This window comes from Dama dama, chromosome 28, assembly GCF_033118175.1.
Source record: "Dama dama isolate Ldn47 chromosome 28, ASM3311817v1, whole genome shotgun sequence".
In the NCBI taxonomy this organism is placed as follows: Eukaryota; Metazoa; Chordata; class Mammalia; order Artiodactyla; family Cervidae; genus Dama; species Dama dama.
In genome coordinates, this window is record NC_083708.1 from 18,756,301 (window position 1) to 18,828,389 (window position 72,089).

Here is a 72,089-nt window from a genome sequence, read left to right on the forward strand (position 1 = left end):
CTATTCTCCAAGCTGAGGCAGTCCTATGCCCCATTTTGACAGGAAGTTATCACAGTCATAGTTACCCTGTTCCCTAAATTAAAACTGAGCAGGACTCTGTGGGGCTCTGGAGTACAGACCTGTTGTGTGCTCTCCATTTCTTATCTGTAGGATATAGGCTTCATTCAGCCTCCTTGACCTTCCCTGAGTTCCAAAGGGTGGATTCAAACAATTGCTAATCAGGGAAGGGAGGGGATACAGAAACAGAGGAGAAACAATCAAATGATGGTTCAGCCTTGAGACAGGGTCCCGGTTCCTACTCAAAGAAATATGCATAACAATGTCTTTGAGTTCTTCTACAGAAGTGGAGCCCCACCCAGGTGGAGGATGGTAACTTCAGACTAAACACAAGATTCTTAGAGCACAGCTCTGTTGCTTCACCACCAACCAATCAAAAAAAAAAAAAAAAAAAAGTCACAAACCCTGCAGCCTTCACCCCAAATGTTGCCCCCTGTTTCTGGGGACCAGTGATGACCATCCTGTTAGGTCTCCTGTTTGGTCCCTGTCTATTTCATCTCTGAGAGGAGCCAACAGTTTCAAACTAAATTGCTGTTATTACAAGGGTGAAAGCTGGTTTCGGATGTGGAACACCCCAACTTAGTTTAGGTAGAGAGAGCCTTCTGCTCTGCTAGGTAGGCCTACGCCCATGCACAGCAGGAAGAAGTTACAGAAGAAGGAGACCTCCGCCCCAATTCCCAAGAAATATCTTGAGTATGAAGTCTCTCAGGGGGGAGTTGTTAGGGGAAGCACACTGATTGAAACCACCCACCCTGGCCAGGCACCATAGTAACCCTTCGCATGAGTTGTTTTATGACAGGAGATCCTGATAAGGAACACAGAATAAGCCACCACCAACCGGAAGAGTTCGGGAAAGGTCGAAAGAAGACACTGCGTGTCCGTCCACTTCCCAGAATCCCTCTCGCTAGCATCCATCTTGGCTGAGTGATGCATGCACCACCAGGAAAAACTCTGAATTAGAATGATTGGCCAAAGACCACCTGGAAACTAATCCCATCACCATAAAACCCGAGATTGGGAGCCGCGCGGCAGAGCAGTTCTCCTGGGTTCCCTTAGCCTCCTGCTCTCCACCCGGGTGCCCTTTCCCAATAAAATCTCTTGCTTTGTCAGCACATGTGTCTCCTCGGACAATTCATTTCCGAGTGTCAGACAAAAGCCAGTTTTGGGCCCTGGAAGGGGTCCCCCTTCCTACAACATATTGATAGACACTTAGGTTGCTTCTACCTCTTGATTATCTTAAATAAGACTGCAATGAACATAGGGGTGCATGAATCTTCTTGAGTTAGTGGTTTTGTTTTCTTCAGGTAAATACCAAGAAGTGAAATTGCTGGATTGTATTAATACAGTGATTCTACTTTTATTTTTTGAGGCACCTCTACACTGTTTCCACAGTGGCCATACCAATTTATAATTCCACCAACAGTGCACAAGTCTTCTCTTTCTTTGCAGCCTCACCAACACTTGTTGTTTCTAGTCTTTTTAACAATAGCCATTCTGACAAGTGTGAGGTCATATCTCACTGTGGTTTTTGATTTGCATTTCCCAGATGATTAATGATGTTGAGCATCTTTTCATGTGCAGGTTGGCTATCTGTGTGGCTTCCTTGGAAATAGGTCTGCTTTGGAAAAAGGCCCTCTGCCCACTCTAGCTGTGTGTCATCTAGCAGCAAATAAAGTGGAGTTTAGTCACACAATGAATTTGCCTTTTACACACTAATTCAGGAGAAGCTATTTGGCCCTGTGCTGACCCCATCACATAGATGATTGCAATTTCACCTAGTCCTAAAAGGACACAATCCCAAATTACTCTAGCTCTTGGACTCTGTAATGACACTGTTGGAGACAGAAATGTATCAGAAACGGATGTATTTTATTAAAACCCTCTTTTAAAATCAGTTTATTTAACTTTGGATGCCCATTAAAGATGAATAATGGACTATTCTTAAAACAAATGCTACATAAAAGAAGAAAATTTGAAATATAACAGTATGGTATGTGGTTACTCTGCAACTTCCTTTGAGATTTAAAAAGCCTAATTTAACATTCATTACTTCATCGTGAAGTTCATTCAGTAGCCTTTTTCATAAATTACATTTTTAATGAATGCTTTGTATTAAAGCTATAAGAATTGTTTCCTTTTGCTGCTCTTCTTATTGAGCTCATTTTTTAAATCCAAAGTGGCCATTGACTTGCCATGTTTGAGGAATTTTCACAATTCAATATCATTAAAAGAAGTTTCATGACTTTTGCAGTGAATAGCAAATATTTGTTATCAGTGATAATAATGATGATAATTTTTTGATAAAAGAGAGCATAGTCAACTAGCTTTTCTTGGACATTGTATAACCATTCATTTTCACATTGACAACTTTGGTGAACTTGACATGTTGACAATCTTACATCCTTTCTCAAAAAAGAAGACTTGCAAGATGTCATGTAAAAGAGAGGAAGGATACACTTTAGAACCAGGTAGACTCTGGTGAGATTCTTTCTACAACTTTTATTAACAGCTTTGGATAAGAATTATTCCTAAATTCATGTTTCTTTGATTTATTATGAAGATTAAAGTTCATAATGTAAGCAAAATGTTCAGCAAGATACCTGGCACAGAAAATCTATGAGCTGCTCCTTGTGACCACAGACAAGATGTTAGTTTCCTCAATAAAATATCGTTCTGCGGGGGGAGCACACTGACTGAAATTGCCCACCTTGGCCAGGCACCATAGTAACCACTTGTATGAGCTGTTTTACAACAGGAGGTCCTGGTAAGGAACATGGAACTAATAAGCCAGCACCCACCAGAAGAGTTCAGGAAAGGTCAAAAGGAGACACCACATGTCTGACCACCTCCCAGAATCCTTCTCGCTGGCATCCATCTTGGCTGAACAAGGCGTGCACCACCAAGGACTCTGAGTCAAAATGATTGGCTAAAGACAACCCGGAAACTAATCCCATCACCATAAAACCCAAGACTGCGAGCCACATGGCAGAGCAGTCCTCCTGGGTTCGCTTGCCCTACTGCTCTCCACCCAGGCACCCCTTCCCAATAAAATCTCTTGCTTTGTCAGCATGTGTGTCTCCTCAGACAATTCATTTCTGAGTGTTAGACAAGAGCCCACTTTCAGGCCCTGGAAGGGGTCCCCCTTCCTGCAACATTTCTACAATATTAGGACAAGTTTATGTCAAAGCTTAGTACACACACATGAGCATGCACACACACACACACACACACACACACACACACATATGTATAATTATTATTATTATTCTTTGCAAATAGTCAACTCTCTTTGAACCAGAGTATTTGGCTAACATAGTACTCCTAAAATATGACTGATAACAAAGAATTACTGTATTTATCATAAGTCTCTCAACAGTTCTCAAATACAAAAAAATTTAAAAATAACAAAACCAAGCTTAAATATAGGCCTAATGGCATAGAATCAGTTCATGAATTGCATTGTTGCATTAAAGAAAGAAGAGAGAATTTTTTGTTGAGCACCTGTTTCTTTTAATCACCAAAGAATGAGAGATTATATCTGAAAACTTTGTCTCTGAGCCCAGAATGTAAATTTACTCCACTGATGGTTTTCATGATATTTCTAAACAGGAACTACACATTCTTCATGAAAGTATTAAATATTCTTACAGTTGTTCCTAGGAATGTTTTATGTTTACAAATGTGATTTGAATTAAAAGTGTCTAGGGTTTTGAAAAGCCTAAGGCAGAGGGCCATTGGTAGGAATTCAGTAACTGAATGGTGCCATTACATTTTCTGCAAAGATCCTTTGTAGGTGCTCAGGACTGTGTTTTCAACTTGGTGTGCAAAGATGTTCAGAGTTGTGAAGAGCCAAGTGTTGAGAGTTGTGCTTTCTGTTCACTTTGATTGTCAAAGTCAAGACCCCTTGCTGGTGTTCAGTCGCTCAGTCGTGTCTGACTCTTTGTGATCCCATGGACTGCAGCACGCCAGGCTTCCCTGTCCTTCACTATCTCCTGAAGTTTGCTCAATCAAATTCATGTCCACTGAGTCACTGATGCCATCCAACCATCTCGTCTTCTGTCGCCCCCTTCTCCTCCTGCCCTCAGTCTTTCCCAGCATCAAGGTCTTTTCCAGTGAGTTGGCTCTTTGCATTAAGTGGCCAAAGTATTGGAGCTTCAGCTACAGTATCAGTCTTTCCAATGAACATTCAGGGTTGATTTCCTTTAGGATTGACTAGTTTGATCTCCTTGCTGTCCAAGAGACTCTCAAGAGTCTTCTCCAGAACCACAATTTGAAACTGCCAATTCTTTGGCACTCAGCCTTTTTTATGGTCCAACTTTCACATCTGTACCTGACTGCTGGAAAAACCATAGCTTTGGCTATACAGACCTTTGTCAGCAAAGTGATGTCTCTGGTTTTTAATATGCTGTCTAGGTTTGTCATAGCCTTTCTTCTGGTACAAACAGCTGACTGTGTCTTAGAAGTCGAGGATATGATTTCCTTCCAAACAACCAGGACCTCTTGTCCCATTAGGGTACAATCCAACCCCAGGGAATACCGATCTTAACCCCTCAGAACTGTCCTTGATTTTTTTTGTGTGTGATCAGGCTCGTAAGTGCCTTGCCAAACAAACAAGTCCTGCCCACTGATGTCAGTGCTGAGGTTTATGATGCTTGCACCTCTCAACTTCCACTCCAGGTATGACCTAGAAATACCTCAGGCCAGGCTTCACCCCTCAAGGCTTGAGTACTTGACACAAGAGACTACTACATAGAAATCAGGAATAGATAATGAGTAAGTCCTCTTTTTATGAAAAAACAAACAAACAAACAAACAAACCTTTTATTGATTTTTGACATCTCCCAATTAAAAAAAAACAAACTATTGAGGAATAACTTACATATCATAAAATATATTCATTTCAAGTGAAAAATGATTTTTTGGGGGTTAGTTAACCAAGTTTTGCAACCATTGCAAAAGTCCCAGTTTTAGAACATATTGGATTGTTCATTGCTAGTACATAGAGATACAATTGATTTTTGTATATTGATCTTGCATCCTAAGATCTTGTTGAGTTTATTTTTTTCTCCTTAGTTCTAACAGTTTGTGTGTATGTGTGTGTGTTTCCCTTAGGATTTTCTATATACAGGATCCTGTTGTTTGTGAATAAAGACAGTTTTACTTTTCCCCCAGTTTTTAATTCAATCATATACATCAAATCTGGTCTTTTCATGGGAAGGAGGTGCTTGTAGGAGGTATTGATCTTGGCTCATACAAGCCTTCAGAGGGTATGTGTGTGCGTGCTCAGTCACTTAGTTGTGTCTGGTGTATGGCAAGTGATAAAAAGCAAGAGCCTATTCTTTGGTTTCAGGAATAGGCTACCCCTTCACAGTTATTTATTCATAACTGTGGTTATTTATCAAAGTTAATGAGGATGTTTTCCTTCTTAGGTTGAAAAAGAAAGGCTGGCAATTCAAATACTTTTCAATGGCATTTATGGTGTAACTTTTCATGGGTATAACATGTTATGTGTTATGTACATAGTATATGTTATGCACTATCAATATTGCACTAGGCATTATGCACTATGCACTATACTGCAGTAGGCACTGTGAATCCTAGGTATTCCTCACCATTACTTCTTACCCAACTGGGCAATGAAAGAATCACTCACCCCCTGCAAAACCATCTCTTTTCTTTTCCTTCATAATTTCTCAGCAGCACTTGATAACTTCATCAACCCCCTTTAAGTCCATGTCCATTACTAATTTAGTGCTAAATCCCACTCCTTTTTCTCACCATATTGCTGCTAACCTGATCACTTTCATTGTTCCTCTCCCTCTTTCTCCTTGACCATCTAGAAAGCCAATGATATTTTCTCCATTATTAAAACTACTAAAGAGGACTTCCCTGGTGGTCCAGTGGTTGAGAATCTGCCTGCCAACGTAGAGGACGTGGGTTTGATCCCTGGCCAGGGAACCAAGATCCCACATGCCGTGGGGCAACTAAGCCCACGTGCCACAACTAGAGAGCCTGTAGGCCACCACAAAGACCCAGGGCAGCCAAAATAAAATAACTAAATAAAACTATTCAATATTGTTCCAGAAAAAATGTCCATTCATACAGTTACCATTTCCCACCTCTATTAAAGTAAACTTGTCCAGTTAGCCTTACTTATACATCACTTCCATTCACCAAAACTCATGTTCCATCCCTGTTCTTGTAAGAAAAGACTGTTACTGGCCTCCCCTTAACTTCAGTCCCCTAGCAGGATCTTCATGATTTTGTGAATTGGGTTTGTCTGTATGCGTCTCTTTCGGTCTGATTCGTCTAATCTTTCAAGTTTGAAGTGCAAAGCAGCCAAATCTGAGAAGACATGAGTCTCTGTGTAGCTTTCCTACTGAAGTCATTGGTCCTGTCTCCATTTCAGACAGTAGATCACAGGTTTACCAGCTGGGGTCTTGGAAGGAGGGAAGGTGTTCTGTCCTGGTCGTCTGCGTAGCCGGGCACAGACGATGCCACAACTTCCAACTGATGACCTGTGGGGGTCTGCAGACAGAAAGAGGAAGGAGAAACTGCTTAGTGCAGTGTGAAAAAGACACCTAACGAGTTACTGTGATGAGTGCCAAGATGGAGGCACTGAAGCTCAGAGAAAAGACCTGCATGGGGAAGATCACCAAAGGTGTCAGGAAGAAGGCACCACGGGAATGAGACCTCAAAGGAGTTTTTGTTAGAAGGGAATCTAAGCAGAATAGTGACATGACACTTCAGCAGTCAAAGCAAGGTTAAAAACAGCCTAAGAAAGCAAATAGCCTGGGGTCTAGTCCTGTCTTTGCTGTTTTACAATCATGTGGTCTTGGGCATGTCACTTATCTATGGCATGTTCCCATTTCCTATCTTTTACATACGATATCCTATCTTTTACTCACGATATCCCTCTCAAAACTTTTGCAAGGGTCACATGATAATAGTGTCTGTGTAAACTCACTTGTAAATTCTAAAACACTATATTAGAATAGCTTAGGTGTAATATCTGCTATAAACATGTTCTGAAAGTTTATTTTCCCTATTTGAAAGCCAATAGATAATATTTATGATTACAAATTATTTGAATAACCTACAACATATTATTATATATAGTGTGTAATTAAAATGATTATGATTTTAGAAATCACATTGTAGCGGTGGAAAGCACATTATTTAGAATTATGGAAGCAAATATGAGAGAAAATATCTGAGAATATATGCCTCTGGGGAGAGGGCTTGGGGTCGTGTGTGTGTAGCAGGAAACTGTTAAGACTACTTGACTTTTCAGACAGAGAAAGACAAATATGTGATATCACTTCTAAGTGGAATCTGAAAAAATGATACAAATGAAGTTCTTTTCAAAACGGAAATAGACTCACAGACAATAGAACAAACTTAACAGTTGCCAAAGGGGAAAGTGGGGTTGGGGTGTGGGAGGGGTGATAAATTAGGAGTTTGACTTAACACATACAACTACTATAAATGAAACAGAGCAACAACAAAGACCTACTGCATAGCACAGGGAACTGCATTCAATATCTTGTAATAACTTATAATGGAAAAGCCTCTGAAACAGAATATCTGTATGTATGTGCATATAACTGAATCCCTTTGCTGTGCACCTTTAACTAACACAACACTGGTAAATTAACTATACTTCAATAAAAAAAAATCCATTATTTAAAATAATAGACTAGACTTCTTGACTTTTAAAGCATTTGTTTAAAAACAACAATGTACAGTAAGTCCCCTACACAGGAATCTTAAAGTTGTGAACTTTCAAAGATGTGAACGTGAGACTACCCAGAGTCACTGGAGTTTCTCTCTTTTTTTTTAAGAGGGTAGATAGAACTGAATCCAGCAAGGAACCAGAACCTGTGCTATCAACTTCAGGCGTGAGTGAGACTGTAGCTTGCCCCTGACGATCCTTCAGCTCTACCATCTCCTGCCTCCTCTTCTCCAGTCAGTAGTTCGTCTTGCCTGCTCACTTGATGCCAGCCCCTGGATACCAGCTGTTGTACTGTACTACTGTACTTTTCAAGGTACTATCCTGTAATATTAAAAATGTTCTATTTTTTGTGTGTTTGTTTTTTATGTCTTATTTGCGTGAGAAGTATTATAAGCCTATTACAGTACAGCATGATATAACCAATTGTGTTAGTTGGGTATCTAGGCTGTCTTTGTTGGACTTACGAACAAATTGGACTTATGAATGCGCTCTCAGAATGGAACTCGTTCGTATGTAGGGGACCTACTATAAATTAAAATTTTTAAGTCAGAATGGAAAAACATAGAGAAGGAAGTTTATCTGGGATCTCAAACCACCCATTCCATCCTACTTGAAAGGAAGAGCACAGACCTCACCCCTCGGGGCCTGACCTCTCACCCTGACTTCGCGGGGGAGGCGACTGGGGTTTCAGAGCAGTACATCTTAACATGGGCTGTACTCTGCTTCACAGGGTGTGGAGACATTATTAGTTGTCACAATGGCCGGCCAGAGTGGGGAGGAGAGTGAGGGTGGTCCCCAGGGGAGGACTGGCCTTTCCCAGGCAGGAACCAGGGATGCCAGACATTCTGCCACATGTAAACCGTCCTGCACAAGGTCACATTGTTTTTGCATCTCTCATGGATTTCATGTGCCCACCTGAACTTTCATGTAGAAAGTCCAGGATTTAAAAAAAATCCTGTTTATAAGTTTCTGAGCCTAGAATCTAACTCTGTTTTGACATCTACACACTGAATGTCCTGACTGCTTTTTGCACAGTTTTAACCATTGTGCTTAGTTTGAAAACTTTAACAAGCATTGTGCACCATTTCAGGAAATCACATCAGCAAGAGCAACGCCATTTGTAGCATCTGAATCTCTGATGCCAATGCAGCTGTTGCATCGCTGTGATTCCAAGCTTAGAAATAAACATATTTATCGCCTATTTTAAAGTCTCAAGTGTAAAGGAAAAATGCTTATAACTCACTGAATATGTCTTACTTTTCTTAGATATGACCTTATTTTATGCATCTATCTATACTTTATTATATCTTCTTGTGAAGTCACACCCAAACATTTACATATTGAAATAAATAAGTCATCATAAATGACTTTGATTTACATCCTTCTTTATTTTACAGTTAGAGCAGTCTACCAAGATTTTTTGTTTTTTGTTTTTTTTAAACTGAGGTATAATTGACATACAATATTAGTTTCAGGTCCACAACATAATGATTCTATATTTGTATCCAGTGTTATATGATGACCACAGTAAGTCTAGTTAGTGTCCTTCCACCATAATATCAGACATTTTTCTGGTAATGAGGACTTTTAAGATCTACTCTCTTTCAAATATGCAACACAAATGCTGTACTCTATATTCCCAAGACTTACTTTCTTTTTATAGCTGGCTGGTAAACTGTACCTTTTGACCCCTTGACCTATTCCCAAATTACTCTTACCCTGGAAGCCCCAATCTGCTCTATGATTTTGGTTTTTCTTGTTGGTTTTACTTGTCTTGTTTTTTAGATTCCATATATAAGTGAGATTGTGTGGTATTTGTCTTTCTCTGTCTGACTTATTTCACTTAGCATCAGTTCAGTTCAGTCACTCAGTCATGTCCAACTCTTTGCGACCCCATGAATCTCAGCACGCCAGGCCTCCCTGTCCATCACCAACTCCCGGAGTTTACTCAAACTCATGCCCATCGAGTCAGTGATGCCATCCAGCCATCTCATCCTCTGTCGTCCCCTTCTCCTCCTGCCCCCAATCCCTCGCAGCATCAGGGTCTTTTCCAATGAGTCAACTAACTCTTCACATGAGGTGGCCAAAGTACTGGAGTTTCAGCTTCAGCATCAGTCCTTCCAATGAACACCCAGGACTGATCTCCTTTAGGATGGACTGGTTGAATCTCCTTATAGTCCAAGGGACTCTCGAGAGTCTTCTCCAACATCATGGTTCAAAAGCATCAATTTTTCGGCGCTCATTTTTCTTCACAGTCCAACTCTCACACCCATAAATGACCACTGGCAAAGTAATGTCTCTGCTTTTTAATATGCTATCCAGGTTGGTCATAACTTTCCTTCCAAAAGGGTCACTTAGCATAATGCCCTCCAAACCCATCCATGTCACAAATGACAAGCTTTCATTCCTTTTTATGGCTAAATAGTATTCCATTTTAATACACCTCATCTTCTTTATCAATTCATCCCACAGTGGTTGTTTCCATATCTCGGCTATTGTAAATAATGCTGCAATGAACATATATCTTTTCAAGATACTGTTTTCATTTCCTTCAAATAAATACTCAGAAGTAGAATGGCAGGATTATATGGTAGTTCACGTTTTAATTTCTTGAGGAACTCCATACTATTTCCATAGTTGCTGCACCAGTTTACAATCCCACCAATGATGTTAACTTTTGAATGCCTGTAGGCATGGTGTAGTCTGTGAACTTTAGCTCAGGACAGTAAAAGGAATGTTAACAAATATTTGTTATACAAAGTCGGTTGGGTCTGATAGGGTTGAATACAACTATTCAGCTGAAGGCCTGAAGGTTCTTCTTTGTATGAGACTTGGATCCCTCTTGTCACAGTTTAATGCCATTTTCCATTTTCAGTCTTCCCCCTCTCCCTTTGGAGATGGAAAAGAGCTACTGCAAACAACCTTAAAATTCTATTTTTATGTCCCAAAGTGTAAATGATGTAATATCTTACGCTCACTAGGTTTGGCATTACGAAGTCTTTTCTGGGTATAAATATAATTTTGCATGGCTCAAAGTTCAAAATCCACATTCCTGTGGACTCAGCCAAAGGATGGCAGCAGCTTTTCTGCAGTCTTTTCACTGCAGCCTTTCGTGAGCATCCCCGGCCAGCTGCGGGAAGGTTCCTGCTTTGCGATCCGGGAGCCTCCTGAGTCTCCACCCCCGGGGCTGAGCCCACTGCACTGTGTATTCTGGCGTTCACACTGCTAATTCACCAAGCTAATTAGTCTAGTTAAGGGTCCATAAAGGCAGAAATCTGTTGGAGTTAGTCTCATTCATTTCTTTCAGAAAAAATTGCAAGGAAGCTCCTGTCAGCTTTTGGAATGGGAACAGAATCTCCCAGGCTTGGCATGAGAAACAGTTGAAGGCGCCAACCTGCCAGGCCAAAAGATTCTGGTCACAAAGAGTCCCAATTCAACTTTTTCCCTTGAGGCAAACTTCAAAGTACGCAGGAATCAAAAACTCATATTATGAAAATAAACCCAGGAAAAACGCACGTAGCTAAGAATTGCTGGAAACACATTTCTCCTTGCTGCACCTCAATTCTCTCTGCCTCTAGAACTGCCTCGTGGTACTTAATCACTTCTACGGAAGACAAAGGCAGCTTCTCCGACGGTCACTTCATTCCATTGGTGCCCGCAGAGATTCTTTCATTTGTCTTTAAACATTTTTATTAAATGAAATTATATAGTTTTCCACATGACCAGAACTTTTTCTAAGCACTTTGAAAAATATTAATTCATTTAATCCTTATAACAGCCCTATGAGATCGGCACTTTTATTCTTATTTAATAGATGAGGAAACACGTAAATACCATTTCCTATTTCCTTTGGTGGTGGTTCCTTTCTCTCTTTCCTCCTTTCTTTTCTTTTTTTGTTTCTGGTTTTTTTTTTTTTTTTTCCTACATAAGGTTTTAGGACTGTGCCTAGTAACACTTTGGAATGAATTTTTTTTTTTTTAATCATTGAAAAAAATTGGAAAATGACTACAATTTGGAAAACGGAAAATTTGAAACCAAGTTTTTAGTCATTGAGAAAATTGGAAAATGACTTTTTTTAATCATTGAAAAAAACTGGAAAATGAGATCAGAGCATAGCATTATCTCAAACCACAATGTTTGAAGTTGCAGGGTTTTTTGGTTTCGTTTTGTCTTGGGTGAAATATAAGCCACTTTAGGAATCCCACGGAAGAGCCCAAACTAAAACCTCTTAGAGATTCATTCGCCATCAGGCTCACGTTAGCAGAATAAAGCAGCACCAGAGATTTAATCTCTTGGATTTCTCTTGTTTTACTGTGCTCTTGGCATTGCCAAATTTTTCCCCCACTAGTGAATTGCTTACCTCCAGGCTTTTTGGGGGGTGGCCAGGGAAGAATAGCACCCTCACAACCTGTGTCAGGGCATTGCTCACACATCAATGCACATATTCAAAGAGCAAATGCCCAACTTCATGACTACTGCAGAGGGTCATTCACATTTTTTGCTTGCATCTATACAGTACCATCTATCTGGAAGCTTTTGTGACGATTTGATTAAAATTTAATGCACATTCAGCTAGTTGGGTTTACAAAATTACCAACATGCTTGCAAAATTGTGACATTTGTGGCCTGTTAAAATTCAACTTTCCTGCAAAAGAAGTTCGGGAGCTTCACTTGTTAAATCTTCTTCCCTCATATACTTTCTTTAGGGTATTGAAATTTTTACCACCCTTATTTTTGAATTCTGAAGAACATGCCATTCTGACTTGGATTATTGTCAACTATCAATTAGTAGAGAGAGGTGTGGGACTGCTCTCTCTTTAAAGCATTTTTTCCATGCCACTGACATTTTATAGCAAGCCTCCTGTTAACCAGGATGGCTAGAGAATGTGGAGGTCTTGTTACTTGGACAAGGGAGAAGTTTATGAGAAAGCGCATTCTGTTAGAACTCTTGGGCTTCTTTACAAAATTAATTAGTCCACTTAATGACCTTAGCAAACAAAGTGTGTAGTATTAAACATCACTGAAACTTTCTTTCAGGGCTTGCTGTCTTATTATGCCTTAGGGTCTTTATCCTACAGGTCCATTATTATTGTACAGAACTGTAGTTAAAGAATGAAGGAGACAGGATCTAACCTGGACCTACCTACTCTGGAATTCTATTCACTGATTTCCCTGAGATGAACTTGCTTCCTTATTAGCAAGAGGTACAAGCTCTGGTGCAGCCTGGGAAGGGGTAAATGCCAGTTCCACCAATTTACTCACTGCACAACCTTGGACAAGGGACTTATCTGTTCCTAAGTTTTTCTAATCTGCAAAACAGGCAAAGAGAAGGCCCCATCACAACTCATTAATGCTCATGTTAGGAGTATTAAATATTCACACACAAGTATAAAGTAGAAGGCCTGAGCCCTAGGTAGCCAAATTGCAAAGTCTAAGGACAGGGTCCCCAAGACAATCCCCACTTCTGACCCCAACCTCACCTCTGAACAACAGCAGCTTTGGGGGTTCTCACAGCCACCCCCAGATTTGATAATGGGATAAATCTGAGAGACTCACAGAGCTCACTGAAGGCAGTTACGCTCATGGTTACAGTTTATGAAAAAGGATACACATTAGAACCTGCTAAAGAGCCACGTAGGGAAGAGCCTAGGAGGGTTCCAAAGGCAAAGCTTTCATTGTCCTCAGGAAGTGTTCAAGTCCTGGTACTGATGCTTGACAATTCACAGGGAGTATTACAAGCCTGGGGTGTTCACCAGGGCTTTGATGTGCAGAGGTGTTACTGGGGTTTCACTCTAGAGGCGTGTTTGATGATTGATTGCCCTTGTGGTTGAACTTGGTTTCCATTCTCCCCACCCCCAAACTGGACCAGAACCACGTGGCCCAGGGGTTCACCTCAAATATCAAAGACACTAGTATCAACTGCAGAATTCCAAAGGTTTAAAGGTTGCCCCTCAGAAGCCAGAGACATAGGCCAGATTCTCTACTGGCAGAGATTAAGTACTGTCCTAATAGGTATGTTTATATTGCAATGTAAGGAGCACCTGTATTCCCACCACTGGATCCAACAATGAACATTTCACCATATTTGTAGTATCCATGTAGATAAATACATGTGTACGAGTGGGTGAATACATATAATACACATTGTATATACATGCATTATATATTCATATGTATTATATATGCATTATATATTCATATGTATTATATATGCATTATATATTCATATATTATATACATTATTATATGTACATAAACATTATATGTATACTATGTGCTCAGTTGTGTCTGACTCTTAGCAGCCTCATGGACTGCAGCCTTTCAGGCTCCTCTGTCCTCCTTCTCTGCCACTTTCCACTCCAGGGGATCTTTCTGACCCAGGGATCAAAATGGTTTCTTAGGTCTCCCGCATAGGTCTCTTGGCAGGCAGATTTTTTATCAGTAGTGCCACCTGGGAAGCCCCATATATATACTATATATACTATATACACTATAATGTATATATGTACTAAATATACTACTTATTTTCAAATAATTCAGATGTAGATATAGTTATATTTCTATATCTTAGTTGCTTGAAAATAAGTTGCAGCTCTCACACGCTTTCATCCCTAAAAAACAAAACCAAAAAAACTGCAGCACACCACACATTTCCTAAGAATAACTACAATACCATATTTTACCTTAGAAAACTAACTATAGTTCCATAAGATGCCATATCCAGACTACATTCTAATGAAAGGAAAATAGTTCAGTGAGGAATCCAGTTCATTATTGGGTTCCTTTTCCCTGCGTACCGTGTTCATTTTGTCAATCCCCCATGGAAGAATCTAGGGTGGCTCCATGTTTCAAAGCTAAGCACTGGTGACCACAATTCAAGGCCTCTCTGACCACGTGGACAGCACATTCCCAGCCTACAACAGTACCTTCCCATGGACACTGATATGTCATCTCCTTAGTGCTGACTGTGTACCAGGCCCAGCTCCAACTCTCTCTGCTTCCCACCAGCAACCCTTTCCTCCAGTCACGGGATTTTTCCATTTTCCTGCACTAACTGTGCACACTGATAGCTGGGAGGAGTCAAACTCTCTCTCAGGCCTTTAGGATTCCCCTGGTTCATTAGTCTTCAAATCGCGTCCCGTGGGCTCACCCAATGAGCCTTAGGAGCCGCCCAAAGAGGTGAGGTGATGGCCGTGAGGGTGGGTCTACTCACCACCATCCAAAAGAATTATTGGTGTCCTACTGCCCCTGGTGGCTCAGTGGTAAAGAATCCGCCTGCAATGCAGGATCTGTAGGAGATGCGGGTTTGACCCCTGAGTTGGGAAGATCTCCTGAAGCAGGGCATGGCAACCCACTCCAGCATTCTTGCCTGCAGAATTCCATGAACACAGGAGCCTGGCAGGCTACAGTCCAAAGGGTTTGCAAAGAGTCAGACACAACTGAAGCGACTTAGCATGCACTACTTTGAAAAATGGTTTAAAAAGCCATTAATCAAACCCAACCTATCATTTTGCAGAAAAAAATGGAAGCAGGAAACAGTGAATCTATTTGCTCGGGTACCCAAAACATGGTTTTAGGAGATGAACCTACTCCAGATGTGATTCCACGTACTTCCCTCCAGCCTTGTAAAGGTTGTTCCCCATCTGACAAGTTCTCCTTCTACTCTTAAGACTCATCCAGACCTCCTTCAAACATCTGGAGCATATGTGCATAATCCACCATAATCCTTCCACAGCTACTCAAAATGGTTCCCTGCTCTGGTCTCCTAGAGTCTTTTTTAGACTGAATTGCACACATATATAATGATTGATTTTTTACCCTGGAGTCTTTTATGGTATTATAGTATCAGACAGAATGGAATTAGTGTAAAATATAGGTCAAGAAGGTGCTCTAAGAACGCAAAAGGACAAAGCAATGCATTGTGACTGAAAAGATCAGTCAAGTGTCCAAGTCTTTCTTTCCGTCATGGGGACACTGTAGCCACTCAACAGCTACTGATCAACTGAAGATTTTACACAATTTGATTAATCACTATTCAACTCATGGTAAAAAAAAGAAAAGAAAACAAAAAACCTGGAAGTGTATATGGCCAAAGGTCTGTCTGGACTTGTAAGAATGAAGCCCCAAATTACATCTCTTCTTGGGTTGTTATCAATTCTTTAGCAAAGTGCTCAGAACACAGCAGCAGCTCAGCAATTGCTGGTTAAATGTAGTTCTTGGGGGCTTTGTATATGTTAAGTAAACCAGTTTTTAAGAGCACTGTTCATTACCAATTACTCAAGCTGAATTCAACCAAAAAGAATGAATGAATACTGTAAACATTTACCTTATCCTGATTTAGATCCTACTATGAAAAGACCTTAAAAATTTCACAGATAAAAAAGCAATTCTTTTGGAATTCAAAGGAGACTTGGCTCTAAAAATAAAAGTATCCATACAGGTCAGTTCCACCTGAGTTTCCTTCCTCCCATCCTCTATTCTCCCCAAATTCCGTTTTGCCTTTCAAATCACTCCAGTTCCACAGGTCATTGAGTGATGGGCTGGAGTCTTCCAGCCCAAAAAGACATCAGTGGAAGAGCCACAGGAAGTATTATCCAAAATCAATTATTTCCTGGAAATACAGTTAAACATTTATTCCAAGTCCAAGGAGTCATTTTTCATGGGCGCTCTACAGCAACCAGGTAAATAATATTTTAAAGTGCTATTCAGTAAATTAACTTACTTAGTTTTATGTATGTTTGTGACTAAAATCTGTTCTCAAAATGAAATCCATTAGAGTAATTATATGAAGGTTTTACAGTGGAAAAGGTTAGGATTCAGTAATGGCTTTTATAAATACACATTTGTGTTACTAAGTAACTAATAATGTTAGCTTCCCCACTAGACTCTGAGCTCCGTAAGATCAGGACAATGACCTTCTCAACACTGCATCCCTAATACCTTGCAAAATGCCCAGCGTTTAGATGTTCAGTATGTTTTTGATGAATAGATGAACGTGGAAGACAGACTTTGGTGCAACCCTGATATGTCCTTTGTCCTGAAAACATACTTATTACAAATCAGGATGAATTCATAGAAGACACACTAAATCAAATTTCCACAAAGGAGAAAGACTGAGGGAAAAGGATCAGTTGAATCATGCGAAATTGCTGTTTTTGAAGGTCCAAAGAGAAAATAAGATAGGCATTTCATAGTTAGGCCTAATGTGATTGTTTTAAAATTTTTCTGCTCTCATTTCTCAATCAGTCTGAATTTATGAGACTAATTTAAGTACCTTATATTTTAAAAAGAGATCTTTCCTCCTATCTTTATAGAGGAGTTCGAGAAACCAAAGTGTTTCCAAGGGGATGCAACAGGTGTCTTCAGACACTTGAAGGGTCACTGGATGAAGAATGTTAGCTCTCTATGTCCCTGATCCTGGGAGACCTGACATCAATAGTTGGCAGGTACAAGGATAGGGCTTCCCAGGTGGCTCAGTGGGTAAAGAATCCACCTGCAATGCAGGAGACTGAAGAGTGGTGGGTTCAATCTTTGTGTCAGGAAGATGCCCTGGAGAAGGGCACGGCAACTCACTCCAGTGATTTTGCCTAGAGAATCCCAAGGACAGAGGAGCCTGGTGGGCTACAAGCCAAAGTATTGCAAAGAGTCAGATACACCTGAAGCGACTGAGCAGGTACCCACAAGGATACAGTTCTTAGCTCAACAATAAGAAAGTACTTTGTAACAGAGCTGTTTGAGTGATAATGTCAAGACTGAAGGAACTCAGTAAGTCTAAGAAACTCTTTGTCATGTTGTAAAGGGGATTTAAACCTCCTTAGAAGGGAGTAAGATGATCTCAGGGGTTCTTCCCACCTTCAGAGTTGATAATCTTGCTTCAAGCAACTCAGTGAGACCCACCAACCTAGGTCTAGGTGTATTTATCTCTATGTGAATATTTCCTGTTAAATTGTTAAGCAATTTGTAATCTAGAAAGAAAGGTATTACACAGAACATGGTGTAATTTTTGTAGAAAAGTCAAGTTGGATCTAAATTAAAAAAGAAAATGTGAGTACACAGGTCAAACTGGTATTGTCCCAAGAATAGTACCACAACCAAAAAAGATGTTCCTAAAGTTATGATGTGCCTGCGTGCTAAGTTGCTTCAGTCTCGTCTGACTCTTTGCAACCCCATGGACTGTAGCCTGCCATGCTCCTCTGTCCATGGGAATCTCCAGGCAAGAACACTGGAGTGGGTTGCCATGCCCTCCTCCAGGGGATCTCCCCAAACCAGAGATTGAACCCACGTCTCCTATATCTCCTGCATTGGCAGACAGGTTCTTTACCATTAGCGTCACCTGGGAAGCCCAAAACTGGATTTTAAAAGGCTTTAAATACAACCTGCCTGCAACTCAGGAGACCCCAGTTCAATTCCTTGGTCGGGAAGATCTGCTGGAGAAGAGATAGATAACCCATTCCAGTATTCTTGGGCTTCCCTGGTGGCTCAGCTGGTAAAGAATCCACCTGCAATGTGGGAGACCTGGGTTTGATCCTTGGGTTGGGAAGATCTCCTGGAGAAGGGAAAGGCTACCAACTCCATTATTCTGGCCTGGAGAATTCCATAGACTGTATAGTCCATGGGGTCACGAAGAGTTGGACACAACTGAGCGACAGTCACACAAAATAAAGATGATTTAATTTTTGCACTAATTCCAAGGAATATGAGCCTGAATTGTGGTTCATATGTTTGGGTTGCACTGTCCAATTAGCTTAATTTGGAGACACATAGAGCAATGATAAAATCCTGAGCTTGGTTCTTCTGTTTATTGAAGACCACATTGAGTTCAACAAATATTTACTCTGCCTTTACCATACGTGACAAAGGTGAAAGAACAACGGTCACGGCCACCCAGGGACTAACATCTCACCTGCTGCATGGTTTGACTCTTAATACTTCCTAAACACTTACCTTGTATCATTTAACACTTTTAACACTCAATAAAGTAAGTACTGGGAGGGACTGGGGGCAGGAGGAGAAGGGGATGACAGAGGATGAGATGTCTGGATGGCATCTCCGACTCCATGGACATGGAGTTTGAGTAAACTCCGGGAGTTGGCGATGGACAGGGAGGCCTGGCGTGCTGCGATTCATGGGGTCACAAAGAATTGGACACGACTGAGCGACTGAACTGAACTATTTTTATTCTTGTTTATAGACAGGAACTGTAAGATATGCAGAGTATAGAGAGTCTAAGTAACCTATCCATGGTTACATGGAGAGTAAGAAAGACAGGATTTGAACCTAGGCAGTCTGGTTTCAGAGTTTGCAAGCTTAACCACTATATTATATTGCCTTTGACATGAAGCATAATTTTTCCTTTTGCACACTGACCTAAGACAGACCACTTGTGACAGACATACCTGATATATGCACCAGCCCACACCTACAAGGCCCATTCGTATTCATCCAATTTCCATTCAGTTGGCATTTATGGAAAATCTACTGCATTTCAGGCACTGCATTACGTGATTTCATAGTAACTATCTCATTCATCACCAACAGCTTTGTCGAACAGATATTATCTCTATTTTAAGGATGAGAAACTGAGAAGCAGAAGTTAAATGACCTGGCTGGCTTCACATAGGTGAGCAATGGTGACCTCCTGAATTCCTGTGCTTTTAGTAGCCTCATAAATGTCATTTTTAATGGTGTACAGTCAGTGGTTTTTAGTATAGTTACAAGCATGTACAACCACTTTTAAATTCCAGAACCTTTTCATTATCTCCCCCAAAGGAAACTGTTTCCATTATCAGTCAGTTTCCACTCTTCCCTCCCACTACCTACCATGAAATCTATTTTCTGTCATAAATTTGTCAGTTTTGGACATTTTGCATGCATGAAATCATATAATTGTTTTTTTTGTGACAGCCTTCTTTCACTGAGCATGATGTTTTCAAGGTTCATCCTTGTGAGAGTATGTATCAGTACCTCATCCTTTCATATGGTTGAATAATATTCCACTGTGACACACATTTTGTTCATTCATTCATCAATGAATGGACATCTACACTGCTTCCACTTTGGGAAAACAAAAAATACTGCTATAAAATATCATGCACCAGTTTTTGAGTGAATATGTTTTCAATTTTCTTGGGTATATATACTTAGGGGTAGAACTCCTGGGTCATTTGGTAACTCTTTCATTTTCCGAGGAGCTTCCAAAACTGTTCCCCAAAGATGCTGCACCATTTTACATTCCCACCAGCAACAAATGAAGGCTTCAATTTCACCAGGTGCTCTCCAACACTTGTTTTCAATTTTTTAAAAGTTATCCTAGTGATTGCAAAGTATTGTCTCCTTATGAGTTTGACTTGCATTTCCCTAATAATTTTGAGCATCCCTTTATTTAAATATTGCCTATTGATACATATTGCTGGAGGTGTGTCTATTCAAATCCTTTGCCCATTTAAAATTTTAAAATTGTTTATTGTTGGGTTTTAAAATTTTATGTTCTGGATACTAAGTCCTTATCAGATAAATTATTTGTAAAAATTTTCACCCATTCTGTGAATTGTACCTTTCTTGAAGTTTTAAATTTTGATGTCCAATTTATCTAGTTTTTTATTTGGTTGCTGTGCTTAGACTCTCATACTTAAGAAACCGTTGCCTCATCAAGGTCATGAAGCTTACTCATAAATATCATCTTAAAACCAGCTTTCACTTTCTCTTCTCATACAAGGGAGAGATGTATAATCCCAAATTCCCTTTGCAGTTTTAAAAGAGCCTGAACCTCGACTTGGCATTGGAAAAAAAGGCTCATTTTTACTGAGGCATAGGAGCATCATGTTAATATATTTCAAGAATTCACAAATTTTCTCCCAAATTAATTTATGAAAAGTGCTTATTACAGAGTAGTAAATAAATTGTGGCTACTTATAATTATTATCTTAATCATTATAATTATTGCAAGATATTTTACATATGTGTTCTGGATAAAATAATAGAAAATAATAAAAGTTCAGAGCTCACAATTAAGAGAGAGGCATTCAAAGAGATATATTAGCATAGGTGACAGCTAAAAATTGAGATGGCCTCCTTATATCTGCTGGGATTGGAAACCTGAAGGACAGCACTTGTACCTCTAGCTGAGAAAAACATCTCCTAAAATTTGACGACAGGGAAAAAAACTTTCGTTTCATAAACCTGTTTCAAAATCCTTAATCATTTTAACGTCCACCCAAGATGTTATAAAACAGTGCACCTACTGTTGGGCTGATGTATCTGATGTATCTTGACTTTTCAGTTCACACGATCTTTTCACAGAACATAAAAATGAGAATTACAGAGCCACTTGCTTCTCAAAGCCCACTCTTATTCTACCACAATCCATGGGCCAGCCTCAGGGAGAATTTTAGGACTACCCCTTACGACTGGACAAGCAGTGCACTGCTCAACCATAAGGCCATGCGATTTGACTCAAAGTCACCGTACATCCAAAGAGTTATGATTTTCCAGTAGGTTAGGCAGACAAGTGGGCTTTCCAGGTGGTTCAGTGGTAAAGAATCTGCCTGCCAATGCGGGAGATGCAAGAGACACAGGTTCGATACCTAGATCGGGAAATGGTAACCCACTCCAGTATTCTTGCCTGGGAAAATGGGTTGCCATTTTCCCTGGAGTAGAAATTGGTGACTCACTCCAGTATTGTTTCCTGGGAAATCCCAAGGACAGGGGAGCCTGGTCAGAGCCCATGGGGTCGCAAAGAGTTGGGCAGAACTGAGCACAGCGCAGCAGAACACAGACAAGCATTTTGGAGGATGCCTGTTTTTCCAACTTGTGTACGTTCACTGAAGGGGTAAGCAGTGTGGCAGTGGATGGGATTCCCAAACTTTCACTGCATTTGCAGGCAGCACACTCATACCCTTGGCTTATCCTTAGGTCTTCAAGTTCTTGGGAAGCAATGCGGGCTTCCTGTGTTATTTTGGTGGCTGTCTGCTCTGCAGTATTCCATGTGCTAGTAATAATACCCATAACTTTAAGAGACGTACACCAATGGCCTACAGAACCCCTCTGTGTCAGAATTAAAAGGAATGACAGCAGTGGCCATGGCAAATAAGGATTTAAAACACACTGATGCCCCAAGAGAAAAATATCACAATTCATAGAAGAAATTAAAGTGACGTTAAACATAGGAAATGCTCAGTTTTACTAGTAACAAATTTAAAAGGTAAGACAGTCCAGCATATTTTTCACTTATGAGACTAACCAAAATAAGGGTGCTGACAAACGCAGGAAGAAATGGCATTTATATGCTCTTGATGGAAGTGGATAGGGACCACTTATTCGACAACAGTGAGAACATCGAATGTACATTCCCTTTGATTCAGACATTCCACTTCTAGGAAATTATTTGAGTTGAAATATCTAAGTAGGCAAAACTTTCTGTGTACAAGAATGGTTACTGCAGCACTACTGGCGATGCTGCACTGTTAGAGATAGTCTTTATATCCTATTGGTTGAATTAAATTAAAAACAGAATGCATAGTATGATTCCTTCTTTTAAAATTATATGCACATATGTACATGTGCACACAAGTGCTTATATATGCACATATACACACAGTAAAATAGGGAAAATGATGGACAGTGATTATCTGTGGGGGATACAAAGGAGAAAAAGGAGTTTGACTTTATATGTCTTTGTAATTTTTTTTTTTTTTTTTAAAAGATCACCAGCAGCACTTTAGAAATTAAATGTAAACCTATGAAGTTTACACTTCACTTCAGAACGGGAAGCTAGCCAGAAATGTACTTCAACTGTATATTAACTGCATGATGAAAATATTTTTGTCAAGTGGTCATAGGATACCAGCTATTTTCCTTTGGGGTAAAAGTTCTTGGCATATCTAACCCTCATCAGTCAAGGTACATTTCATAATCAGAAACTATACATGAGATTATCCTCTATATAATACGGTTCCTATCTGCAGGAGATTAATGCCAAACTTGGGACAATGACACAGGTGTAAATTCTGAGTCCTGAAACTATACCTCGGAGGAGGGAGCTTGTTTTAGTTGGTAAGAGAAAAGCATGGAAGGCCCTAGGAACAACAGCCTTTGTGCAAGAGTCCCAGAGCAGCACAGGCAATAACTATTCTCCAGTTTTTCATCCAAGAGGAATCCGAAGATTTCAGCTTTTCTTGGGGTGTTCATGCAGTTACCCAACTTCTCAGGAATGCAAACAAACAAATTTGCATTTAGAAAACAGCTCTTCCGCTCCTCTGTCCTTCCAGAAACAGAAAGACACTGCTATGGCCTGAATGTTTGTGTCCTCCCAAAGTTCCTATGTTGAAATTCCAACTCCCAAAGATGATGGTAGTAGGAGGTGAGGCCTCTGGGAAGAGCTTAAGTCCTGAGGCTGGAGGCCCCATGAATGGCATCAGTGCATAAGAGAGACCCCCAGCCCCTTCCCCCATGTGTGGACACAGTGAGAAGTCTCAGATCTGAGGGGGGCCTCGCTCGATCCTGCTGGCACTTGATCGCAGACTTCCAGCCTCCAGAACTGTGAGAAAGAAATTTCTGCTGTTTATAAGCCACCCAGTTGGTGGTTATTTTGTTACAGCAGCTCAAAGAGACTAAGGCGGATGCATTTCAAATGATCAGGTTCATGTCCGGATTGTTCTTTTTCCTGAGGGCGTGGAGTAAGTCACACACTCTCCTACTTCTTAGCCTAGAGAGTGCTCTAATAACACCTAAGCCAACTCCTTTTCCAAATGTGGTCACTTGGGTAAAAAAAACTGTGAAATTCTCAACGAATGGGAAAGCATTTTAACATGAGTGTAACTTACTATTGGCTTCCCAGGTGGCACTAGTGGTAAAGAACCTGCCTGCCAATGCAGGATATGTAAGTGACGTGGGTTCCACTCCTGGGTTAGGAAGATCCCCTGGAGCAGAAAACGACAACCCACTCCAGTGTTCTTGCCTGGAGAATCCCATGGACAGAGGAGCCTGGTGGGCTCCTCTTACTGACCACAGGGTCACAGAGCTGGACACGACTAAAGCGACTTATAAGGAGTTCAACAAAATAATGTTGCATTAAGTTTTATTATATGGTGACTATTGCTGGCCTTCTGGTATAAAGGATATCAGAAGTAATTCTACACTGGCACTCATAGATGATTCTATTAAAATATCATTTTTAATGGCCAGAAAATTAAGAAACAACCCTATATGAATTATTAGAGGGACCATGATGGGACAGACTGTACAAATTCTTTCCATCTTCTGCAACAAGAAAATGAAACACTGCCTAAATTTAGCAAAGACACTATAAGAGGCAGGTAGTTTGCAGGCAGGAAAACCTTTTATTTTAAACCACAAATAATCAGCAGGTGGCCACAACTATCCATGTTTCATTAAAATCACATAAAACCTAGGTACAAAAGCACCACTGATTATTGCTCTAGAAAAACGGCATGAAAAAATCCAAATACGCACAGTAAAAGCACCACAGTATGCACAGGACTAAATTTTTAAAGCGAGTGCATGGAATGCTGAATCAATTTTACAGACAGCTTCCAATATTAAACCGGTATTTATTTTACTCAAGGATGATGGAAATTTCCAAAAAGCACGACTATGAGAAGGTAAAATGTCCATCCTTATATATTTTTGTATGCCAACTAGTAGAGTCCTAAAAAATTAGCATTTACAAAATACTCGGTAAAAATAGCTTTTAAAAGTTGTCCCAAGAGGTACATAAAATCAACCCCAATTTTCATGACCATTCATTCTCCCTCGTTAGCTACAGATTCAGTTTTCTGTGCCTGTGAAAAAAGAAAGGAAGACAAAAAAGACAGTTACTATTAAAACTACCATAAGCCAAAGAAGACTCCACCCGAGCAACACGCACAGTTTGGAACATCTGTTTTTAGCGGCTCTACTGCAAAACCAAGTCAACTCTGGGTGTAAAAACAGACAGGGCAGGGCTATATGACACGAACACTTGGCTGCATTTGTTGCTTTCTGCTTTGCAAACGACCACAGAAGCTTTGCCTGCGGGGCTCCCGCGGTTCATGATTAAAGAAAAAGAACACCACCACACTGCTATCTGATGCTAGTCACTGCAAACGTGCAGAATTGTCTACTGTACCCTTAACTCTCACTGTTTCAATCTGCCCCTTTACTGACAGTGTGCTGGGTGGGGTACCTCTGGAGGCTGAGACATTAACAGTTGAGCGAGAGATGTGGATCTGCAATCACATTACAGGCAATAAAGAGACACATTATGAATGTGCGGTCGCCGGCTGAAGGATCCAGCAATTGCTTTCAAGACACTGATTCAATCGGCGGGAGGTGTTGGGGAAAGTACCTCTTCAGCTTGAGTGTCACCATTTTCAGCCGGTGCTGCGGTACCGTCCTTCCCAGCTTCCTGCTTCTCCTCCTTCTTCCCTTTAACACCTTTGCTAACCTTTGTTGCCGGTTCTTTCTAATAGAGGATCAAAGCACAAGGAGACAGAGTGTGTGAGACAGGGTGGGAGGTGGTGGAAACTCAGCCAGCCTCCATCCAAACACAGGGGAAGCACAAACAGGGGTGACGGGGTGGCTCTCGGGGGAAAACGGGAATCCGGTTCCGCTGAGCTGTGAGTGGGTTACTCGGAGGCTCCCGTGGAAACGGAACAGGCAACTTAGGAAATCCACTGGACTTTGACTTCTCAAGTGTGTGTCTGGTGAGCATCCTCTCTTGATACAGTGAGAAGCGGTCCTGCCGTGGGGAGAGCAGCTGCAGGGGGACACAGTGAAGTCAGGGCAGACCCAGCGAGAGAAACACTGCACGTGAGGACCTGGGGCTACAAGCTGGGAGAGCCCTGGAGAAGGCAGGCCCAGAGGAAGAAAAATTCCTGATTTTAAGACCAAGCCGGGACTGCCCTGGTGGTCCAGCAGTTAAGACTCTAATGCACTCCCAAAGCAGGGGGCCCAGGTTCCATCTCTGGTTTGGGAACTAAGATTCCAGATCCCACAGGCAATGAGGTGTGACCCCCACTGCCCCCCCCAAAAAACACCAAAGCCACAGAAATGAGTTCTGCTTCACAATCGCCTTTTCACACCTCAATACACATCATTTCAAACAATGCACACACAACAAGGGATGACGCTCTGAAGGGCAGAGTAAAGAAAAGCCGTTTGGGGGTAAACTTCCTACCCCTGATAATTCTGCACTGCAATTTCCTCATCTGCCAAACAGAATATGTGTCCCTACCTCTGATGTGAGTGTCTATGCATAGGATGAAAGTGAACAGCGCTCAGTCGTGTCTGACTTTGTGACCCGAGACTACACAATCCATGGAATTCTCCAGGCCAGAATACTGGAGTGGGTAGCCTTTCCCTTCTCCAGGGGATCTTCCCAGCCCAGGGATCAAACCCAGGCCTCCTGCATTGCAGGCGGATTCTTTACCCGCTGAGCTACCAGGGAAGCCCGTGCATAGGATGAGGGTCTGGCATGGGACAAGAGGCTTCCCAGGTGGCTCAGTGGGTAAAGAATCTGCCTGCAATGCAGGAGCTGGAGGAGAACGTGGATTCGATCCGTGGGTCAGGAGGATCCCTTGGGGAAGGAAATAGCCACCCACTCCAGTATTCTTGCCTGGAGAATCCCCATGGACAGAGGAGTCTGGCGGGCTACAGTTCATAGGGCCACAAAGAGTTGGACCTGACTGAAGCTACTGAAACACACACACATAGGACAAGGGCAATATAACTGTTTGCTGATTTATTTGCTGTGTGTTATTATTACTACTGTGTGTGTTAGTCGCTCAGTCGTGTCCGACTCTTTGAGACCCCGTGGGATGCTGCCTGCCAGGTTCCTCTGTCCACGTGATTCCCCAGGCAAGAATACTGGAATGGGCGGCCATTCCCTTCTCCAGGGGATCTTCCTGACCCAGGGATCAAGCCCAGGTCTCCTGTTTCCCTGGTGGCTCAGCTAGTAAAGAATCCACCTGCAGTGCGGGAGACCTGGGTTCGATCCCTGGGTTGGGAAGATCCCCTGGAGAAGGGAAAGGCTACCCACTCCAGTATTCTGGCCTGGAGAACTCCATGGACTGTATAGTCCACGGGGTCACACAGAGTCAGACACGACTGCGCGCCTTTCACTTACACTTACTTACCTGCATTGCAGGCAGACTCTCTACCGTCTGAGCTACCAAGGAAGCCTTAATTATTTGGTAGTATTAATTAATTAATACTCAGCAGACTGGCCTCCTAAGACCAGTTCTAGGAAGCCAGAAGCCCCTCACAAGTCCTCCACCAGCTGTTGGCTGCAGGCCCAGGCTCACTGCTCTGGAGATCCATCTGAACTGTGTGTTTCATGAGACAGCGACCAAACTCCACCTTGGACATGAGGCTTCTCAGAGCACCATATGCTCTGACTTCCTTTGCTGTATGGACCAAACGGAAAACACACTCCCAGTAAAGTGTAAAAACTGTGCTCTCTGCTTCTTGAGAAAGCCTGTCTCCAGCTCGGGTGAGTTTTCTAGTCCAGGCACTGAGCCTGAATCATTAAATGTGATCTTTCCTCGGATGACTCTGGGACATGGAATTATAATTTATTCACTGTTGAAAAAGCCAAAGCGGGGGAGGGAGCACCTCTTACCTTAGCAGATGTTTTTCTTGGTTTAGGTTCAGGTTTGGGGGGAGCAGGTTTCTGCAAAGATAAATGAAGTTATACAAATACTGAAAAAGACAACCCTCAGCACCAAAGGAAACAGCAACAAGACTGCCAAAGACAACAGTCCATTTTGACTATGACATTCATTTCAAAAGAAAAAAATGTCATCCTCTTTTCAGCACCAGCAAAAAGACCTCCCCATTTTATGACTATCTTCATCCTGGGTTCTCAAGTCAACGACAGGTGAGATCTGAAAGTCAATTCACTATTCCCTGGGCCAGAACAACTCTCTGGGAACACATTTAAGCTTCTGTCTGATGTCTCTTTATTTCCTTTTATCACAGCAATGCAGCAAGAGGAACGACTCAGGCCCTCGGCCAAGTGACGCTGTGGATTTGGTTCACACCGGCCTTCCAAACAGTCTAGAAATCCTAGCACCATTACAGGCAAGGCCCATCTGGAAATCAAGAGAGCTGCCCATGAAGTATTCCAAAACCGGTTCCAAATTCTCCCACCTCTGATGTGGGTTTCAAGTGCCTGAGCTTGAGCTTCTTCCTACGTTTCTCTTCCAAGGCCAGTTCAAGGTGAACAGAATCTCCTGGCCACCCAGACCCCGGGCTCCCTAGAGTCTGTTATTAGGAACACAATTATAATGATGCAACGTTTACTGTGTGTGTGCGTGCTCAGTCACTTCAGCCGTGTCCGACTCTTTGCGACCCTATGGACTGTAGCCCGCCAGGCTCCTCTGTCCGTGGAATTCTCCAGGCAAGAATACTGGAGTGGGTTGCTGCGCCCTCCCCCAGGGGATCTTCCCGACCCAGGGATCGAACCTGTGTCTCTTATATCTCCTGCACTGGCAGGCAGGTTCTTTAGCACTAGCGCCACCTGGGAAGCCCACAACGTATACTGTTAGCTCCCAAAGTTCAAGATCTTTCACAGACCTTATTAGCCAGAGGGCCCACCAGGCGATTTCTTGTTTTTCTTGCCTTGTGTGTTTCTCCCCACTCCTGGGAGCAGGAGTGGCCCCATGCCCCTCCACACAAGGCTTTAGCCCGGCTGCTTCCTAAGGGCCTGAGATGGGTACAAGGAGACGGGGGGGGGGGGGGGGAGTTTAAACCTGTGGTTTTTCTAAAGCTATCTTAGGGCAAATATTTCTTGCTCATCAAGCTAGGAAAAAATTATACCTCTCTCCTGGCACCAGGGAGCATGGTTTTTAAGCAGAAAACACTGCCCAGAGTACCTTCTAGGCCACCCCACCCCCATCCCCCTCCCCCCCCCCCCCCCATGGAGAAAAACATGTGTTCTTCCCCAGTGACGCCATGTGTTCAGGATCATACCGAATCCGGCCCTTTCCATTAAGGTCATAAACTGAAATTATAATCAGTTCAATTCCGGAAGGGGTCTTTGGACATAACCTCTCAAATAAGAAAAGGGAAGTGAGGTTGAAAAGCAGGGGCTATTTTCCTTAATCTTCTGACCACCATAAATTTGCTCCCCAAATATATCAGCTTGCATAGCTCCTAAATTTTCATGATATAAAACATTTTACTTCAGGCTTCGATACATTGTACTAACATGTCCTTGTTTTCTCAATTTACAGCAAGATGGACCTTTTCCCCCTAAACTCAGTATTAGCGTTTTAATGGGACAGGAAATGGTGATGTTTTTGTAGCCTGTAATCCCACTGGCTTCCGAGGCTCTGCATCAGCACTGAGGTCATGATGTCAGTGGAAGGTGTTATATTGCTGGACCCTGGTGCTCAGGAAAGGCCTTGTTTTATATTTCAGTTTTTGACTTAAACGTCTACCCCCCTTGATAGGCTAGATATCCATGCAATACAATGGATTTAGGCTTTCAGCATAAACTACAGTGACATCGAAAAGAGTTAAGACATAGTGTTTCAACCATGGTGAAAATTACACCACTGGACAAGCATAACCTTTTGTGTTGGTGTATTGTATTGGTATTGCAGCAGAATCTGGATTAACTATGTATACATACAAACACACCTCCCAGGTCTTAACCTTCCAGGTGACTCTGATGTTGCTTCTTAGGTTGGGGCTCATGTGGCTCTAGGGGTAAAGAACCTGCCTGCCAATGCAGGAGACACAGGAGACATGATCCTTGGGTCAGGAAGATCCCCTGGAGGAGAAAATGGCAACCCGCTCCAGTATTCTTGCCTGGAGCACCCCATGGACAGAGGAGCCTGGCGGGCTGCAGTCCATGGGGTTACAAAGAGTCAGACACGCCAGAAGTGACTTAGCATGCACACGTGTGGATCACTGGCTCAACCCAACCTAAACCTGGCTATACTTCCAAACTTGAGAATGGTTCCAGTACCTATTTCTTTCCTTTTCTTTTTAAATTTGTGAAACAAGTTTAGCAAAAATATATTGAGAAGAAAAGCCAGAAACTGATATATTTTTTTTAATTTGTGAAAAGTTTGCAATATCCATTTCACAGCTTGGATTCCCTGCATTGTTCCAGGCACAGGTGTGCCTAAGGAAGAAAGCCAGGCTTCCCTGAAGGTCCCAGTACCATCTAGTACGGGCTGTTAGCCAAGAGGTCAGTGCCTTCCCCACTGCACCTCACTGGGCAGCGCAAGTCCCCCTCCAGAGAGCCGGGCTGACCTGTCTCGGGAGGAGGAGGCCGGGCACATGAGCAGGGTGGGTGGGAGGAGCACGGCGGGGTGAGGAGGGCTGGGGCACAGTCTTGTCAAGGCTTGATCACTGCCCATCCCAGCTTCAATGATCTTAACCCACGACTCTTCCATAGGCTTGGCCCAGAGAGGGAGACCCCAGGTGGCAGAGTGGAAATGGTTCCTTTTTTAAAGATTGTCTAGTTCTGAAGTGAGGCTACAGCCTATGGCTTGAGACGACTTTCAGAACATTCTGACTACGGTATGGACTTTCTCTTTTCTCGTGGAGAGAGAATCAAGACTTCTTGTCTCCTTTGGAACATCAGGTGTAGGATAGGAGATGAGGGCTTTGCTAATAACGTCACTCTTCATCGCGCGGCTCCAGCCATGGCAAACAACTCCCTGGGCTTCGTATGCTTGCTCGCTGGGCTGGCCACTGTTCTTCACCAGCGCACCTGATCAAGTGAATTGCTTGGCAACACTTGTCCAACCTGCTCGAAATTCTGACCCAGGCAATTTCCAAAAAGGAAATTAAACAAAGCTCAAGAGAAACACCACCTTAGTCTTCAATTTGCTGCCGTGGACAGGAGTGTGTGTTCATAAGAGCTAACAACAGTGGGGCCCAAAGTACTCACCGCTGACAACCTGGCAGACCGTCTGGTGGGCTACAAAAGGAAAAGAAACACAAAACATAATTTTTCGTGATTATGCACAATCAAGCTGATTTTTAAAAAATTCATTCTTACTGTCTTACTTTGTTCAAAGAATAGAACGCATGAGTCCCATTAATCCCCCACCTCCACCCCTGGTGAGCACAGTGAAACATAACCCCAAGTGCCCTGAGCACTGGAACATTCCAGAAAAAGTGTTTGTAAAGAGGTGCAGGTGCACTGTTCAAAGAAATGGCCTCTAGCAGCGGAGGGTGCCGTGGGCAAGGCAAGGAAGATGCATTTAGGCTCCGACCCAAACCATCATCTACTTCTATTATAAAATGGGCAGCAGGAGCACTGAAGTGCTATTTCAGAACCAGTCCAGTCTGACGCGCATTTCTTACAAACGGAACCGAAGCTTATAAATTTATACAAAAAGAGACTTATATAATTGTGCAGAAACTGAAATAGCAGGAGTCTTCTCCCTGGTTACTATGTTAGAAAAGAGAATGACTACAAATCTTAGGCAGTTAACAGCCACAGCTTCCTTTTACCTGTAATAAACACAAGGATTGATCTATGAAATGCACATCGCTGAAAGATTTAAATAAGAGTAAAAAGCTCTTTTCATTTGGAAGTTTACAAATTTAGAGAACCTGTTGAGATTAGAATTTCTCAAGGAAATCTTCTTCCTCAAGGATGGTACAAGTTCACAGCAAAGGAGACGGCAAAGAAAATTTCTAAGAGCAGAAATGCTCTACGTATTTCAGAAAAACACACATGCACCTGGTACTCTACTCCTCACCAGCCAAAGTCGGACCTCAAGGGGATTTCACTTTGTACAACTTCCTTTGTTTAAAATTGTTCCAGGAGCAGATACTCCACCCGTTCTCTTTTGTTCATGGCTCTATTTCTATTAGGACAGTGTACCACCTAATATATAATGGATATGCAAGAATACTCATGAAAGAAAATAAAAAAGGAACTCAAGCTTGTCTCTAATTTGCTGCCTTATGCGGACGCTGCCTCATGACAATAGCTTAAAGGTCTCAAATAATCTTTTTGAGGGTCAGGGCAAATGGTTAGCAGGAACCTGGGTCACAATTCCAAGGAATCATGGAATTCTCAAGTCAGTCTGGGTGAGCTGGTCAAGGCCAAAGAGCCTTGGGGCATTTCTTGCCATCTCCACATCGAAGAATTTTCTTGCTGAAAATAGCCAGAGGAAGCTAAAGCCGTCTTTCTTTAAACTACAGAAGGAAATGAAGGGCCAGAGCCTCCAGGAATAACTTTAACCCTTCGTTAAAGTTTGTGTGCACAGCTCAGAGCTGGACTTCAGGCGGGCGGGCAGAAGTGTCGAGTTAGGAGACTGTGCAGACACGTCACTGCACAGGGTCGGGGGGTGCACAACTCAACACATAATGTGGGTCTTCCCTCCCACCCCTTGTCTGTACCCCTTCTGCACGGAACCATCATCTTCTCTTGCACTTCTGTAGCTCTGATGCCTAGTGGGGGCCCTCAGCAAACATGGAGGTGACTGGACTGGGTGAGCACCAGACACGCACAGCCAAGAGTGAACTCGCAGGGAGCGGTGCCAAGGCCACTAGTTACTTAGGATCCAGTTTGGAGCCTGAAAAGGGGCCAACAGCTTAACCATTATTTACAACTGCCTCCCTATCAACCAACGAGCTGTCCCGAGTAACAGCTCATTGAAGGGAAGCCAGATCTTGTGAAAAATTCCCCAACTCGACGGTTCTCTGCTCCCTCCCTCTCCAGGCAAGAGGGGAAGAACTGAAGAGGCAGAGTGATGTCACACCCTCACCCCCACCCCAGGATTTCCAGAGACATTCCAACAGAGCACTGCCTGCCCGCTGTTCCGATCCAAATGACTCACTACCTTTTCATAATTCAGGTCCAGTGTAAGAGTTTCAAAATAAAAAGCCTACAAAATGCATGCGAAACAAAGTCTGCCTTTACGAGGCCATCTAAATGGTGCCATCTCTAAAAAGCATATATTTTACAGTAAAATGATTTTATGACTTCCTGCCTAAAACTTACCAGCTCTTCTATGTTAGGGAGAAAAACAAAAACAATTTCTCTTAAGTATTCTTCTCTGAAACCATTCTAAGACATGCTCTTTCTCACTGCAGAGAGGGGAGGCCGAAACAAACTTTCGCTCCCAGTCAGTAGTACTGACTTTGCACCAGGTGTGTATACCCTCCTGGAAAGTTTCATCACATTTCACAAGTCTTCCTATAAATGACTGGACTCTATTTACTGGATACAAAATAGACCCGGCTGCTCTTCTCCCCTCTTTCAAACACTAGAATTTGAAGTATTCATTTGAGACTCAGACTGTGGGGCAAAACTACTATTAAAAAAAAAAAAAAGAATTTCTCTCAATAAACAAGGGTTTACTGTATAGCACAGGGAACTATATTCAATATCTTATAATAACTTATAGTGGAAAAGAACTTTTAAAAAAGAATATAGATGTATACATATATGTGTATCACCAAATCATTTTATGTGCCTAAAACACAATATTGTAAATCAACAATATGTCAATTAAAAAAAAAAAAAGAATGTCTCTCCATTTGTTGATTGTGAATCAGCAGAAAAAGTGGCCAAAAGAGCAGTCCTCGGGGGGAAAACAGGAAGGCTTTTAGAATGATGGGTCGCTAAGAGTTATAGAAACAGCGTGAGTGTTTGTTACTGTAGTACACAGGTGCTGGACAAAATGGAATTATTCAGTGAGTATTTATTGATTACCTGATATAAACTCCCTAGGCTGGACAAAATTATAGTGAGGGCTACTATGAAGGATATGGAGTCTTTAATGTCCTGGTTGCAAAAGCAGCACAGACGTCTGATCTCAATATGACAGAATTCCCTGGAAGAGCTAGAGACAAGTAGAATCACTGGACTTAGCTTAATATTGCTCAAAACATATGGGCCATTCCAGTGGAATTCAGAAGTATATTTACTTTCATGAGATTTCTTAGTGCTTCTGTGCTTCACCATGCACTTCCAAGCAAAGCCTACAAGTCAAATTGCTTTTAACTTTCAAAAACAAATGAAGAGCTAGGTAGAATTTCCCCTCTTTGCAGAACTGCGAAGTGAAGCAGGATGCATATCAGGGTCTTGACTGGAGGATGGAGAAGACAGAAAAGGCACGGGGTGACCAGATTCTTTTTTTTTTTTTTTTGGCCGTGATGTGTGGCATGGTCAATTCCTGACCAGGGATTGAACCCGGGCCCCCTGCACTGGGAGTACAGTCTTAACCCCTGGAACACCACGAAGTCCCATGACCAGATTTACAATGACCCCAAAAGGGGCATAAGAACAGGGGATTTTGAGTCAGAAGACTCAGAAATCTTTCCTGGTGCTGCAACTGACTAGGTGTGACACCTGGGGGAAAAGTATGTTATTTCTCTGAGAACCTTTTTCACTCTTGTTAAACAGGGATAATAATTGGTGCCTCTGTTGGCCAAAACAGTTCTTCTCTGACATAAATTACTCCCTCTGATTGCTTTCTTTTTCTTCATAGCAGATTTCTGATCATTTTATTTACTCTATCTTTCGCCCTCCTACAGTGGAAGCTCCATGAAGGCAGAGACTTGCTCCTTTGTTCACTACGCAATCTGCACAGCCTGCTGCATTCAAGTGCCCCACACGTCTTTTGGTTGCTTTGGTCGAAATGCTGTTACTGTTGTTCAGTCGTTAAGTCAGTCGTGTCTCACTCTTCTCAACCCCCTGGACTCCAGCATATCAAGCTTCCCTATTCTTTACCATCTCCCAGAGTCTGCTCAAACTCATGTCCACTGAGTCAGTGATGCCATTCAGCCATCTCATCCTCTGCCGCCCCCCTTCCCCACCTGCCCTCAATCTCCCCCAGCATCAGGGTCTTTTCCAATGAGTCTGCTCTGGGCATGGCCAAATGTTTCTACGGGAATCCTGAAGGGCTCTCTCCCCTCGTTCCAGGGTTAAATTAAGGGTCAGCTCAAACAATGGAGGTGAAAGGGCTTAGGAATCTGCCCAGTGTAAAATGACTGTAGCCTATCACTTTGGTCATTTATTGTCCAGATACTATACTCTACACTGTGCCCTTCAAATACAGTGGAGGAGATTTTCAAAAGGGGATCCTCCTTTGTAACTGATATTTATTGACTGTAGACTAGGCTGGGCACACTCAGTGACATAACTAGAAGACCCCATCAATTCAGCAGGGAAAATCAATATATGATCAAACAGTTCTTATCCCAAAGCACTTCTAATTAACCAACCTTTTCACTTTTTAAACAATTGTGTTGGTGTCCTGAAGACAAATCATAAGTTTTACTCTGGTCTTGATTTAAATGATAGGAAGAGTCTTTTCTAGGAAAGATTTCTGATAGCAGTAAGATAATACATGCAATCAGATAAAATATTAAAAATAATAATGTAAAAATATAAGTAATAAAAATTCTGAGGCTAAAAGAATATGCATAAGACAGTTGTATGAGCAAAAATGTTTTTCATGTATCCTAATCAGCTTGCTGACTTTTAGTGTTCAAAGGGGGGAAAAGTTGTTTTCACTATCCATGATCTGTTGTACATAATGGTTTCGAGGTTTTCTGACAGATCAATTTAAATAGCAGTCCCCAAGGAGAAACCCAAATGCATTTGTGCCCAAACCTAAAAACATTAAGGCGTATTACACTTAGTCAACTGTCCTACAGATTATGTTTCACCATTTTCCAGAAAATTCAAGCACTGGGACTTTGGTATGATAACATTTTTTTGTTTGCTTCTACCATTTGTTTAGTGACTTGACCTTGGATTGCCAGTTTTACCTCCCAAACTCTGCTGGACACTGAAAACTGGGTAAACGCATGGCAGGGACTTGGCTATAAGCAGTTCTGTTTGTTCTGCTTTTGAATTATTTCTTTACAGATTCTGTTGAAGATTTTCCATGCGGCAGAACGAACTTCCTTTTACAAGTCACGTGTAGGGGTTTTGCTCTCTTGACAACCTCTGAATTATTAACACAAAATGAGTCACCCAATCAAAGAATATGTAACTAGATATTGTTTTCGTCTCTTTCATGACCCGTTTTAGTTTATAAGTTCAAGGGTTAAGAGCTTCAGTGTTTCCACACACTGTAAAGTTCTGTGCAAAAGGGAACGGCTGTCATCACAGTTACCATCTCATCTGCTGCTCTGCTAGCTCGTCTCCTTTTAGAAGTTCATGATATTGCCATGGAAGGTCAAGTGCAAGTATCTCTTCCAAGTTCCCAGTTTTTTGGAGTTTTCTGTATTTTCATACAGAGCTTCTTTGACTTATTATCTAATTATCCCAAACCCTAAGAATTTTCCTGGTTAAAAATAAAAACTTCAAAATTCTGACATTTTACACATCTTTTGTAGTTTTTAACTTTAGAAGACGATTGCTTTTAGGCAAATATTCAGAACCCAAACAGTAATTTATAGTTCACTCACTGGAGTGGAGAATTTATTAAATCAACAGTCTTTCATTTCCTTACTGTGAAAGGCGGACTTTGTTCTCCTTGATGAATTTACCTATTATCTCACTCTTTGCCCAGAAGGAATTCTCAGTATCTGCTTTAACAGACAGCAGCACTGACAAGTAGAAACATAAACAGCATAGTAAGTGGAAAACACCTCCTCAGTGCCCCTGAAATCTACCGAGGCCAAGGGCTGTGACAGAGCCACACTTTTATCTCTGGTTTACGCAGTCTCAACAATCCAGTTTAGAAGAGGAGTCATTCAGATGCAGACAATCATAACAATACTAGAAATTCCAGTTAACAATTAAATGCAGGGTGTTAAAGATACACTTACCTCCTGTTTAGTTACTTTGGATCCATCCTTGCCCTCTGTATTCTCTGGAGACTAAAAAGAAAATATTTGGGTGAATTGTATTTAAGTTGGAAAATGCATATTAAAAGACCACATAAGCCAATGATAATCTCCAGGGAAAAGTAAGCTTGTAAGAGGATACGTTTTACACACACACACACACACAGACACACAGACACACACACACACACACTGCATTTATCTGCATAACTGCTCTAATATTAAACCAGAATTGTTGCAAGAACTGATCTGAGCCCCTGTTCTCAATGTACACTCACTTGAAGTGATTTTCACTGATTTCTCTTGCCACCGGGGGAAAGAACAGGGAGCCAGTAGTCACTTTGTTCCCCTGAGATGAGAGCAGGAAACGCCCAGGCCAAGCGCAAAACTGTATTTTCACCCCATACTTGCCTCACTTTGATTTCTAGCCCATTTCCTGATAAGACTTGACACATTTATCATGAATTCCTGTTTTTCCATCAGTAACTCCAGGGTCTCTCCCACACTCCCAGCCTCAGCGGAACGGCCCAGCACCCAGCCACCCTAGCTGATTTCTTCCCAGACTTTGATCCATCCCCCCCCGGGCAGCATCTGCCCACTCTTGCGACAGCTCAAACCTGACTCCTTTCCAGACTCCATAAATACACTTAGATTTATAAGACAAATCAATTATGTCAATATATTTGTATTGGCTGAACAATAAATAAGATGAAAATTCAAATAATCAGAAAATTAAGACTATTTGACACAAGACAGGAATAGAGTGGGCTTCCCAAGTGGCGCTAGTGGTAAAGAACCTGCCTCCCAGTGCAGGAGACTTAAGAGACGCGGGTTCGATCCCTGGATGGGGACGATCCCCTGGAGAAGGGAATGGCTACCCACGCCAGTATTCTTGCCTGGAGAATCCCATGGACAGAAGAGCCTAGCGGGCTACGCAAAGATTTGGACACAACTGAAGTGACTTAGCAGGCAAGCATACAGGAATAGAGGAGTGGCTCAGACGGTAAAGAATCTGCTTGTAACGCAGGAGACCCAGGTTTTGATCCTCGGGTCGGGAAGATCTCCTGGAGAATGGAAGGGGTACCCACTTCAGTACTCTTGTCTGGAGAATTCCATGGACAGAGGAGCCTGGTGGGGCTACACTCCATAGGGTCACAAAGAGTCGGACACTAACTGAGCGAATAGAATTCCTGGGACAAAAAAATACAAATAGCAAACTGATATTTAACACAATGCATGACTTAGGAAAATAAAACAGCTATGTGGTAATGCCTAGTCTGAGAAAATGAGAAAAACATTGAAAAGCTTCTCAAATCCAATGTTTGCTGGGGTTGGTGACACTGTGAATTAATACAATATTTTCAAAGAACAATCTGGCAATATAAAAAAGACACAGAGGACTAATCATGTAATGACGGAGTAATTCTGATTTTGGAACCAAGACTCAGAGAAAGAAACTTTGTAAAAATACCGTTTTGTTTGTATTCTTTCTAATATGAAATAACTGGAAACAACTCACAGGATCAATAAATAACAGACAAATGTTTAGATAAACAATATAACTATTAATGTTATGGGGTTAAAAATAGTTAAGCTATGTGAACACATGGAAAGTCCACATAAAGTAAGATTAAATTTAAACGCTTAGATTATAGGAAAATCCCTGGCAGACCAGTGGTTAGGACCCCACACTTCCACTGCTGAGGGCCTGGGTTCAATCTTGGGTAGGGGAACTACGATCATGTAAGCTGCACAGTGCCGCCAAGAAAATATTAATAAATAAACAAAGGCTTAGATTATAAAGTAACGCGTAAAAGGTCAGAAGTAGCTGAAGTCTTTGAGAAAGACAGAAGCTTTTCTTCAATGCAAACAATACAGTAAACCTCTTCTTCTCTGAGACTGCCTAGTACCCAGTCTCTCTCCTCAGAACCTCCCAGATCCATGGAGTTCTCTCCTGTTTCCACATCAACCAACTATTTTCCCTCATCCATGGAATCCTCTCTATCATCAAGGAAAACAGAGCTTCTCTTTTCTCTCCCCACTCTGGCACCGGAATGTCTGGCTCACAGATCCTGTGCTGTATCAGCCGGCTGAGTTAGAGACAGAAAAATCTTAGAAAATCTAACAGGTGAGCCATTTGACTTTGCCCATTCCCCCAGTCACCAATGTGACCCTTCTGGCCACAAACCAGGCGCTCTGCTGTCTGAAGTGCTGGGCTCTCATTTCTTATCCAGCCACTCAGCAGATCCGATCTGGGCTACCCTCTACCTGTAACTGACAGGCTTTTAAAGAAGCAGCACACAGCTTCTTCTTGTTTTTTGGCCATGTGGGATGTTAAGTTTTCTGATCAGGGATTGAATCCACCCTCCCTGTATTGTAAGCGCGGAGTCTTAACCACTGGACTTCCAGGGAAGTCTCCACACAGCTTCTACTGACATTAAATGACATTAATTTTTTTTTTCTTAAACTGGTATTATCCACAAATTTTTTCCCCTTAAACTGATATTAATGACATTATGTTCAATATGCTTCCAGGCAGTGGATTTGTGACAGCAATATGACTGATCACTCTCTAAACTGAACTAATATTGTTTGTACTGAATGCAAATTATTCAAAAGAGAAACCTGGAAACCAGCCCCCCCACCCCTCAAAAAAGGCAGGTATAACTGAATATGTTAATGCTTCCAGATGAATGAATGAGCCTAAGACTGGAGATGGGAAGGGAGACAACTGTAAGCAAAGCTGGTTTCTCTGGCAACCACTCCACGAGATCACTGTATAAACAAGCACACAGCCAACTGGTAGGCAGGAACGACCCAAGCGATCGTCACCCTGGGATCAGTGGGGTTCTGCGGCACACACCCAGGTCCAGACACCACTTCGCTCTTGTCTCTCTAGCTCAGAGCCCTGTGATCTGGGACAGTGACCTGATCATGTGACTCCGTCTCTTTCTCTGATCGAGGATGATGACACTGAACTCAAAGGGTCCTTGTTTACGATCAAGCGAGATAATGGGAAGAGCATTTCATACACTGAATGGCTATACAGATGTTATACAACATAACCTATAAGATATTAATGAGTCTTTTTTTATAGTACAATTTTTATTTGAGTATAGAGGTAGAATAAAGAACCACCTTTTAATCCTGAAATTCTAGACTTCCATATTTGGGACTAAGCCATATCTACTAAGCCGTATTCGTCTTAATGAGTCTGTAAATTATCACATATGATATATTAAATTCAACAGAGTCTTGAGGTTAAGCACAATTCCTTACATCCAGATTCCCTGCAACCTTGTCATCTGTTTCTGTTACATGGAGTAACAGGTATATGATTTCAGAAAGACCTACCACCTTTCAGGCTGTCTTATCACACACTGCTAACACTTAGCCATGAGGCTGGAGAGAGCAGGAGGTCATGGTATAAGGGACTCAAAAGAGAAGCACGAAGATTTCATCCGAGATTTTGAGGAATAAAAATGAAGAAAGGGGAGAAATAAGGCTTGGGGGTGTACACAGATGATCTCAGATATACTTCAACCGCCTTGTGAGCAGAAGGGAAGGATGAAGTGAGTGAGACAGGATGCGGGGGGTTCCAAGGCAGAGGGGTTCCTGCCCGGCTCCCCCAGACAGGGCAGACTCACGCTGATCTAGTTTGAATGCAGAATGGTCAAGAAGGCAGAGAACCACGGCCTAAAAAAAAGATATTCACATATCCGAGGCTCCTTCAGCATCCAAGTGGATGGGGACTGAACTAAGAACCAGCAAGGGGTAGGGGACACATGTGGTGGCCTGATGAAGGCACAGCAGGGATTCTGGGGGAGTCAGAAATACCACTGGGTGGCAGATCGCGCAAGTCAGCAGGCAGCTGGATCACCAAACACCTGGTAACCCAGTGGAAAAAGAGAATCAGCCAAGAGCACGAACTGCGTATGGCAAAAATCAACAGGTAGTTGAACTTTTAAAAACTGCAAGTTCTGAAAATGCAAGTAGGCTCCTTGAAATTAAAAAGAACTCAAAACATAAACTCTAGACCACATACAGAAGAAGAAAGAATGAATTGTCATGGAGTGCTGAGAACTAGCTCAGAATGCAACAAACAGCAATAAGGAGATAAACAGTATGAAAGAGAGGTTAGGAGACACAGCGGTTAACTGCAAGGACCCACATATGTTTAATAGACATTCAGAAGCAGAGAACAGAGACACTGGTGGGAAGGCAAAGGCATAATGGGTGAGAATCTTCCCAAACTGAAGTCATGAGTCTCCAGATGGAAAACTCACACCAAGGAACAAACTGGAAACAAAACAAACCAACCATGTACAACGAGACATGATAAAACTACAGAAGGTGAAAGAAAACAAAGAAAGTCATTAAAAGTTTCCAGAATTAACAGATGGATTATTTTCAAAGAATTAACTTCTCACCAGAATCTGTAAACTATAGGAAACTCCAGAGAAATGTTCAAGGAGTTGAGGAAAACTGTCAGCCTAAAATTTTACACCCAGCTATCATTCAAGAGTAAAGGTAAAATGAAGATATGTCAGAATACAAATACTAAGAGAGTTTACTGCCAACAGAGTCTTTCTTTCAACAAGGATCTAAAACTAAAGGATCAAATTCAGCAAGAAGAAAAGAGAATTGAGATGAAAGAAAAATGTATATGAAAAAAGTATAAAATATATTGGCAAATCTATTAATTGTAGATACTAATATCTATTTTTTGTGTTTAAAATATTTCAATAGAAATCATAGACTAGTGTTGCCCTATAGAATTATAAAATGTAATTTTAGATTTTCTGATAGCTAATGAAGGAAGTAAAAAGACAAAGGTGAAACTAATTTTGATAATATATTTCATTTAGCTGAAGATACCTGAAACTTTATCATTTCAACATGCTATCAAGATTCAAATTATTAGTCAGATATGTGACAAACATTCTTAACACTAAGTCTTCAAAACTTGGCATGTATTTTACACTTACAGCACATTTCCACTCAAATGCTAAGTTTTCACTAGGAATACCTGACCCATCTTTAGAGGTCATAGACTTTACTGTAGTTTCACATATCCAGGTTGTTGCAAACATGTTTAAAATCTCCCAATAACTGAATCGAATATCAGCTTTTAAATTTAAATTGATGAAATTAAAATTTTTAAAACTTGGCTCATTCTTTCTCAGTGGCTAATAGCCTCACGTAGTTAGTGGCTGCCACACTGGGAGGCACAGGTCTAGACAGTCACAACCATGAAAGATGAGAGGAAGGGGAACAGAATATCCCCAGCTCCAGCATGGGAGGGTCCTGGTTTTGTTCTAGAGGATTATACACAGAATCATTTTAGATCATATTAAAATAAAAATTTAAAGACAGGCATTACCTTTTTAAAGAAAATAAAAAGCATCTATACACTTAACAAATCAGGAGGAGTGAAATAAAGTGAATTTTACAAATCAAAGGCAAGGAAGAAAAGAGTAAAAAAAAAAGGAAAACACATGATAAATAGAAACCACAAAATAAGTCATTAGAAAAAGCCCACATATATTAGTTATCATAATATACCTAAACAAATTACACTCATTCATTATAATGTCAAACAACAGAAGAAATAGAATGCAAGTATATGATTACTTGTAAATTTCCAAACATGCACAAATCTATATTATGGATTTATAAATTACATATACATCATGAACATCTAAAATCATGACCTGCAAGGATATCATGACCTGCAAGGATACTGCAAGGATAGACAATGAATTCATAATCATAGTTATCTTCAGGCAAGGTCACAGGGGAAGGGAACCAAGGGGTGTTTTGAACTTAAACTTTACAACATTTAATTCTTAGAAAGAGCTGAAGTAAAGAAGATAAAAAATGTTCAAATACGTGGATTCTAAATGATGGGTAAACAGGCATGTCATATTACTTCCTGAATGTTTCTGTATTTAAAACCCCCGAAGTATTACCAATATTCAGGGGAAAGGGGGTGGAGATAAAGCCCCGTTGACAGCGCCACATCTCCTGCCAACACAAATTCCACAACTATTAGTGTTTCTTGTATTTCTTACAAGTCTGGGCGGACACCACCTCTTCCTCTTCTGGCCAAAACATATAGTTCTGAGTCATTTCATCTGTGCTGATATGAAGGAATCTGGAGTCAGGCAAGATGGGAAGCCAAGATCATTAGAGACACGAATTCAGAACTGTCCTCTTGAGCGGGTGTGGGAGCAGAGCTGGTGAAGGAAGCCAGGGTTCCTTCAGCAGCTGACCAACTTCACTGTCTCCACTCTCCCATCTCACAAAGATGCCGGAGTCCCGCATCTGAGGACACGAAAATGCGCCGAAGGGGACAAAATCATACGGCCTTAAGACTGCAACAGGATGAGGAGTCCTTCTTGGGAAACGAAGGAAATGAAATCTGGAATTTTCATTCTGCAGACCATCCATAGGAATCAACAGAACAAATGCCCACTTATTGAGATTCTCCTTGAATAAACAGCAGTTACCACTTTACTCAGGGGCTCTTCCCGGGACCATCAGCCCAGCTTTCTCTCTCCAAACTCAGGAAGGTATCTGCAAAGATGAAAGAATCATTATGCCCCTCAACAGTTGCTTGGAAACAGCTCTGGATGGTCCTAGCCTCCAAATTGGTCACTTCTGAGAAAAATTATGAGGGTGTGGCAGGAAGCTGGGAAGTATAGTACCTCCTGGTGCCATCTTTTTCAGCTGCAGAAGAAAGACAAGAGCTCGGGCTTCTTAGCAATGAGTGCTGGACCTTCTGTTAAAGTTCCAAATAGTCTTTACTGCTAAGTGCAGGCTCTCAGAGTTTTCCTTCCAAGACAAGGGTTGGAAGTGACAAGGGTTATTGTTTTCTAACTTAAGTGAATTCACTGAGATCTTAGAGTTTGTACACAATTCAAGTAACCATTAGCCAGCTGCCATAGAACAAAATCCAGACTCAACTGCTGGATTATCTATGCTGATGCAGGAAAGTTGGGAGCAGATATAACACTGCAAATAAACAATCACTTCTTTTCATCTGGGGAATGTATTACTTTGAGCGGACTCTTATTTAACTTGCTGGTCAGTATGTTTAAATTAGTATCATTTCTCTTTTAAAATTAATTTTTAAACATTTTCTTTTAAAACTAATTTACATTTTCTGTTACAAAGCTAAAGCTGGAGAAAATAGAGCAGTCCAATAGTGAGCTGGTTAGCAGAGGGAAACCATTTGAGGACAAAAATCCAAATAACCCACCCAGAGAAAGACTGAAATGTGTCCATAACTAAGTTTTCACTCTTCTGCTAAAATTGACACATAATTAAATTACTTAAGGCAGCATTAATTTCCCTCCACAAATGAGGGCACTGTCCATGAAATTCTCACGAAGTTTTCCAAATAACACATATTTCCCCTTAAACTCAAATATGCACATATTTGAATTTGACTCATGAAACAGACTCTGCCAATTTTATTCAAAGCCTTAAGGACCACTGATTAACATCCGCATGGCAGTTTTCCGTTCACTCTCTAAGTGTATGTTTGGGACCTTCCAATACTGCCATTTCCTTCTCCAGGAGATCTTCCCAACCCAGGGACTGAACCTGGGTCTCCCGCATTGTAGGCAGACACTTACTGTCTGAGCCAGCAGGGAAGTCCAAGCCAGCAGGGAAGTCCAATACTGCCTTGCTTGCTAAAATAACTCTTAAAAAATCCAGTATTTGGGAGTGAGAGGTCACATGCAAATGACCTTCATTAATAATGAAACCAAGGTCAAATTTCTTTCTTACTTCCTCCTTGGCTTATGTCTATTAATTTCATCAACTTCTAGAAACGCAAATAGCTTATTAAGGCCATGAAGCTAGTATGTCTTCCCAAAATAAAATCTTGTTGTTCTCGACAAAAGTAATGGAGTAAAGACTCTGCTTTAAAAAGACTCTTGAACTGAAATAAACAGCAACTCTCTCTTTTCTGAGAGATACTTTTAAGGAAAGTATCTCACGGATTCCATTACAAAAGACAACTGAAAGCAAAGAAAAAGCCGTGTTTTAAGTATGCTCAGTGAAATTTTCTTTGTATAAATGTACATAATTTAAAAATGAAAATATATCATTAATACGAAATAACTTAAAAATTTTACACAGCTCTTTGGTCTGAGCTGCCTTTTTCACGAGAGTCACCTCTTCCCATATGTTGGGTGAATGGGATGATGGAGGAAGCTCCTGGCTGAGGCTGAAAACCTGACCCCAACCTGGCTTGTATCTTATGTCCCTGGGCCTGAGTTTCTTCATGAGGAAGACTAAGAGGTTGGATCCAAAGATCTCACTCACCTGACTTACTGAGCTACTCGAATATATACTAATCATATATACTAACATACACTATGGAGTGTATATTACAGAGATGTCAGGTACTTAAGCCTTGGAAAGGGATACAAGAAGAGACCCAGAGCAACCATCATCCTCTCAGCAAACGTGCAAGGCAGTGATCTAAATGAGTTAATCTCCTTCCCCACAATCCTGTGAGGCAGGTAAACACCATCATATCCATTGTATGAATGAGGAACTGAAGCCAGAGAGGTTTAGGTAACTTGCCAGAGACAACACAGCTGGTAATCTCACTGGTAAGTGTAAGAGCTGGGATTCAGACCCGGGGACCGGGCTCAGAGTTCATCCTCTCATCCACTACAGGCTCTAAGCGCTTCCTTCTGGCTTTGCTAGATTCAAAACTGGGTGCAGAGCTGGGACAGCACAGGTGCAGAGTTAGGGCGGCAGGAGGCTTCCAGTCTGGGAAGTACCTTAACCTGATTCTAGACCTGAGCAAGCAGCACATAATATGTAATGGAGTGTTTCCTCCTCTGTCTCATTTCTGAGCCTCTTAGAATAACAAGAAACAATTTCCCATTAGAAATATGACGTATTAATTGCTTCCAAGTTCTGGCTATTTGCAGTGAACAATGGGGTGCATGTATTGTCCCAAATTACAGTTTTCTCTGAATATATGACCAAGAGTGGGACTGCGGGATCATATGGTAGCTCTGTTTTTAGTTCTTTAAGGAACTAAACGTCCATTTGAATGAATAAACATGTGGGAACTTCCCTAGTGTTCCAGTGGCTAAGATTCCTCTCCTCCAACGCAGGGGCCCAGATTTGATCCCGGACTGGGAACTAGATCCCACATGCTGCAACTAAAGAGTTCACACACCCTAACTAGAAATCCTGCATGCCACAACTAAGACCCGCATAGCCAAATAAAATAAATACTTTAAAAAAAAAAAAAAAAAAGATGTGGTACATATATACAATGGAATATTTCTCAACCATAAGAATGAAATAATGACACAGAAACATCGATAGACTTAGAGATCATTACACTAAGCAAAATGTCAGGCAGAGAAAAATATCATGACATCACTTGTATGTGGAATCTGTAAAAATGATACAAATGAACTTATTTACAAAACAGAAACAGACTCACAGACTTAGAACACAAATTTACAGTAAACAAAGGGGAAAGGTGAGGGTGGGATGAATTAGCAGTTTGGGATTAACACATACACACTACTATATACATTAATAAAACAGATAATCGACAAGGACCTACTGTATAGCACAGGGAACTTTACTCAATATTCTGCAGTAAGCTATATGGGAAAAGAATCTGAAAAAGAACAGATATATGTATATGTAAAACTGAATCACCTTGCTATATACCTGAAACTAACACAATACTGTAAATCAACTATACTGCAACATAACCTATACTGCAAATAAAAAAATAAAAAATTAAAAAAAAACTAAACCTATTATAAAACTTAAGATAATTCTGAAAAAATAAAAATATTACATGTTGAGATGCACATAAATTTACTATCCTAGGTTTTTAAATGTTCATACATATGGCTACAAGTACTTTCATCTTACTATTAAAAGACAAAACACCAAATCATTTCTATCATTTTCATAGCACTTTATGTTTCTCTATGTACACTCACCTTGTTGCTGTGTTTGATCATCTCAACTGCACTGACATACACAGGGACTGTCTCAATATTCCCATTTTACAGATGAAGAATAGAGGCTCAAAGAGGTCAAGTGACTTTCCCCCATTAAAGGGTGGGGGAGACCACCCTAGACCCCAGGCTCTCAACTTTTACACCAGTGATTTTAAAGGGATGTTATCAAATCCCTTTATTTTCCTATTTGCTCAGATACGAATTTACTTCTACTAAATGGTAAACAAGTTATGATGTTCCTTATATTTTTGTAAAATGAATCAAGCCAGCTCTGATGTGATGGACGTGTGACCATTAAAAGGGGGGACGGTAAAATTAAAAACTGTAAATAAAAGAAGAGATAAAGGAAAGCAATGAAGAGTAGACACAAAAGATACAGTTCAAAAATGTATTCTATGGCATATATATGGAACATCAGAAGTCTTGTAAGCTTCACAGTCAAGTCTTTGGTGTGTTTACTTCCCACATACACTGGGTTTAAGACTCACAGCAACTTCCCACAAAGTAGAATTTAACTAATTGTGTCCAGTATTGTAAAAAGACACAGCTTATACCCAAAAAGAGAAAGAAAAGAAAAGAAAAAAAAAAACACCTTTGGGGGTAAACTTTGTATTTATCTGTGTATGGGGTCAAAATAATAAAAGATGTAACTTTAAAATAACGTCACTTCATACCTTTTAAAAATAACTTTTGTAATTAAACACTAATCAACTGGTAATCCAGAACTCTGAAATAAAAATCCATTCAGTTCTAGGTCCAACAGCTTTTCCAAGCTATGAGGCTTTTATTCTTATTTGATGAGTTCCAAACACAAAAGCACTTGCTTGTTTTTTAAATCCAACGCCTAAGCAATGGGGGCTTCGTATACGTATTACAACCTGTCAATGCTGCTGCTTCAGTTGTGTCTGACTCTTAGCGATCCTCCGTCCCTGGGATTCTCCAGGTAAACACTGGAGTGGGTTGCCATTTCCTTCTCCAATGCATGAAAGTGAAAAGTGAAAGTGAAGTCGCTCAGTCGTGTCCGACTCTTCGCAACCCCATGGACGGCAGCCTACCAGGCTCCTCCATCCATGGGATTTTCCAGGCAAGAGTACTGGAGTGGGGTGCCGTTGCCTTCTCCACAACCTGTCAATATTACAGTATAATATGCAAGTGTTCATGGGGTTCTCAGGTCTCTGAGACTCAGATTCCTCATCTGCAAAACTGAGCCAAAAATATATTCTACCATGTTGGGTTACTGGAGACATTAAATGAGATGGTGAATGCAAAGTTCTTAGCACAGGGCCTGGCATATGTGAATCAGTCAATGGATGTTCCATATCGTGTGGCCGGTATTTTTTTTTAATTGAAGTACTGGAAAAGACCCTGATGCTGGGAAAGACTGAAGGCAGGAGGAGAAGGGGACGACAGAGGATGAGATGGTTGGATGGCATCACCAACTCGATGGATGTGGGTTTGAGCAAGCTCTGGCAGTTGCTAATGGACAGGGGAGCCTGGCGTGCTGCAGTCCAGGGGGTCGCAAAGAGTCGGACGCGACTGAGGGACTGAACTGAAACTGATGCAAGTGTATTTACATGTTTCTGGTGACAGGCGAATATCCCTGTTGTCTGAAAATACAACAACGAAGACAATACACCTTGGAAATAGTAAGTCCACCAGTTCAGGGTGGAATTAAGAGAAAATATGAAGTTTTAGACTCTCAATACTCGAAGATGCCAATGCTTAGGGATGGAAACTTCACATATATACCTTGTGTAGGAGCCTACGGACCATTAGTTCCTGAAACACCCAGAAGGCTTCATGATAATGTGCATCTTTCAGAAGCCAGAGGACCGGACCCTGAGGGCAGCCTTAGGGTGTGATCACAGATAATAATAACTTGTGGGGTAACTTCTTCTTTCTGGTGCCTAGAAGCAATGGCATCAACCTATATCTTAATAAAGACAATATTTTAAACAGATGGACACACTTGTTTACATAACTCTTGAGTCTTTCTTGTTTCATTCATTGGGTGCCTTTATATAAATACAAATACCTATCACTGACTCAATGGATGTGAATTTAAGCAAACTCCGGGAGACAGTGAAGGACAGGGAAACCTGTCATGCTGCAGTCCATGGGGTCACAAAGAGTCGGACACAACTTTGAGAGACTGAACATCGACTACCACCTGAGATTATCAGAAATGAACATGTACGGGAAATACTGTGGTGTCCCAGTTAGGAGCAAAATGCTCGAGGGCTGGGGTGGAATTCCTCGTTCTGTCACTTCCCAGCTGTGTGACCCAGGGGAAATGGCTTCATCTGACTAAGTCCCAGTTTTCTCACTGTGTCGGGCTGAGACCAGCTGCAGGCTCCGTGGTTCAGGACACAGACTGCAGGCAGATCTGGCTCGGCCACCCCCTACCTCTGAAGATGTCATGGAGAACACACCTGACCGGGTGCTTAGATGATTCAGGTTATTAATGCAAAGTGCTGGGAACAGTGCCTGAGTCATAGAAAGCCACCTAAATGTTATTTATTGTGGCTGTCAGTATCATACTCTGTGAGACAAGGCCAGCCTTGCAGAACTGCAGGGAGAATAAAATGAAATAATATGAAATTACTCCACAATGCTTCCCACCCAGGTTTATCTCTAACAACTTCACATATTTTTATTTAAAAGAAGGTGTCTAATGACTATAAAGTACAAAGCTCAGCCAGGCATTCAATAAATGGTAGCTATTTAACGTTTACTGGTAATAAATATATGCATATGTTGTTACTGGTAAGTTTCTCTTAAAATATTAAATTTTGGAACCAATTTTGAGATTTAAAACCTTTTTTCTCTACCTCCCTACTTCTGATTATGCATATCATTTACTTTCTGTGACTGAACAAGCATTTGCTTTGGGCAGATTTAAATGGCCCTGTTTTCTGGATATGCCCACAAGATGTAAAAATACTGGACTCAATAAACACCTTGACCAGCGTCCAATACATGATTCGATTGAACTCTTCTAAGAAGGCAGTGAAATGCACAATAAATAAGCAGCCAGTGGGGGGAAAAAATTCAACATTTTGATTTGGTTTGTTATCTTCAACACTGATTTTCAAATTACTCAGGAGACTACCGTCATATTTCAACACACTAGGTACTCTGAAAGCAGACAGCTTAAATGGTCCTTACATCAGTCGCCATTTCCAAACTGTAACCTGCAGGAAAGTGGAATATATTTAAATTTGGTGTAAACAAAGGCAGTGCTTTAGGGGAAAAATATAGGGAAAATGGATCACTTGATAACTGATTTGCCAAGGGAATTTTAATGTTATATGGTGATATTTTTAAGCATAGTTTTTTTTCTGTGAGAAAAATCAACCATGTAAAAATGCACCAGATGAAAGCTTCTGTTCTCTTAAAAACACTACATTTGTTATCTGGTTGTTGAACACTGACTTCTATAATTGCAGTTAATTGGACATACAGGTGAGATCTATGTGCCACTGGTCCTCCTGTAAAATAAAAGCTTGGATCACTACAAAGCTATTATTTCACTGCAATTCTCTTAATAATTAAAAATTATCATTCAGTATCCTATGATAAACCATAATGGACAAGTACATATATATATATATATATATTCCTATGTGTAAAGATAGATATATACACATAAAGCACTTTCCTATATAGCAGAAATTAACACAACACTGTAAATCAACTATACATCAATTAAAAACAAAAACCGGTCTCACAACATGGAACATCTATTGACTGTTTCACACATGCTAGGCCCTGTGCTGAGAACTTTGCATTCACCACCTCATTTAATGTCTCCAATAACCCAACAAGGTAGCATATATTTTTAGCCCAGTTTTGCAGATGAGGAACCTGAGTCTGAGAGACCTGAGAACTGAGAGGCTTACAGAGTTAAGCAACCTGCCCTAAAACATACAGCTGGTAAACAGTAAAGCCAGGTCAAACTGGACGATCTCCCCAGCAAAGACATGAAGTAATTCAAGTTACTCCTTTCTTTTCTTGAAAACGATTCATTCATGCACTTGTTCAACCAACAGGTATAGTACCTGTGCTAGGTGCTGTGGCGGGAATTAAGAAAAGACCAGAGCCATCAAACACTGCATGGTCAAGTGAAATGAGAAGGGCTACAAAATTAATTCAAAATTAGGCAATCAATCAAACAATATATGTCAATTTAGAAACATGGTCCTCACCTTTTAAACATCAGAGGGTGGCTACAAGAAAAGCATGGGGCCAGGAAGTCACAGAATCTTCACTAACGAGCGAGGGTACCTACTGTGCACAATCTAACCTCAACTGCTATGAATATAACAGGCCTTGAATTTAACTTTCTTCTACTGCAAAGAAAGCAAGACTTCACAGACGACCTCTATTAACAAACTAGCAATGATCCCCTTGAGATTAAAAAAAACAAAGTAACCCCCCACAACACTTTTAACAACTTTTTGTCAGTGTTTTTTCTTTGGACATTCAGTCTGGCCAAACTTGTGAATGTTTAGAGCTCAGAGTTTCTCTTGTGGTTCACTATCACTCCTTGCCATGAATTATAAACACTGTCATATTAATTACACTGTCAGACTGAAAGATCCTTAAAAACAAGGGCCTTTACTCACTCATTTCAGAAAGAGTTTGTAATGTCAATCATTCACTTACTTTCCCAGGTGATGGTACTCTGCATTAAGGTGATGCTTGATAAATGTTTATTTCACATGAAGTGAGTGAAGGGCTGAATAAAATGTATAACCCTGGTTGTTTTGGAGCCTTTACTCAAATGTAGGTTTCATAGACGTTATCAACTCAAACTCAGCAGTATTTATGGATGGCATACTATGTGTCAGGCCCTTTCACATTCAGACTGGGTAGCTCAAGATTGCATGCGTGCATGCTCAGTCACTTCACTCGTGTCTGACTCTTTGTGACCCTATGGACTGCAGCCCACCAGTCTCCTCTGTCCGTGGGATTTTCCAGGCAAGAATACTGGAGTGGGTTGCCATTTCCTCCTCCAGGATATCTTCCTAACCCAGGGACACAACCCATGTTTCCTGCATCTCCTGCATTGCAGGCAGATTCTTTACCGCTAAGCCACTGGGGAAGCCCAAACCAACTTATAGATTAAATTCAAGCCCTATCAAAATCATGGAAGGCATGCTGTAGAAATTTACAAGCTGATTCAAAAATTTGTATGAAAGCCAAAACAATTTTTAAAAAGAACATAGTGAGAGACTGACATTACCAGTATCAAATCTTACTATACCATTTTAACATGGTATTAACATATGAATTAAATATATAGATTATGAACACAATTCAGAGCACAGACATCAAACCTTTACATTTATGATGAACTGATTTTCGATAAAGGTGCTTAGGCACCTCAGTGAAAAAGGATGGTCTTTTTTAATAATTGGTGCTGTGACAAGTAGATATCCACATATACCAAAACAAAAATAATATAAAACTGAAACCCTTATCTCACACTATTTACAAATTTAACTCAAAATGGATCATAGACCTAAATATCAGAGCTAAAATTATAAAACTTCTAGAAGTAAGTATCTGTGACCTTAGATTAGGCAAAGATTTATTAGATAAGATGTTAAACGGATTTCATCAAAATTAAAAAAACTTCTGTTCTTCCAAAGACATCAAGACAATACTTTTTAAAAAGCCACAGATTGGAAGGAAAGATCTATAAATTATTTATGATAAAGGACTTGTATCCAGAATATATAAAGAACTCTTACAAATCAATAATAAGACGAAAATCCAATTTAAAAATGGGCAAAACATTTGAATAGACATTTCACCTAAGGTATCTATTATGCTAGTAAACACATGAAAAGATGCTCATTATCATTACTTATTATTGGAAATGTAAATTAGGCTAATTAAAAAGCTAGAAGCAAAAAACCCCAACAATATTAGCTATGAGCACAGATGCAGAGAAAACTGGAACCCTTACGCACTAATGATATAATTACCATCAAAATCAGTTTGGAACTTTCTTAAATCATTAAATATAGACTTTCATACCACCTGTCAGTTCCACCCTTAGGAAACTTCCCAAGAGAAAATGAAAATATGTCCATGCAAAGACTTACATATTCATGACAGCATTATTTATAACAATTCAAAATTAAAACAATTCAGATGTCTATCAACCTGTGAAAGGATAAACAAAAAGTCAGAAATTCATACAACGGACTACTATTAGGCAATAAAAAAAGAATGGAGTACGAATACATGCTACTCTATGGATGGACCTCAAAATCATTGTGCTGAGTGAAAGAAACCAGACACAATTAGACGACACAGTGTCTGATTCCTTTTATATAAAATTTCTAGAAAAAGCAAATCTATAGAGATAGTAATCAGTGGTTTCCTAGGACTGGGGTGGGAGTAGGGAATGTCTGCAAACAATGGAGAAGACCTTTCTGGAGTGATGGAAGTGGTTTAAAACTGGACTATAGAAATGTTACACAACTCTAAAAATGTATTAAAAGTCACTGATCCGTATACTTTGTATAGATAAATGGACTCTATGGTAAGTACATCATACCTCAATAAACTTTTTTTCTTTTTTAAGAGAATCATAGCCCCACGCATATTGCTTGAGAGTTGCTTAAATGTCAGTGTCACTCAGCACTGCACAGTGACACAATCTTTTTTTTTAAAACCACACTGTTTTTAAAAACTCACATCTCATTATTCTTAATGATATATACATTTATTTGATTTCTAGTTAAAGTAAACATTTTCATCTATTGGGTCTGTTATTTTCTTATAAGGATATACATCTATTTCATAAGGACATCTTTTCATCTTTTTTAAAGTAGCACACTTTTTTCAGTGGTATGTGGTAGAAATATTTTTTCCCAGTTTTTCATGAGTTTTAAAATTTTGTTAACAGGGTTTTCTTTTTCTTTGCCATACTGACATATTCATTTTCATGTAGTCAAATTTATCTATTTTTATTTACAGAGTCTGTCTCTGGTGTTATAATATGCAATCTTCTTTTGAAACATTAACCAGAAACCTTGAGTATTGCTAGGTAAGCATCCCCTGTCCCAAGCCCAGTGTTACTGGGCTTTTCTATTTTATGAAAAGAGATAAAACATAATTTCAAATCTGAAAGCTGTAGGCAGATGGACTTTTCTGCCTTAAACCTTCACGGGTGAAGAGACTAGTGTTGACATCCCAAATTCCTGCAAAATTGTCTCATTAGAGAAAACTTCTGATGTGATACACTTGACACTTCCAGTAGTTCCAGTGATGAGGAATTGGAAAAATAAAAAGAAGGATGTGAAAATGTGCCCGCTGCTGCTAGTCATGCCAGGACGATGGCTCGAGGTCTCGTTGGCTGAGGCCTCTTTGTAGACCATCAGGTCATTCCATAACAACGTGATCACTGCATTCAACGAGACCAGGCATTCGTGGATGTCTGACCGGAACAGTCTAGAACTCAGTCACTCACTGTCCTACCACCACCTCAGTCCAGGAATGTTATCATTTTCCCTGCTGCTCCATTCACTATTAGTGGGTGGTCACTCATTACCCATTATGTAATGAATACAGGAAACACAACTTTATTTAAATCTCACTGACTCAGGAAGCGATGTAACACTAACTGAAGAACTCGTCGCTACTGAGTGATATATTCATCGAAAAATACTACCGCAGTTCCAAAAACCACGTGTTTTCATGCAGCTATGACTACCACACAAAGATACAGAGAAAACTCATAAAGGCAAGACAGGCTCAAGGATGTACTGTACAACACAGGGACTACCGTTAATATTCTGCAGTAACTGTAAATGGAACGCAACCTTTATAACTGGAAAAAATTTTTTAAAAATAATAAAGTATTTAAAAAAAAGACATGCCATAAAAACGTTTTATATTAATGTGGACACTATGGCCTTCAAGGCATATAACCTGAGGCCCGGTCACATTAGATACAATCAGAAGAGGCATTCAAATGCCTGAAAACAGAAAATGACTGATTTTTTCCCTCTGTATATTTGAGTCTCCCACACACACATACATTTTCAAGACTGGCCCCAACTCAACCTCTTCCCTGTTCTATCCTACAGTTTTTGGAATCTATACTATATATTCTGGGACCTATACACAGGTTTAATATTATTCAATTGTTTCGTGCCCATTACTCATCAAATTAAACATAAGCTCCATGAGGGCAAACTTTGTATTCTTATGGCATTCAAGCAGTGCTAGGATTCCAGATGCTTCTGCTGACTTTGTTAGTGCCATTTCTTCCTCTGCAGCCTCAACAGTGCTCATTAAATAACATTTCTTGATTTCTGGAAAAAGTTGGGAAAAAAGGGCCAAGAAGGTAAACAAACAAATAAAAAATATTGTGAGGGCACTTTGAAAACTTACAATGTAAAACAGGTAATGCTTTAGCTAAAAAAAAAATCACGGCGTGGTATGTAAATGCTTTGGCAGATACCCCAGCTTTACAGATCTCGAAGAGCAACGCACAGATTGTCTCCAGTTCTCTTCTTTGCACCTAGGCAGGCTTCATCTAATGACTATAGTTTCCTAGCTAAGTTTCAGGGAACCCCAGGGTTCCACGAGGTAGTTCCAGGGTTCTATGAGGCAGCATCAAGGTTTGCCTGGTGAAGGGGATGGCCATGGGAGCCACGTTTAATTTGTGGTTGCTCCTATCCAAGTAACAGCCCAGGTCTTTGAGCTGAATGTATAAATGAAAATAATTTCTATTAATCAAGGAGAGGTGTCCTGTCTCCAAAGAAGACTGACACATAGGTGCCTGCACATAGGTCCGCCCCCAGTCCCAGGATGCCTGGCTAGCTGCTTCTCTGCTTTCTAGGGAAATAAAACAATAATCAAAACCCAGTTTCTCTACTGCTCTTCCGTTCTTCCCTTCTGTTCCATTAAGAGAGGAGGGCACTGAGAGTAAGTAAGAGTAATGGTTTCACCAACTCTGACTCCTGGACAACAGGATTCCAGCACATCAGGATCTCTTATAATAAAGAATTTGTACAAGCTATTTGTCTACCTTTGTGAATAATTCCCAGAACGGAGATGATATCAACTCACTCTGGAACCCAGTTCTTGGTGACTCTACTAGAATTCCCAACCTCATCATTAAACCAAAGATTAAACGCCGAAAATGGTGGCATCATTCTAATATCCTCATTGTAGTACTGGAAAAACCATACTTTCATAATAATTAAATTTAACTAATGAATCTGAAGTATTAGTACTCAATATGCCATCCATCTTCTCAGGCTGGGCGTCTCTCCGCATTTCAAACTCCTCTTCACCACCCATGAGTGAGTAAATAAAAGAGAATGAGTAAACAATGTCTGAAAGTAAGGCCTTTACTTACAGCATCTAATTAAACCTTTGGTACTAGTTATTGGTAGCTGAGACCCTTAGGTAATTCCTGTCTTAAAGCCCCAGTTCAATGGCGGTACCACCTCTCAAGGGGTTCTGAGGATTAAATGCGACGTTAAATCAAACCCCGCCCACAGTATGAGGCATATAGTATGTGCACAATAAACTCTTAAGATTTTTTTTAAAAAAACTTTTAATTATAATATTTTTTTTTCCAAATGGACGAGACAAGTTTCCACTAACTTCTAAGACAAAAAAGCAAAAGCCTCTGTATTTTTAATGCTGCAAGATTTTGAAAATAATGAGATCACTTACAAACACAAATCACTCCACCATCTTTAACTGATAGAGCAACATACTATTTGCCCTTTTGCTTCCAGTTTAACACCCTCACTGCTTAACACTGTTGGACACGCGAGGCCAGGCGGTGGGAGGGTGCAAAGTATTTTCTTAGCAACAGCCGCCACACTGCAGTTTCTCCTCGGGGTGGAGGAAAGCCTTCCCTTCCCTCCCTGGGACAATGACAAGTCGCAGCCGGACTCCGAGGGAAACGTGCGTAGCCGGTGCGAGTCACTTGGGTGTCCGGGGCCTGCGCGGAAGGGGACACATAATGGTCCTCCAGGAGGGACCCCCGGTGTCCCCTCCGCACCCAGGGGCGAGAGAGCACGCGGAGCCCGCCTTCCGGGACCGAGTGTGGGTTCGGGTCGCCGAATCGGGCCCGGTGACCCCTGCCCTTTGCAACCACAGTTGCGCGCGCCCCCGGCGGCGTCCCGTTCCTGCGCAGGGCCAACTCCGCGAGTCCCTGCCGCCAACTGCACGCAGGTCCAGCCGCCCGGCCCTGCCCGACACTGGAGTGGGTACATACGGGTCTGCAGCGGGGGCGGCAGCGGGGTGAGCGCTCCGTTAAAACAGGGAAAACATGGCTTTCCCTCTCTCGTGGCCTGAGCGCCTTCGCGGCGCACCGGCGTGGGCACGGCCCACAAGGGAATAACCCCGACATCTGCCCGACTTACTGGATTCATTTCCGATCTCCCTGTGCGTGTTACTTGTTACCCCTCCCCTCCCCCGCGTCTCGCAGCTTTTTCCTGCACACCGACCTCAATCTGGCAGTTTTGGAAAAAGAAAACTCCCCTTCTGGGAGCGGGGGGTGAAAAGCGCTTTTGCTTCTTGTTCGAGGTAGAAACCATTCCGGCTAGAATGAGTTCGAAAAGAAGGGAAGTCGCGTCGCCGGAAAGAAAGTAACATCCCGAGATCGATGAGGACCGAGGGAGGGAGCAAGATCTGCAACAGGCACCTGAAAACAAGCGTGAAGGAGCAAAGAGAATCGCCGCCTCCGAGTTACTACCGAGTGCATTCCGCGCCATCCATAGCAATGGCAAGATTTGCTCTTCTCACAGTCTGAAGGCCTTTGAAATCTTTTTGGATAAGACTCACCTTTCTCTTCGGCATAATGACTGTATTCGTGCAGCTGAAAAGTAAAGCAACGGGCTGGAACTGCTGGCACCGCCGCTGGATGCTGCCGCCGCCGCAGCTGCTCACGCGCAGGTCTTGGCGTAGCCCGGCCTCCGGGACCTCAACCTCGGCGGCTCCCTCCAGGGGCCCTCTACTCGCTGGTCTCCCCGCTCCTCCAATGAGGAGCCCCGGCAGCCGGTCGCGAGGCCCCATTGGCTGCGGCAACGTTCTAAATTCCACGAGGGCACGCCCACCTCCGCGCGCACGGTACGCGCTGTTGTAGTTTCCACTTCACCGAAAAATCTGCCTGGCGACTGAGCATGCCCAGTTCAACTAGTAAACCCCCCAAGCCACGGGATCCTGGAGTTTCATTGTTTTGTTGCTCCCTATTTGGATTGTCATGAGTAGGAAGTGTGGGCCTTCCTAAGGAGGAAAAAGAGTAAGGATGGACACATTAACTTTATAAGGTAAATGTATACATAGCAAGCATTTTATGTGTTCCCTGTAAAAGCTTGTAATGAGTGCTATGTGGTGCAGAGCTTTGAAAGTGGGAAGGTACTCTGCTCTGAGACAGTCTGGCAATCTCTAAGGGTCTCAGTTTCCCCTTCTAGATTTCTAGTGACAGTAAACCCTAAAACTGCTTAGGAATAATTTCCTAAAATCTGATTTCATATCGCTTACTAATTCAGTCACCAGCAAACTAGGCTTGAAGGTGAATGGAGTATGTTTATTATGGAAATTAAAAAAGACTGAACAAGATCAAATAAGATTATTTTATTTTTTGGAAGGTATTTCTCAAAGTTCTGCAAGGCATTCAATAGGAATTGGGTGCCTGGATTAAATATAAATATAAAATATGTAAAATAAAATATAAAGTATTTTAATACAAAATATAAAATAAACACTCTGGATTTATTTTGAAATCATTCTTACCCTGATACCATAACCAGTGATAAACCTCAAAAGTAAAGAGAACTAGAGAGCAATTTCCTTCATAAACACAGACATGAAATCTTGAATAATATTTTAGTAAGTCAAATAACTGTAAATGAAATGTAAATTTTTAAAATTGTGAATTGCCTTTATTTAGATTGAATACTTGGAATCTATATAATATTCTACATTGCTCTACCTCAATAAAAAAAAAAGTTCTTTTTAGTAAGTTAAATCCAGCAACATTTAAGAGGATAAGACTTCATGAGCAGTGAAGTTTATCCTGGGAATGCAGAATTGGTTTAACATCTGAAAGTCAATCAATGTAATTCAACATAGTAATAGAATGAAGAAAAAAAAATAATTTTTCAACAGATACAGGAAAAGCACTAGTGAATGGTTAAACAAACTTTAGTAACTATATACAATAGAATACTACTCAGCTTGATGAAGAGGAACAAAATATTCCTACCTGAATGTCAAAAACAAAATGCTTTGTGAAAGAAGGCAAGTATAAAAGACCATACTGAATAATTCCACTTATATGAAAAATTTTAAAGCAAAATTACACATAGTTTTATAATCATGTTGGAAGGCAAAAGTTCACATTATAGGAAAACACTAATGAGACCTTACACTACAAATATGGCCAAATCCACTTTAATTACACAAAGGCTACAAATATGTATTAAATAGCAAGTAATTAATTTTAATGCTTGACATTTTTCTTTGTTAATTCTCACAATAATGAATTAGTATCCTAGAAAACTGCAGAAGTGATCAATGACTTTCTTTTTTGTAATATCTTTAGGAACACATAGATTTTTTGGCATGGATATTTTTTTGGCATGCTTCAATCTGTTGCCATTATTACTTTTTTTCATACTCATATTGCTCCAATGTGAGAGACTTTTTTCAAATTAGTGCTTGTCTACTTTTGACATGATCCCAATTGTTTTTGATAGACTCCTTATTTTCAGGTGTTCAGTGGATCACAATACACTCAAAAAGAACTGGGATAAAACCAGTTCTTTGCTTCAGCACTGGATGGAACTTCTTTATAATTTTACCATGGTAATTAATTTATAATGAAATTGTTTTGAAAGAGAATTAACTTGCAAAGTGCTTTTTATTTTTATTTTTTTAATTAAAAAATTTTGTTTTGGCCGAACCACACAGCATGTAGGGTCTCAGTTCCCTGACCAGGGATCAAACTCTGTATTGGAAGCACAGTTTTATCCACTGTACTTTCAGGGAAGTCCTTGCAAAATGCTTTTTAAACCAATGAAAACATTTTAAAATAAGGTATGTGTGGGAAGGATGCTGAGTAGCACTTGAAATCTGGGTTGAATTGTTTTTCTTTATGGAGATAAAATGATGTCACAACAAAGGTGGGCCTGGAGTGATTTATTTTTTCCCCTCTGTGGTGAAAAGTGATTCATGAAGTTGGCTGCTTTAGTTGATGTTTGTCAAGACTAACCACTCAACCAACAAAAGCAAACACAATTGTGACTGTTTTTACTGCATATAATTAAATAGTGGCACTGGTTTATGGAATTCTTCAGGCCCGAATACTGGAGTGGATAGCCATTCAATGAAAATGAGCATTGCTAATTAGAGGGTTGATTGTGGGGACCTTGGGTCCTTTGAGCCCCAGAATTCATTTACAAGTGATGAGAATAATAGCTTTAGTTGTAAAAATAAATAACAGCATTGGTTCTTTTTACTTTGAAGGCACTTGTACCTGCCTGAGCAGGATGTTAGGGAAGGGAGAGCTCGCCCTGTACCTTCAATAGCCTTCACTGGCAGCCCTGGGGGTGAGGAGGCAGGCAAGGAGGATGATTTTACAGGTAGCTGCGATTCCAGATTAGAAGGTAAAGACAGCCAAGCAGAAGTGAGCATGCCCTCTGCAAGACAGCAAGAAGGCCAACCTAGTAAGAGGAGACTCCTTGGTTTATCAGTAAATTCCTCTGAGTGTTTCACTTACTTTGACCGATCAACCTCTAAGACTGTAAAGTCTTCTCTGTAGGTTGTGGGTGCTGTTTTAGCCAAGATAGACAATGGATAAATGAAGAGGGTTACTGCCTGAGGAAGGAAGAAGGAAGAATGAGTGAACAGACCTCTTTTCCACTTCCAGCTCTTCTCCCCTTCTTTCCTTCCCATAATGGTTGGAATCTTACGTGGACCCCCGCACTTTTCAAACACCAAGGTGAAACCATATATGGTACCATGACTGTCATTAAAGAAGGTAGGGGAGGGAGAAGGGAAAAGAAAAAAGGGCAGAGGGTAGAAAATACTAGAGTGCACTTCAGATGATAAAGGTAAGTCATGTTTTAGAAAGTGTTTCCATTTTCCATATGTTTCCACGTAAACACATGCCACACATAGATACACATATGTGGAGTGTGTATGTGTGTGTGTGTTCTAGGTTGTGACTCAAAATTTATTTTTAGGAAGGGTCTTGGTGAAAAACCTTCAAGCTACTGCAAAGCCCTAATAAATATTCATCAGAAGGACTGATTCTCAAGCTGAAGCTCCAATACTTTGGCCACCTGATGTGAAGAGCCAGCTCATTGGAAAGGACCCTGATGCTGGGAAGGATTAAAGGGAGAACAAGGGGACAACAGAGGATGAGATAGTTGGATGGCATCACCGACTCAATGGACGTGAGCTTGAGCAAACTCCAGGAGATGGTGAAGGACAGGGAAGCCTGGCGTGCTGCAGTCCATGGGGTCGCAGAGAGTTGGGCACAGCTGAGTGACTGAACAATAATAGCCCTAATGAGTCTTGTGGATTTGGGGGCTCCAGCAATTTCTTCCTCTGGAGGAAAGATGCTTCATCTTCGAATCTTGAAAAGAAAATTTGAAAGGAAGGGGTCACCTCCTTTTTCTGTCCCTCCTTCCCTCTTTCAGGCAGGCACAGGCAGGTTTTGCTCAAAGTAGTGGCAGCTGTGGAGAAATCAGAAGAAGAATCATATTTTGTTGCTCCTGATAGACCTGTAATTCCTGGGTAAGTTACTGTTCTTCAGTGAATAGGCCAAAGAACTCCAGAAGTCAATGAACAAGAGGTGACAAAAGAGTACTCCTTTGTCGTCGTTGTTGGTATTGTTATCAGTCAAGTCTCTAATTGGACTGAGTGCTTTTTTTTTTGAAGAGACCATAGTTTTTACAAAGTAGCTAGAACAGTCCATCGCTTCCCAGGTGGTGCAGTGGTAAAGAACCCGCCTGCCAATGCAGGAGGTACAAGAGACTCAAGCTCGATCCCTGGATCGGAAGGATCCCCTGGAGTAGGAAATGGCAACCCGCTCCAATATTCTTGCCTGGAAAATTCCATGGACAGAGAAGCCTGGTGGGCAACAGCTCCTGGGTCACAAAGAGTCGAAGTTCTTTGTGACGTTTGTGGGGTTCCATCACTCTAACCCCAGTTTACTGAATCAGGATCTTTTAATGGCTGGATTTGGGAATATACGTTTCAAACAAACTTCTCGTGTGTTTTTTACACTAGAATTTGAGAATTCTAGTCTGAGCCTGAATGCTGGTACTTAGATTGTATATCTTTGAAAGCCTCTAAAATTAACACACCTCCAAAGTAGGACCTTCATTCTGTGGGTGAAACTTTCCCCCCCAGACCTCATCTTGAGCTCGGACTTCATCCCCGCTCAGTTCCAGTGTTGCCAGGCAATACCTACCGTCTTCTCTAGTTGCAAGGAGAGTAAAAACGTCCCACCTTGAGATCTTAGAAAAGCATCTCATCCCAGCTTCCCAGGCAGCTCCTCAGTCTCTGGCAAGGTTAAATTCTGTGGCCCCGCATCCTCAAAGGGCACCCAACCTAAGCAAAACCCCACAAGCCATGCCTCCAAGGCTCTATTATTTCAGCAACTGGACAAACACACCTTGTAACTGCATTATCGAGGAGGCCCAGGGTGTTCTGTGATCTTCCAACAGTAACCCCCTTTTTGTTTTCCCAGCCTTCAACAAATGTGGTTTATACAGTTTTCCCCCACCCCCCACCCCACCCTCTGGTCCTTTTCAGGTTCAGTCTCCGTGTTATTTACCTCTCCTTCTTGTTGTTGCTGCTGCTTAAACTCACAGGAGTGGAATTAATTTGCTCTTTGTAGTTCTCCAAAGACAATTTGGGCAGAAATTAGCCATGCTCTGTAAATCGAACCAGGGATTGGGCTGCATTCCTTCAGCCATCCCTTTCGGCTGCATGGTCCACGTGTCCTCTGCCAGGAGCCAGCCAAGTTCAAGGTGGTGAAAGTGGGGGAATCCCCAAGGTTCAAGGCAAAGACACAGCCAAGTCAGGACACATCCTATCCCTTTAAGGCAGAAGCCACAGCCTGCCAGGTGCCCAAGGCCAGCGAGGGCTTGTTGTCAGGCTCCCAGGCAGAGTTGTACTTTTTTTTTTTTTTTTAAATTGATGTCTTTTAATTTTTATTTATTTATTGTTTTGGCCTCACTGTGAAGCGTGCAGGATCTTGGTTCCTGACCAAGGATCCAGCCCGGGTTCCCCTGCATTGCGATTGCAGAGTCTTGCCCCCTGGACTGCCAGGAAAGTCACCTGGGTTGCACATTCTTGCCAACTATGGCCAGGGCAATACGCTCTCAAGCAGACCCACCTCTGCCTTCCCAGCTGGGATCTTGGTACCCATTTCTGATGTCTTCTGCATTTTCTTCAAACCTCACTATCCTTGCGAGCTTGTACAAAACATCCAGTAGCTCCACCTCCATCACTATTTGCAGGGCTCCTGCCTTTCAGGGCAGATCAAACCATTTCCTTTCCTCAATGGTAGCAAAAGCAAAACAAAAAACACCAACCAAGAAATAAACAAAAATATCTAGGTTTAGGGAAATGAGAATCAGATGAATCCTTCTGGAAAACACCACGTAGCAACTGGAGATGGTCTTCAGGTTAGCTTGGTTAAGAGCCGCTCTAGTTCTCAGGCATGAGGTTAGAGTTAATAGAGGCAATAAAATGACTTTGCCAGGTCAGAATGAGTTCTAGCCACGAGGCAATGAATTTTTTACCCACAGTGGGAAACTAGCCTGAAAATGTGCCATAATCTTTAAGGTTGCTTTTAAGCATGGAAGGTTTTTATCATTGTTTTTATTGTTTAAGCATTAGATTGTGCTGTTCCCACCAAAAATCTCATCTTTTCCCCCTTTCTCATTCCTACTTCCACTTCTCCAGGATATTTAACAAATGGTTTCTTTTTTGTTTGTTTGTTTGTTTTCTAGATAATTCAGTTTACCCCTTTATAAGTCAAAATATTTTAGATTTAACGACTTTAAAAGTAAATTCTTTCACAGACATGGAAAACAAACTTATAAGTTACCAAAGAAATTATGGGGGACAGGCTAGATAAATCAGGAGTTTGAGATTAACAGAAACACCCTACTAAATATAAAATAAATAAACAACAAGGTCCTACTGTACAGCACAGGAAACTATTTTCAGTATCTTGTAATAATGCATAATGGAAAATAATCTGAAAAAGAAAATATGTATGTATATGTCCAACTGAATCACTTTGAGGTACACTTGAAACTGACACAACACTGTAAATTAACTATGTTAATTGTTCAGTCATTAAGTCACGTCCGACTCTCTTTCGATCCCATGGACTGTAGCCCGCCAAGCTTCTCTGTCCATCGGATTTACTATACTTCAATAAAAAAATTCCTCCTGCCAAATAAATAAATTCTTACCAGAAAGCCCTGAATTTGCACTTACAGAGCTTGAATTCCCAAGTCACTAAGCTATGATCACATTACTCAGCCTCTTTGAACCCTGGTTTCCTTGCTGTAGAATGAAAATAATGTTTATCTGAGCCAGACACTACCAGTCACCTGCCCAATATTCAAACTGGTTTTCTTTCTTACTAACAGAATTCTGATTTTGGTAATTGCTATCACCGAAACAAAACCTTTAGTCCCCCGGTTCCCCAGAAGAGAGAGGTTGCTATGTAACACTGTTTTGGAAATGAGATGTGTGTGGAAGTCAAGAGGTTGTAGTGTAAACACCACCTGTAGCTGGGCGAACCTAGCCCCACGGCTGCCTTCTGCCTTTGAACCTCCCCTTTCCATTCTGGAAGTTGCTAGTAATGTCTGGAGGTGGACTGAATGTCTTATGTCCGTGAGGATCAGGGCCAGAAGATTAGGACTAAGGAGCAGAAAGACAGGCATCTGGCTCTCTAAATCAGCCCTGGCTTACTGGGATTTCCCAAGTAGCTCAGTGGTAAAGAATCCACCAATGCAGGAGACTTGGGAGATGTGGGTTCAATCTCTGGGTCAGGAAGATCCCCTGGAGTAGGAAATGGCAACCCACTCCAGTATTCTTGCCTGGGATAGTCCCATGGACAGAGGAGCCTGGTGGGCTATATAGTCCACAGGGTGGCAAAGAGTCAGACATGACTGAGCATATACACATAGAGACTGCTTATTACACATGGAAAATGAACACTTTGCTTATTCAAGCTGCTGTAGCTGGGTGCCTGTGACATACAGCTAAACACAATCCCTCATTGGTACATGACCTCATAGAATTGGTGTCAGAATTGGAAACTGAACTGTGGGAGAGCATAAAAACCTGAAGCACAGTCCTTCACATTTTTATTCGATGAAACTGTATTATCAGGTCTTCTCTGACCCAGTTCTTAGGTCTTCGCCTTCCAATGGTGGGGGAAGGACAGCAGTTTGATCTTTGGTTGGGGAGATAAGATCCCACACGCCCAAAAAGCCAGAACAAAGACAGAAGCAATATTGTAACAAATTCAATAAAGACATTACGTCAAAACAAAATATGTTTGTTTTTTTTTTAAAGTATATATATCTTCCCCCATAGATTGTAAAAGATAACACAAAAAATTTTAATTTTTCCGGAATCCCTAAGGGCCTGACTTTGGCTGTTCAGTGTCAACCTCTTAAAATTAAAGTAGGTGGGGCCTGGGGGTATGTGAAAATTATAAACAAGCTTTATTTTTGCTATAGCACCTGCTGCCGAATGGTAAAGGATGGATGTGTTGCCTAACAACCTCGTCTTCGCTGTGGTGGGTCTCCATGTGTGTAGATGCTAAAGTCTAAAAACCAGATCCCAGAGCCTGCTGCAGCTCAGGTTCTGGGCGTGCTTTGAATCTGGCCAATCAGATGCACTGGCATGGATTTAGAAAACCGAGACTAGAAGGCCACACTTGCGTCTGTCTGTCCTGTCTGTTGCTTTGTCTTTTCCTCTGACCGTATCAGCAGAGATACCAGCCACCAGCTCTGTGGGTTCCGAGAGGCAGGCCTCCCAGCACCCAGCCTGTGGACCTAGCCGGTGCCAGGTGTGGTGTGGTCTACAACTAGTGGCAATGCTGGTTCCCTGATGGAGAGAGAGAGTTTTCATCCTCAAGGCGTCCTGATGCTAATGGACTCCTGATTGCAGGGGAGACACAGCTCCATTGATGACTTGGTTCTGGGGTGTGACTTTGGGAGAGTTTTCTGAAAGCTCAACCTACAATTTATTTCTTTATTCTTCCAACTGTCCACGAACCATTGAATCTTCGAATCTCTCTCTTCCTCCTTGAATTAGATACAGTGGGTTCTGTTCCCTGCATCGGAACTCAGAGCTATAGAGCTTCTATTCTTGTGTATATGTGCTCAGTCGTGTGTGATTTTTTTGTGACTCCATGGACTGTAGCCCTCCAGGCTCCTCTGTCCATGGGATTTCCCAGGCAAGAATACTGGAGTGGGTTGCCATTTCCCACTCCAAGGGATCTTCCTGACCTAGAGATTGAATCCTTGTCACTTGCACCTCTTGCACTGGCAGGCGGACTGCTGCTTACCAAATATTTCCAGCTCTAAGAGGCACCCCCTCTCCCCCAAGAGCTCTGCTTAAAGGGAGCAGTTGTTGAGACGGAAACCGGCCATCTGTTTCCCTGAGTGAGCACCTTGAACAGAATCATCTCAAGACCCCTCCAAGGCACATGGGACACAAGAGAAAAGAAACCTCTTATTTAAGCTGTTGGTATTGGGAGGGGGTGGGGGGAGTTTGTCACCATGGGATTATCTTATCCTGAAATGACACAGAATTTGGAAGAGTGAGCTGCTGCTTTAATAATAAAATAAACCCTGAAATATGTGGCATTTGGCTTTACTGCTGGTCAAAGGAATCAAAGTAACTGTTCTTGAAGGACTGAAAATCTATCCATGTTTGTTTTGTTTTTTCTTTAATAAGTTTTTCCCATGCCCCCCGCAGTGAATGCGTGGAGTCCTAACCACTGGACCACCATGGAAATCCCTGGAAATCCATGTTTTCTAGTGGGCAAAAAGTTGGTAAAGTGTTGCTAGTGGTCAACTGGAAAGTAAAAGGCATACCTAACTTTAGGGAAGAGACTGAAAGCAAGTTATTATCATTACTGTTTATTTGCTTGCTATTGACTGCATTTGACAAGATATTGCAAGAAAGAGATATGAGGAGAAGGTTGGTCAGTTTTGGTAAAGATGCGTAAAAGAGACAAGAGAGTTTCTAAATTTGAGGACTTACAAGGTTGGAAAGGCAACGGTTTCTCAATCCAAACAATGAAAGATAAAACTGATACTTTGAGCCATGAAGTCTGTTAAAAGCCAGCATTGCAGTGAGGGTCAGATCTCTGAACATGGATTAGGGCATGGTGGCTGATATCCCCTTCAGTTGGGCCAAATGGCTCAAAATGACTTAAACACGGTTCAGGGGAAGAGATGTTGCTCTCACTGCTGAGCTCAAGGAACCCACAGTTAGGGAGGGAGGTGGAGAAAGAGGGAGAGAGAGCAGGGAAATATGGCAAAGAAACATGTCTAGAAAGGAAACATAGGGCTAAGTAAGAAGTCAGACAAGGTTTAATCTGAAAAACAGTTTTACTGGTAAAAGAGGTACCAACTTGAAAAAAAAAAAAAGAGGTACCAACTTGGATTAAAGGCAGTTGGGACTACTTGAAACTTAAAATGAGCCTTGATTCCTACCAGAATGGGCAAGAAGTATGCTGACAAGACAGCTCAACCTCTACAATAGATAAAATCGTTGTCCCTGGCTATCCACTGGGTGACTGGTTCCACAACTCCCGTGGATACCAAACTCCACGGTGATCAAATCCCTTGTATAAAATGGTGTGGTACCTGCAGCCCTCGGATGCGAAACCCCCAGGTATGGAGGGCTGACTGTATTTTTCAATACCTACTTCAGACAAGGCCAAGAAGAACTATGGAAAGGGAGGAGCCTCCCAAAAGGAAACTCCAAGGCCCCGTGGAGATCAACCATCAGGGGACTCCCTCCTAGGAAACTCAAATGAAACCTCTTCAGGGAAAATTCCTCACCCTGCCAGGGGGCTCCTACACCTTCGGTGCAGACTAATATCAGGATTGTAATAGGCCAGTGACTGCCGTGTGTTTTCCATCTTTCTTATTTTAACTTCTAGTTTTTTAAATATTGTTTATTTGGCTGCACCAGGTCTTAGTAGTAGGACACAGGATCTAGTTCTCTTAGCCTCTGGACCACCAGGGGAGTGTCAGTAAAATTTATTAAAGTTATCCTGATCCTGCTCTACCTCTGGATGTGTGTGTGTGTGTGTGTGTGTGTGTGTGTGTGTTAGGGGAGGTTTGGGTCTGTGGATCAAGAGGAGCTGCACTTGGCCCTGTGAGAGAGGCTGGTTGCGCATTCCCCTCTGATACAAAAACTCCCAGGCATCACCCAGAGACCCTGGGCTTTGAGCTTGATGCCAGCCCTGGGACTTCCTGGAAAGCAAGTGAATGAGTGCATCCTTACATGCAGGAAGGAGGGTAAAAGAAATATTTCACATCCAGAAGAAGAGCTTGTGATAATAGCTAATACTGTTCACCAGTGCTTCCCTGGTGGCTCAGTAGTATAGAATCTGCCTGCTAATGCAGGAGATACAGGTTCGATCCCTGGTCCGGGAAGATCCCACATGCTTCAGAGCAACTAAGCCCACGTGCCACAACTATTGAGCCTGTGCTGTAGAAGACTGGAGCTGCAGCTCCTCAGCATCCTAGAGCCTGTGCCGCAGGAGAAGCCGTGCATGCACCAGAGTAGCCCCCGCTTGCTGTAACTAGAGAAGAGCCTGTGAAGCAGCGAAGACCCAACACAGCCAAAAATAAATAAAATTATATAAAAAAAAAACTTCACCAAATGGATTTGTGTTACTGCTAATGGGCCCATACTAGGTTTATACCTCCCTCCCCCTACGTTTAAAGTCAGGCGCTGCTACTGTAACTTACTTTGCTAATGAACTGTGAACAGAAGCCACACCTTTCCTAAGCAACATTTTTTAAGTTGTGGTTAAAAACCCAGTCGTGTACAGTTTACCATCGTAGCTGTTTTGAAGTGTACACTTCTGTGGTGTGAAGCATACTCATGGGAATGTCTGTAAGACAGGGCTCCAGAACTTTTCTATCTTGCAAAACTGAAACTCTATGCCCACTAAACAGCGACTCCTCATCCTTCCCTCCTCCCCAGCCCCATATAGCCACCATTCTGCTTTCCGTCTCTATAAATTTGACTTCTCTGGCTAACTCATGTAACTGGAATCAAGCGTACAGTATTTGTCTTTTGTGACTGCTTCTTTTACTTAGCACAGTGTCCTCATGGTTCATCCACGTTGTTGCATGTGACAAGATAGCCTTCCTTTTAAAGGCTGAATAGTATTCCACTGTGTGTGTATCTCACATTTTGTTTATTCATTCATCCATCAATGGGCATTGGGGTTGCTTCCACCTCTTGACTATTATGAATAGTGCTGATTTGCTGAGCACCTTGACTATTATGAATAGTGCTCATTTTTTAAGAGCACCTTTTTCTGCTGTGACAAGCAAAAGAGCACATGTTAAGATGAACTTTTCTCAGCCTGAGTCCCTGAAGTATTAAAATGAGTGGTGCTCCAGGCTGGCCCACATTGAACATGTACCATGAACAGGAAATAAACCTTTGTTGTTTTAAGGCACTGAGATCTTGGGGTCCTTTTCCCCCTAGTGAAAACTGGTAAGGTTTTAACTTTTAAAATGAGAATTTAACTCCTGCAAAGTTTGCAGAGAGAGACATTGATCACAGGTTCCCCCAGTGTATCTTCATTTGAACCCTGTTCTTCTGTTGTGTCTCTTCAGTTACACTTTCCTCTTGAGGTTTTGTTTTGTTTTTGTGATACTCATGACTTCTTCTTCAGCTGGCCAAAGCCTGGAGAAATTTCAAATCCCTTTTTTGTAATTTCCTATTCATTTATCTTGTTTCCTATACTTTGGATTGGCAGTGTTTTTGCATCCTGTGTATTTGATAGGAGCAGGTTTGATTGAGCATCCAAACCCCCTGATAACAGAAGCTAAGAAGATAGATATTGATTCCGCCCCCTCCCCACCCCACCACACCCCTGCCGCTTGTGTTAATGACATAGGGTCAGTTTGATAGCTTACAATCCATTGGGATGCAGTCTCCTATGACTCTGTCATCCTCATTATGCACCTTCTCTGTCATATTCCACAATGCCTGATCCAGCTTCACTCCTCATATGTGAGTTTGGGCCAGCAGAAAGGATAAAAAGAAAGGGAAAGACACGCCCTCTCTCTTTAAGGCAACTTCCAGAAGTTGCATGTAACACTTCCACTTCCATCACATGGTAGAATTCAGTCATGTCAAACATATCACAGGAAACTGGGCAACATGATCTCTGCTCTGGGCAGTGATATTCCCTGCTTTTGGTAAATAGCATGAAGGTCTTACTGCTGAAGAAGTGGAAAATAGATATTGAGGTATATGCCTCAATTGAGGCATATACCTATTCTGCCTATTGAGGTAGGCAGAATTATCCCCCAAAGGTACCCACATCCTAGTTCTCAGGGTGTTCCTCTGCCTATGTTACTGATTATGGAGAAATGACCTTTCAGTAGGAACCTTAAGATGTGGAGATTCTCCTGGATCATCCAACTGGGCCCAACATGATCACATAGACTCTTAAAAGTGGAGAACTTGGGGAAACAATGGAAACAGTGGCTGACTTTCTTTTTCTGGGCTCCAAAATCACTGCAGATGGTGATTGCAGCCATGAAATTAAAAGATGGTTACTCCTTGGAAGGAAAGTTATAACCAACCTAGACAGCTTATGAAAAAGCAGAGACATTACTTTGTCAACAAAGATCCGTCTAGTCAAGGCTATGGTTTTTCCAGTGGTCATGTATGGATATGAGAGTTGTACTATAAAGAAAGCTGAGCACTGAAGAATTGATGCTTTTGAACTGTGATGTTGGAGACGACTCTTGAGAGTCCCTTGGACTGCAAGGAGATCCATCCTAAAGGAGATCAGTCCTGGGTGTTCCTTGGAAGGACTGATGTTGAAGCTGAAACTCCAGTACTTTGGCCACCGCATGCAAAGAGCTGACTCATTTGAAAGACCCTGATGCTGGGAAAGATTGAGGGCAGGAGGAGAAGGGGACGATAGAGGATGAGATGGTTGGATGGCATCACCGACTCAATGGACATGGGTTTGGGTGGACTCCGGGAGTTGGTGATGGACAGGGAGGCCTGGCGTGCTGCGGTTCATGGGGTCACAAAGAGTTGGACACGACTGAGCGACTGAACTGAACTGAACTGATGGCCCAATGGTAAAGAGTCAGCCTGCCAATGCAGGAGACACAGGTACTATCCCTGATCCAAGACGATCCCACATGCCATGGAGCAGCTAAACCTGTATGCCGTAACTATTGAGCCTGTGCTCTAGAGCATGGGAGCCACAGCTACTGGGCCAACATGCCACGACTACTGAAGCCTGACTGCCCTAGAACCCATGCTTTGCAACAAGAGAAGCCACTGCAATGAGATGCCCATGCACAGCACCTAGAGGGTAACCCTGCTCACCACAACTAGAGAAAAGCCCTTGCGGCAATGAAGACCCAGCACAGTCAAAAAATAAATAAGTAAATAATTTTTTTTTAAAAGGCAGAGAACTTTTCCTGGCTGTGGTCTGAAGGCAGGTCAGAGAGATTCCATACAGGCTTTGAAGAAGAAGGGTACTATGAGCTAGGGATTGCAGGTGGCCTCTAGAAACTGGAAAAAGCAAGGGAACAGATTTTCCCCCAGACCCTTCAAAAGGAACACCTTAATCTTAGTGCAGTGGCAAGACGTGTTAGACTTCTGACCTGTAGGACTGTAGGATCATAATCTCCTTGTCTTTAGCCACTAAACTTATGGTATGTTGTCACAGCAGCAATAGAAATTGAACACACTAGCATCTCAGCCACAATGCCCTCCTTTGGCCACCCAAACACCCGTGTCCAGTCTTTTCTTCACACACAGAACAGATTCACCCTCTGGGAGAAGCCTCTCAAATTCCATCCATCTCTTCCATTTACATTGTCCAGCTCAAAGTCCAAGACTCCAGGAGCTATTCAGTCCTCTCCATCGAGTCTGGATGTAGCAAAGTTACCTGCTTCCCAAACACCTGATATATTGCTACTGGCAGACTGGTAGACAAGGCTCATTCTCTAGCACCTAATTTCTTTGACTGACTCATCTGGCAGCCTTAATGGCAAGGTCTCATATCCAGAAGGATCTCCCATGCCCACTTTCTCTACATACTCCATGACTCTGCCCTCTGAAAAGGTCTTCCTTGTGCTACGTCCTCCAGGGCCAATATCATGTGGGCTTTGAAGCGCTCATATCATTTGGAAGCTGCTAAACTTTACTATAAAAGCAAAGACATC

At 41.6% G+C, this 72,089-nt stretch overlaps 1 protein-coding gene across 1 annotated transcript; it reads right to left on the reverse strand.

The window, feature by feature from the left end:
- Positions 1-24,109: 24,109 nt before the first annotated feature.
- On the reverse strand, positions 24,110-57,622 carry HMGN3 (high mobility group nucleosomal binding domain 3). Its single transcript, XM_061131611.1, has 6 exons — positions 57,424-57,622; positions 36,554-36,604; positions 30,699-30,728; positions 27,411-27,461; positions 25,137-25,253; positions 24,110-24,591 (listed from the first exon to the last, which is right to left on the reverse strand). Exons 1-6 carry the CDS (start codon positions 57,436-57,438, stop codon positions 24,553-24,555), a joined length of 303 nt encoding a protein of 100 aa, XP_060987594.1. The 5' UTR covers positions 57,439-57,622; the 3' UTR covers positions 24,110-24,552.
- Between the last annotated feature and the right edge of the window lie 14,467 nt (positions 57,623-72,089).

Coding starts and splice junctions, on each gene's coding strand:
- HMGN3 (XM_061131611.1), bottom strand. Junction 27,462..30,698: donor GGTCTGCCAGGTTGTCAGCG/GTGAGTACTTTG, acceptor TTATCTTTGCAG/AAACCTGCTCCCCCCAAACC. Junction 24,592..25,136: donor GTGACACTCAAGCTGAAGAG/GTACTTTCCCCA, acceptor CTTTTTTCACAG/GCACAGAAAACTGAATCTGT.